Here is a 60,948-nt window from a genome sequence, read left to right on the forward strand (position 1 = left end):
ACGAGTATTGTCATCATTTTATAGATGGAGAACCTCACTAGGGAGGCAGAGATGGCTTTTGATTCATGGGGATCAGGTTATGGCTTGGAGGTTTTATGACTTCTGAGGTGCTGTGCTAATCACCCTGCTAAAGGGCACCACCTCCAGGGCCACCTTTTTCAATAAGGATGTCCACACAGGGCTGCCTCAAGACTTTGCTTCCCAACACAAAGTCGTTTAAAGATAATGTTGTTCTTTTAAAAAACATACTTCTACTAAAAAAAAGGCTACAGGGTAGCTTAGTAATCTGTAAAGATTATATCCATGAAAACAAAATGAAGGTCAAAGTCTGTATAACGAGCATGGAATGGGGCTGGTGGTGAGAGAATGAGTACGATAATGGTGACAGAAAATGTGGCTAAGCTGGGGATTTAGCTCAGAGGCATAAGTGCCTGCCTTGCAAGCACATAGTTGTGAGTTCGATCCCCAGTACCAAAAAAAAAAAAAAAAAAAAAAAACCACAAAAAAAACCATGTGGACTAAAGCCAGTTACTACAGTTAAAAATTATACTGTGCTTTGGGATTTCCAGCTCAGGCTAACAGGAAACCGTTATGGCTTATAAAGGTCTCTAGCTCACAGTGTAAATATGTTATGAGACCAGAGCAGTTTAGGTGTGTGACCGCAGTGGTTATAGAAGCCCAAAAATAAAGTTTAATTTTGTATTTTCTGAAGTAGTACTTCAAAGAGTGGCTGTCCACTCCAAGACAACACACACGCACGCACGCACACACACACACACACACACACACACACACACACCTTCATATCCCTGCACTCATAAGTGAAAGGTGAACTTTAGATAAAATTAGCATCAAAAGCATCCTTGAAAGTGACAATAGTAGAAAACTGCAAGTGACCACGTGGCCAGGCAGCTGGAGGACTGTGGAAGGAACGTTTTTGCCAGATCTTGGCCTCCAGTCCTCTGGGGTATTAGGTGACGAGGTGGATTCCCCTTACTATCTCCACCCCCTGCCTGACCTGCAGTTTGGCTGGGGTGTCTAGAATCTTCAGCTGGCCCCGGAGTGTGGTTATCTCAATATATACCCCTCAGGCAAGCTCTGATCACCAAGTAATTACAAAATTTCAGAGATGGATTTTTTTTGCTCTCTCTTCCTGAAAACAAGCAGATCTTCCAGCTTCCTGCAAATTGGAGTCTCTTTAGCTTGTGTGATGGTACATGTCCATAATCCTAGCACTCTGTGAGACTGAGGAAGAAGGATCCTAAGTTCTAGCCCAGCCTAGGCAATTTAGCAATTTAGCAAGATCATGGCTCAAAAAAAGTACTGTGGATATAACTTAGTGGAAATTCTCAGGTTCGATCCCTAGTAGACCAAACACACACACACACACACACACACACACACACACACACACACACACACACAGGTACATGCGCGTGCGTGTGCATGTGCACGCACAGACTTACTCTAAATAGTTTTTGACAAAAAATGCAGCTGAACAGTTTTCTTGCTTATGCTCTTCACTCTCAATTGTCTCAGAATAATTCCCTGTCCAGGGGTTCTGTGTTTAGAAGCTTAGTTTTTTCTGTTGTAGAAAATGAATAACAGTATCTTTAAGTGTCCTAACCTTAAGATTATCCAAAAATACAGCAGTGGTGTTCTAAAAGTGCTCAGAGGTCGTGAACATTCTCTCAAACACCCTCCTTGTTTGCAAATGCCATGTTAGCTAAATTTCACCCAAATATATTTTTCATTCATTGTGTATGTGACTAAGAAATGTATCAGAAAAGGAAAAGGTTAGCAGATGTTGCTTTAGATAATAGTGCCTCTCAAGCCACTTGCTGCCTTTTTAACCGGGATAAAATACAACTTGATTTCAGTAGCTATTGATATTATTTCTGGCTCTTAAAGACCTAGGAAATGAAACCTAAGCTTTAAAAGCTTTACAGTTAATTGCTGCTGAGTTAAGTGTTTTATTTAAACACCTTCATGCTGACACATAAATTAGAAAATCAATCAGGGAGATGAAGAATAAAAATATGGGTCTAAGCACCCCTGGCTAATTACCGAATCCTGTGATAGGCTGCCTGGCACAGGGACACTTAGAGGGGCTGAACTTGGTGGGAGGCTGCCGGGCAGCTGAAGGGAGGTAGCGCAGTGGGATTTTCCTGACAGGATGCAGAGGAAAGGGCTTTGTCTTCTGTGATAGGAGGGCTTCTCGTTAGTCAAAATCAGCTCTGGCAGCACATTTACCAAAAGACGGACCCTAACAAACGGCATGGAAAGGCAGTAGGTCTAGAAATTGGAGGTGATATCAATGCCTTTTATCAACCAATAAACACTGTTTCAGCAAACAAGGCCTCTGTCATTGTTTGGAGTTTGAATGTCTCCCAGAGCTCTCTGTGTTAAATGTTTAGTGCCCAGCTTTGGGCTGTTTGGGTGCAGAGCAAATTCTGATAAGTGGGGCCTAGTGAGAGGTCTTCTAGTCCTGGTGCATGTGCTCTTGAGGAGGTCATTGGAATCCTGGCCCCTTCTTCCTCTTATTTCTCTTCCTCCTCCTCTTCTTTCTCCTCTTTCTCCTCCTCCTCCTCCTCCTCCTCCTCCTCCTCCTCCTTCTTCTTCTTCTTCTTCTTCTTCTTCTCTCTCTCTCTCTCTCTCTCTCTCTCTCTCTCTCTCTTCCTGGCTGTGAAGTGAACGATTTGGCCCTGTGCTCCTGCAGTGATGTGCCACCTCAAGCCAAACAGGCCAAGTAACTGTAGACTGAACCCTCTGAATCCATGAGCCAAAATAAACTTTTCTTCTTTATAAGTTGATTATCTCATGAAAAGCTAACACAATCTCATTTCAAGTCTGCTCTTCGACAGTGTTATAAAAAATGCAAATTGTTCTTGGGTCCTCCTGCTTCCTCAATATCCTTCCTCTCCTAAATGTTGCTTTTTGCCATCTACCTGGCTTTTAGTTCTTTGTGCTCAACAAGACATGCCTTGCTACCAAATAGTCACAACTTTTGTATGCATTTAAGCCTGTATTTTTCCTCCAAAAGGGCAAAAATTTGTTTCTTGAGAAGCCAAAATCATTACTCTTTTTCTGTATAAATCATGGCTATACATATACAGTGTCTGTCTATGCATGGTATTAAAATTTCATAAGTGAGGAGGTAATTAGGGAAAAATATTTTAAAAAGAGAATAATAAAAATAAGAATGAGAAGCACATCTATAGGTTGAAGGCTTCCAAGCCAAAGTAAGGGATAACTTCTCAAATGGTCAAGTATTTGGTAAGACTCTGCCAAACTTTCTTTTGGGAATAAGAAGGCTGAAGAAATTCCTTGAACCCCACTGGCTTTCCTAGTTCACACATGAGTTGGGAGCAGAGTTAAAGTTAGAATTCACAGTGGAGAAAGTCATTCCAGCCCAGAGAGTGAAAATATTCTAAATCACCCAAGAAACAGTAAGAGGAGGAAAAAGAAGGGGTGGGGGAGGAGAGGAGGAGAATGAAGAGGAGGAAGAGGAAGAGGAAGAGGAAGAAGAAAGGCAATCGCTCCAGGCATTTGGTTTTTCTGTGAGGACCAGTTATTCCTGTTGGCTTTCCTTGGTTGAATACATTTGACTCACACGTCTTTGGATAAACCGGCTCACAGCCTTGGGAATTTTACTAAGGAAGGTAAATGCTTGCCACATGTGGTCTCTTTTGCAGAAGTTTAATTCACTCCTTCCACTGACTGCAAGTCCATCCTTTCAAAACTAATGCAAAGCTTCCCTTCCCTGGCTTTCGTGTTTTTCTTTCTAGTTGGTTCATTTATTTGTTTTCAGTCTTTGCTTTTGGCTTGATAAGCTTTTGGTGACTGATCCTGTACCTGACATTGGCCAGGGACATATTGACAGTCAGTGAGTTTTATTCAGTTTTGCAGATAAATAACCAGCTCTTGAAACACCATCAGGGCTTCCAAGCACAACAGTGTTCTTAACAAGGATTAAATTAACACCAAGCTTTAAGAATTGAAAAAAGAGGTACACAGGAAATTACCCAGGCATAACTCTAATTCCTTACCTGGTAAATTGCTGAAGTAATCAATAGCACAGACAGTCTGGAAGCCCTTTGGGAAGCCCAGGTGATAAATGTGTCACAGTCCCCGTGATGGAGGGTGTGGGGTGGGCAAATGGAGGCCCTTCTCTAGGGGGAGGACTGGAGGTTGTACCATGGAACAGGCAGTGTATTCCCTGTACCTCTTACCGGTAGGTCTGGAATATATTGGGCTAATTGGTTGGAGCAAGCAAAGGGCGGGGTTCACAGGGAGTTTTTTGAGGCTTTTCTATCATGGATCACATGATCATGAATCCATATGTGTTCAGGCACATGAATTTTTTATTGATAACAATGGTGAGCTGAGAGTTCCTGCTGAGTGAATAAGGATTCTGTTTGATTCAAACATGAGTCAGGTCTATTTAATGCTTTATTTTTACCTCCTTTTTGGTCATTAATCCTTTATAGTGCCTCAGGTTTACAGAATGCTTTTAGAAGTATTGAAATTTAGGGGCTCAGATTTGCATAATTAACCACACTGAACTAGGTTTTACTAACTAATTAATCTGTGCCGGCTGGCATGACACTTGGCAGCGGTCAGTTATTCAAGGATAGTGGCGGACAGATGGTCAGACCCCCATGGCCTATGCATTCATGTGGATCAAATAATTTGGAGAAAGCATTTTTCCCCCTCAGCATCTCAAGTGGGCTGACTCTCGGTGGGTGGCAAGTGACCATCCTCAGCTCTTGTAAATGATGAGGGTGAGGGTGAGAGCTGAATGATCACTTTGGGTACATGATCCAGAAGAGGCTGAGGCATGGTGCCACATTCCAGCATTCAAAGTTGGAAAAGCTGGGCTTCAAACCTCAGCGCTACTGAATTCTGTGTCTTTGAATGTCCTTGGAAAAAATCACATCCCTGGGGCCAGGGATTTAGTTCAGTGGTACAAGTGACTGCCTGGCAAGTGTGAGGCCGTGAGTTCGACCCCATGTCTTTCACACAAATTTCTAACTCAGTTAAATAGAGATAACTTCCTGTCTTACCAAGATTTGGTTATATGAAAGATCTTGGCATATCATAGACATTCAATAGATGCTTAGTTTTATTCATTGATTGATTTTTGTTGTGCTGGGGCCTTCAACCTGAACTACATCCTCAGAATTTTTCAGTTTTGATTTTGATTTTGAGGCAGGATCAGGCCGGATTTGAACTTGTGATCCTCTTGCCTCAACCTCACAGAGTGCTGGGAATACAAACACCATCACAATGCCCCCCTGCTTAGTTTAACTTTGAGGACACGAGTGCCAGTTTTTGGCCAGGAAGATAACTCCATTGATTCTCACAAAGAATGTGATGCTGAAGAATTCACAGGAGGAGACATCTATGTCTGTTTTTATGAAGTGACTTAAGGAATTTCCCTGATAAATAAAGATAGTATTCTAGTCTAAATTTTTCCAGGCAGAGATAGTGTGGTGTCATTCCTATCACACTGCTTTGGCCAGAACTCAGTTGCATGGCCTCAATCTAGCTCAACCTAGCTCCTAGGGACTGGGAAATATGGTCCCCACAGGCTGTCACTCCCCAGCAATGTCTTCAAACTATGGATGGTGGGAAGCTCACGTCCCTGCTGATTAATAAGCTATAATGGACACAGTGGTAAAGGCAGACAATTCCAGGCATGTAGACGAGAAAGGTCACAAGGTAATACGGTTAAAGAAGAAATGGGGAAAATGCAGTTAATTTACCAAGAAGTCTTTCTTGCTACAGGCAAAAGGCACCAGCGTCTATCTGTAGTCCTGACTTCTTAGCACTCATGTTTGAGTGCTTTTAAGGTCAACTCCCTGCAAAAGTTAAAGCACCTCTTGGCAGTCACTCTGATTCTTATTCATTGTAAGCTGCATTTCACTGAGGGACATATCTATTGGATACAGTGGGTTGTACAGGAAAAGGAATTTTAACTATGGTGAGATTTGTAAGGCAGACATATTTTTATTTCTATGTATCATGCTGGTATGCTGATGGGAGGAGACATTTAAAAGCTTTGCTTAAGCAACAGGGCAGATTAATATCTTGTTAGGGACCAGGATCCTGGAGTCCAGCAATTCAAACCATTTTTTTTCCTTTCTTCCTTCCTCTCTCTTTCTCTCTCTCTCTCTCTCTCTCTCTGTCTGTCTCTCTCTCTCTCTGTCTCTCTCTCTCTCTGTCTCTCTCTCTCTCTGTCTCTCTCTCTCTCCCCCGTCTTTATGAGGTAGGGTCTCTCTATGCAGTTCAGTCTGGCCTTGAGCTTACTTTGTAGCCCAGGCTGGTCTTGAACTCACAGAAATCCTCAGCCTCTCCAGCTCTAGTCAATTTTCTGCATGAATGAACCTACACATTCCAGTCCACCCACAATTTACAGTCAAAGGCAGTCTTTTTTTTTTTTTATTACTCTGGCTGCGTAAGGAAATAAACAGCTTCTGTTCTAGTCCACTGCTCTACCCCCACTTTACTCAAATTTCTTTTAATGTTGGGTACATTAACTGTAAGACTGCTTTTTTGGAAAACAACTTGCCATTTAGCAATGCTGCGTGATTGGAATTTATGAAATTCTATTTAATTTGCTAGGAAAACAAGCAGTTGTTAGACCCAAAACCTGCAGTAGTGGGCAGACGAAAGCTCCGAATTGGGTATTTTCCTTCTGTTTCTCCTCCTGCACTTCCTGTGTTCATAATATTGCACTTTCCTGGACTCAGTATTCCTTTTCATAAGAGTTGAGTTGAAATGGAGTTTTCCACGAGGTGGTCGGTGAAGGCAGTTTTAATTTTAAGAGCACCTTGTGAATTACTGGAAGTTTTAAATTTTTACTGTATTGAATTAATAGGTATTTCTGAAGCCAGGATTCTAGGGTTCAGACTGCCAGTTTTTTACTTCTTGGCTTCAGTTCAACGATCATAATGGGAAGAATGATCTTTCAGTGAGACCTGAGCAGCGGTCCTTATCACTGAATGGTCTTCATGAAAATGCAGCCCCTTTAGCCATTTGAGCTGCTTCCACTTAAGGTTGAAGGGCTAACTGTGCGTGAAGTGTTTTCAAGGAAACATGTCACTTTTGGAGTGATTACTTGTATTTTCTCCTGAGGGGATAAAAGGACAATAATGTCAAGTGTGTGAAATTTATCCCGAGGCTCAGCTGTCCTAAAGATTAGTACCTGAGGATAGAAAGGGACACGATTGTTTCTTTGGTGTTGCCCAGGCAGGACAGTACAATAGCACCAAATGCAATCGCTTTTAGAAGATTCTTAGAATGATTAGGTCCTTTTGGGCTTTAGAAGAGCTTGTGACCTGCTTTGAAATCTTCAAGTTCATTTTATGAGCCTTAAAAATTCTGAGACTCCAAACCTGGCTGTATATTGAAATTTTTATAAAGAAAGTGTAGATTCCTTAGGCTTTTCCTCTGACATGCCATCTCTGAATTTGGGGTGGGGTGGCTCTAGGGAATTTCTATATTGGTATTTTAATGCTATTAGTAGCTCCCGATGTAGTCCATTCCTCTCACTTAGGAATTGTGCTGGTTATCATGTGTTTTCTCCTTAGACCATCTCTGTCTTTCTCTTTGCTCTGTGGTGCCTACTATACTGAATGACCCTCTGGTCACCTGGTTTCTTAGACCTGATCAGAGGAAGGCCTCGGCAGGAGACCAGAAGGCAGGAAGATGGTGCAGTCAAGGCACCTGGTCTTCTACTCCCCTGTGTGTCATCTTTGCAGGCTGCTTGTGTCCATCTAGCAGACGTCACTGCTCCTCCAAGATGGCACTGTCTTCTTCTTCACACCTTTCTTTCAGGTTCTGGTAACCACTCCTTCCCTCTGCTCTGCGGGGCTGGGAGGCAGCACTGGCTTGCCGCTGCAGGTCAGAGGAGCTGCCCTCTGCCTTATGGTTTTTCTGTATCCTGTCCACTTTTTGTCCAGTATTAAGTCATTTTGGATTTATCTTAAATTGGAGTGGCCGTCTGTTTTCTTCTGGTGCCCTAAGTGATACAGCAACCACAAGAAAACGTGGCTTCCCAAATCAGCTCTAGTATCTGGGAGGATTACTCACTGTTACTCTGCTACCAGTTAAGGTTGAGCCCAGACTGTAAAATCACTGCACCTTCGTAGGGTTCCAATAGAAAACACAGCAAAAGCAAAACAGGATTATTTGAATAGGATTTGTTCATTTAAAGATTATAAACTGGGCATAGTGACACATGCTCACAATCCTAGCATTCTGGGAGGGAGGGAGCAGAGACAGAGACAGAGACAGAGACAGAGACAGAGACAGAGTCAGGGACAGAGACTCTGTAAAGTAGAGGAAGGCCTAAGTAACATTACTGTAGTAACTTGGAGCTTGCAGCAGCTCAAGTTTTACTCCTCTTAGCATCTCAGGGAGGAGAGCAGGAAACGTCTATTGAAACAAGCAAGGAGGGAAGCTGTGCAGTCAGGAACTCACAGGAGAAGTGACTTCAGGTGAGATCACAGGTAGTCACGGGGACCCCACAGGGAGAGCAAAGGAATAGTGCTCCCCTCTCACTTTCCCCCCACTTTCCAGGCCTCTCCTGAGTTGATCCCATTTGTCGCCAAAGGGCAAGAGACTATGTCACCACAGGTCAACTTCCTGGGGCAAGGGTGAATAGAGACCCAATCTGGATGGGCAGCTGGCGTGTTCACAAGAGACCACTTTTCAAAATTCCTTTTGGAAACTATATTTAAGTTAGGAGCGAACCAGATCAAATGCTTTTCTTCAAATTGGGGGTCTGTCACTTGATTCTGTAAGCTGACCACACCACTTAGGTCTCTGAGGCTGAGGAAGTGACAGGACCACAAAGAAATCTTATAATCCTTCAAGAGATGAAATTGCAATGGGAGGGGAGGTATGAAGCCATTCCACTGCTGTATAGTGGGCTCCAGAATCTTCCTTCACACTTAAGGAGGCTTCCAGGAGGATGGTGGGGTGATCAGCAGCAGCAGGTCAGCCTCTTTGTGAGTCAGACTCTGGGAAATACACTTAGGGAGATTCTTCTAAATGAACTGTATTCTCACTCCTTGGAAATACATCCAGATAATCTTACCTCTGTCTCTTCTATCTCACTTTTATAAGCTCTGCACTCCGGGTTACCCCATAATTTTGTGGGGGCCTCCAATTTAGCTATGCCGTGGTGAGGTTAATGGTAAACCTCTAGCCATTTAGTGTAGCTTACTTCTAGGAGTCCACTAGTCCAACTAGTGACTTCTTCCTTACAGGGGAAAGTCACTCAGGAAGGAGACTAGTGTTGAATTAATTTGGGGTAAGTGTTAGCTAATGTACTTCAAATGATGGAACACTAGCTGGTTCATTCAGCTGCGTTTCTGAGAACATGAGAGAAAGGGACACCTTGGGAAGGTGACCTTGTTTTTAGGGACCTATCTTTGTTGATTAATTGCTGAATAATTTGGAACAAAATAGTTTAGAAGGGTCATTCATATGCCTATCACCACTTCAAGTTTGTCTTGTCACCAGACAGGGTCTGAAGAGGTTCCCAAGGCTGATTATGAACCTAAACTCCCAGTGATTGCAAGTTCGCTGATTGTCTTGGGAGAAGAATTTTCAAGACTAGTCAGTAAGAGACATGTAAAGAATTTATTAGGCTGAGATTTAGAAGTGCACACTCCTAAAGCAATATGTCATGGGCCCACAAGAGAGACGGGTGCATTAGTTCCTGGAGCTGGGAACATTTATTCTTCTCACGAAAGGTAGAAATCCCAGGAAAAGGTGGCCTACTCCCCAGAAGGGTACTAGCCCATTTTACGGCTGTGGTCTAGCTTTTTTTTTTAGGTAGGCAATTTAAGCATCGTTGGGGTTCTTTAAGTCTGTTCCTTTTTCTTAGGATCAAGTTCCTGCTCTTTACTTGTTTAATTAAACCGATTTATGGACTTCACATATTCTTGAGGAAGTTTGGATATGATGGGTCTTGGAAGGAACGGAGCCTAAGCTTGACCATGGGAATGCTGCTCCTGGAAAACTCTGGGTGGATTCTAGAAGTTGAGGTTTCTGAAAGTACAATTTTTAGCAATGATTTTGTTTCCTTTCTATCTATATTTCTCCTATCTTATGTGAGTCTTACAGAATAGTGAAAGCATTTTATTTTATACTTAGTTTTCCCTAAGGAGAAAACATTGCTTATCTTATTGCTGAGTAACACTCAAAGTATTCAGTTTTAGACAAAATGTAAAATAAAGTTCAATTAATTTCTAAATAAATTTCTCTTGATTTTTACATTTGGTGTAAAATTTTCCTAAGGAAAGAAGTTCAGGTTCTTAATCCACTTCGAATAGCCAATTTTACTGAGGAGACTACAGAGATGAAAAAATATTTTTTTTCAGTGAAGTTTTGACAAGCCTACAAAAATAATTTAATGTCAATTGTTTCGGAGAAGAAAATTAGCACAGTTTTAATTTTTAAATAGTCTCTAGGCAAGTCTTTGGCTAGAGATATTTTGGCTATTTAATGTTTTTTTTTTCTTTTGTGCCAGGGATGGAGCTCACAACCTCACACTTTCCAGGCATGCAACTAAGGTGCTGAGCTAAATGCCTGGCCCTAATGTTATCGTTTTTAAACTTAGGAACTTGACTTGGCTTTGCCTGTGTCACTTGATGTGTTCCCAGTCAAGGTGTTATGGGGGTTCTCTGGACCCAGAAGCCAGGCCAATTCTCATTTTGATTTTAAGTGATATTTTTTACTTTTTTTGTTAGCGAAAGAGACTTCATCAAAGGAGAATATGAGTACCAAGTGCCACAAAGGATGTACAAGGTGATCTGCTGAGGCTCCAGAAGAAATGTTGCAACTTCTGTTTTTTATCTGACCCTGCCCAAATTATAAGGAAACCAAACTCTCCTAGTGACTGTATGGACAGGCACGGGCATCTCCACATGGCCTCAGCAATGCTTATTCCTGTTAGTTAAGGGGACTGTCTGAGGACAGTAAGGTCTGCGGGGAGGGGAAAGGCTTTCTTTTTTTGCAAGTGCACATTCTCTCATTAATTGTGGTCTTATCTAAATGTGTTATGTTGTGAGATAATAACTAATAAGAGTATGAAGGCATGATGTGAAAAAGATAATGAAAAAGTCTGCTGTTCTTTTTGCTGATTTAAAATCATATACTGTGGAAAGCAATATCTTAAAAATATTACTAAGTGTGATGGAAAGTGCTGAATACTTCCTTCCGCGGTTTCTTCGTTCGTAATGAAAACAGGCGCTGTGTGTTGGGGGAATTCTTGTTCTACCTACTGCAATAAATAAGTGTGAAATAGCCAGGTGAGGTAGCACACGTTCCTACCTCAGCACTGGGAGGCTGAGGCAGGAGGATTGCAAGTTCAAGCTTGGTCTGGGTGGCTCAGCAACTTAGTGAGATTCTGTCTTTAAATAAATAAAAAACAAACAAACAATAAATAAGAATTAAAAGATCAGCTGAGCACACAGGCTCTGGGTTCCATGTCCCCAGTCTCTACTGCCCAAACACACACACGCATGCACATGTGTACACACACACTCATAATGCATGGAAAAACATAGTGACAAGGCTTTTAATGCCATTAATATTTCTGTTTCAAATGCCTCTCTGTAACTCTGGACCCTCACAAGTGGCTGCACTCCTGACACTCTACCCTTGCTTATCCAGGTTTCTCCATCTTAACCTGATCAGACTGAGTGCTACATCTCCATCTCTGAAGAACTCTTCCAGGGGAAAGTGCTCCAGTCTTCTGTAGCACATAAATGCTCACAGTGTTTCTAAAGTGCGCATGTTAGAAACCACGCAGTACTCTGTCTTTGTCCTCTCGTACTCTGTATTCTAATCTATCAGCGAATCTCACTGATTCTGTATCAAAATACATGTAGAGTCTTTTGCTGCCTTACCATTACTACTCGAGTCCGTTTCTGGTCCAGGCAATCGAAATTTGTTCTCTGAAGCCTTGTATGTTGCTGTCTGTTCTTCAGGAGCCAGAAAAATCTTTTCCAACCCGTGTCAGATCATGCCACCTTCTGCTGAGCACCTTCCAGTGGTTTCAAATGTGCTCCAAATAAAACCCTCAATCTTTCCTCTACTCAAAGCTCTTAATCTTTTGATCTCTTGGGGCTGTCCTCTGACCTCTGACCCTACCACATCCCTCCCTTCATCTACCAAGAGGCACACTGGCCTCCCTGTGGTTCAGCCGCTGCCAGCAAGCTCCGGCCTTGGGACCTTTCCCCGTGCTGATCTTTCAGATCACAAGGTCTTCTCCAAGATAAATATAATCCAACACAGCCAGACCTCCAACTGAGAGAGGTCTTCCTCACTGCCTACCACAGCTGGCTCTATCATTCTGTCTTAATAGCCTGTTGAATTTCTTTGGTGCACTCATTCCTGATGCATAATGTTGTCCTCCATATCTAGTGGTTTAATATTTGTGGTTTCAAATAATCAGAGAACAAAAATACTCAGAAAAAGAAATTGTCTCTATAGTAGACATGTATAGATATATTTCTTTGTTATTATTCCTTAAACAATGTAGTCTTATAAGCTATTTCATAGCATTTATATTAGGTATTATAAAGAATCTAAAGATGATTTAAACCATACAGAAAAATGTATATAGGTTTTATGCAGATGCTATGCCATTTTATATTTATTTGATTTTTATACTACTATCTGAGATAGAAAATGAGCATCCAAGGATTTTGATGTCCTGGAAGCAGTCTCCAGTGGGTCCTGAGTGTCTGAGTCACTTTTTCATTGCTGCAATAATAATATGTTGTACTTGTCAGTGAAAGGAGGAGAGGTTAAATTTAGCTTCCAGTGTGTAGAAGTTTCAGTCCATAGTTTGCTGGCTCCAAAGCACAGCAGTATGGAAGAGGAGAAATAGCTCATGGTAGTGCAGGCAGGAAGCAGCAAACCTGTTAGGAACGGTTGAAGCTGAAAATTGACCTTGGGCATGACCCAGACGTGACCCTACCAGGAAACAAAGAGCACTGAGTCAGCCTCCTAAAGAAGTTGCTACAGCCCAGAAAAACACCAAGCTCCTAGACAACCCAAGCAATGGGTTGCTAGGCAGAGGGGCTGAAATTGAAATTATCCTTCCTAGTATATAAATAAACATGCTGCATTGGTTGAACAGCACCTTTCCTCCCTCAGGAGATTAAGGGCTCCACCTGACCTCAGCTTTGTCTTTTCTTTGTCTTTCTAATCTTCTCATGGTCCTTCATCCCCAAGAACCCCAGGAGCCACGTGGGTTACAGCACAAACCTGCCTTCCTTCTTTCCCTTTTATTTTTTTCAGACTACATCCTATTGGTTGGTACCACCAACCCCCAGGGTTGGGCTTCCCTCTCAGGCCTCCTATCATTCACAACCACACTAAACCAATTGGTGACCTAATCCTGTTATCATGTATCCATAATCCATTACCACATACCTATCATGCAGCCACTTTCCAAAAGCCACACCTGTGAGTGCATGAGACTTTGAAGGGATATCTAAATACAAACCATAACGCCAACAGATGACTGTATTTGATGTTACAAATTTGTTATTTGTCATCTCTTGTAAGAACAAAACTGAATGAAATCTTATTTTGTTCATTACTTCCCCAGCACCTAGAAGAGTGGCTGGCTCATACCAGGTAACTAATAAATCCTTTTTGAAAGATAGAATGAAGTTAATATTCATCCTTAGCAAGCAAATGTTGCTGGTAGATGCAGAAGGAAACTTCAATGAAATTAGCATGGAAATAAATCAACAAGTGCTTGCTAGAAAACTGGATGAAATACAAATGTAGCTTTCACTTTGATAATAAAATATACAAAGCACTGTTCTTTTGTAAACCAATTATAGAAAACATTCCAGAAAAGATATGCTTTCCACTGTAAGTAACTTCCTACTAGAGACAATATTCTTATGGGGCAATGGTTGAAAATAACATTTGATGGAGTGGCCATTTGGGCTGGATTTTAAAAAGCATAGAGGGATAAGGAATACAAGATAGCATCACTCATAAAATGTACTCACTCTGTGTTTATTTATTCATCTTTATAGCAATTTATTCATAGTCAAACTGTTATCGCAGAGCCGTTGAAGCCAAACATATACAGTGAGCTACAGGATATCATGGAAGCAACTAATCTGATTTGAAAAACTGACAGAGCTGTATAGAATGTGAGGATCTTTGAGGTATTTCATACCAAAACAGAGAATGGTCTAGAAAATCTCTCATGGCACCAAGGATTTACAGTTTTCTCTTTAAGCATTCCACATTTGCTGACTTTTTCTTGTGGTGATAAGTGGCTGTTAGCACTTGCTGTCTAGGATAAATTTTGAAAAGAAAAGATGTTCAATTTTTTTTGTTTTCTTAGTAGAGATGGTCGCTTAATAATGAATAATGGAGTGGCTGCTTCAAAATATCTCTATGATTTTGAGCATTTATTGCTCTAAATAAGTAAGAAACTAAAACTATAAAGTGTTTTGCATGTGTACAATGAAGAAAATTGGAAAGATTAATTTCTAGTATTTTTAAATATCCAAAAATAAGAATTTTAAGTGGATTTTGAATGACTTCTCAAAATCTCCCAGAGTATCTAATTTGCATATCATTAAATTCTCCCTTTAACTCAGGGGTTTTTAGTCTGTTTACAAAGTCGTGGGTCCAATACTACTACATAATTCCAGAACATTTTCATTTTGCTAACCAGTGAGTACTAAAGAATAGATGACTGACTAAGGAAATCCAGTGGGGGAATTTCTGCATTATGGGAAGATGGGATTGAAAGTTAGGATTAAGAAACTGCCATTGGTACTACTATCATTTTCCCTCTCTACTTGCAGATTTTTTAAAAAAAATTTATTTTAAACATAATAAAATCCAACAAAATAAAACATAATAAATCGAATCAAAGAAAAGTAGTGAAATTAGTATAGACCTTCAAAACAGGATAATAGGAAAACAGTGGTGACCATAGTACATCTTGTTATCTTCACAATAGTTGTCCATGCCATCAGATACAGCAAAATCAAACTAAAAAAAAAAAAAAAGAATACAACCAATCAGAACAGAACATTGAATAAAGCAAACAATGAATCAAAATAAAACAGTGAGAACAATATTGGATTTCAAAAACAAGACAGAAGGAAATGCCCCATATTTGCTATATTGCATATCATCATCCTCCCTATAGATGCTCAGACCACTGGTCCCAGGCCTGAAAAGTCAACCAGACAACACAAGGATTCAGATGTTTTTTGTACCTCAGTTGCTATCAGCTCAGCCTGCCCTCTGAACCAGCAATTTACTTATAGGTGGGTGGGGACCGGAGCACCTGTACGCTTGGGGAGGTGTTATTTGGCTTCTGGACTTGCAGATCTTTGTGAGGTAGCCTCTTCATCAATGCAGCCATTAAGTGCAAAAGCCCATATCCGCTGATCTTAGACTCTGACTTTTAGCTCACTGTGCTAAACCAGTATTTTTCAGAAAGAGAGCATTATATTTAACTGCATTGTGCTCACTAAAAATATGATTCTTTTTATGATAGCAAAATATTTTTATTGTATTATTTGTAAGATAAAATAGCATTACTTTAGAGAAGTTATTTCATCCTTGTTCATCCTGTTAAAATTTTATCTTTGCATATATTTGATGAGTATGCTTTAACAATACATATTACAAATAGCATCAAAATTCAAAATTAGGAAATAAACCTATGGGAGTTTGTGCTCAAAATGTTTTATTGGTGGGATTATGAAAAGATTATATGATACATTGATTGTAGATTATCTGTGTTCACATATAATTCATTGGCACAATGTTCTAATTAGTCAAAATTAGCTTTCTTAAAAAGTGAATTAAGTTGATTGGTACATTTTAGGTATACATGATGATCACATCCAGCAGAGGGAATTTGTACCTGTGTATGACATATCCTAATTCCTTTTACCCCCACTCCCCTCCCTTCAACCTCTCTTCCCCTCCTTATTTACAAAAGCTTAGTTTCTCTGTTTCCTTCTTTTCCTATTTTTTATTTTCCCTTTCTTCTTTTCCTGTTCCCTCTCCCTCATTCTTCTTCCCTTTTGAATAATTTGTTCCTTTTTCACAACATCTATTATGCATTTTGGTCCTTATTTTATACTTTTTGTTTCTCACACCAGAGGAACAATGTAGTATTTATGCATGTTTCTAATTTATTTCACTTAAGGATAATAGTCTCAAGGTGCATATATTTTCCTAGAAATGTCTTAAGATTATCTTTCTTTTGGCTGAGTCCTTACCGTATTCCACTGTATCAAAAACTCCCATGTGATCATTAGCCATTCATCAGCTGGTGAGCATTTGGGCTGTTTTTAAAATTTAGCTGTTACAAACTGTGCTGCTAAGGGTGTGCATGTGTGAGTGTGATATAATTCTTTTAATTCTTTCAGGAAGATACCAAGAAACAGAATATCTATGTCAAATGGGACCTACAGCATTAGTTTCTTGAAGAATCTCCACAGTGATTTTCACCGTGGTTAGACCAATCTACACTCCCACCAATAGGGAAAGTATTCCTTCTCCCCCACAGCCCCACCAGCATCTATTATTGGTTGACTTCTTGATAATAGTCATTCTTTCTGGAGTGAGATGGAATCCCAGGGTTGTTTTAATTTGCATTTGTTAGTGATCAGTGATGTTGAAAATTTTTTATATGTTTATTTGTCAATTGTACTTCCCCATCTGAGAAATGTCTGTTCATTTGAGGTCCCATGTTTGGACTGGGTCTTTAAATTTTTGGGTCTGATTTTTTTTTGTGTATTCTTTATGTATTCTAGATAGTAGCCCTTTGTCTGAGGAACAGCTGGCAAAATTTTTTTCCCCATATTGTGGGTTGTCTCTTCCCTTTGCAGGTAGTTCCTCTTGTTGTGAAAAAGCTTTTTGTAAAAAAATTTTATTTAAGGAGAAAAAAAAGCAGAAAAAGGGTACAAGTTACACAGAATTTCAAAAAAATAAACAGTAGGCAATCACTAGTTCATAGATTACATATCGTCTTAGAAATAGTTGTTCAAGTTACAAAATTAAAGCATATAAAGTGGACATTCAAACAGTGCAACTGCCAATAGTTCTGTTCAATGATCCAGCAAAAAGTCAGTAATATGGTTATCTATCTTATACGCTTAAATATACATGCAGTTATATCCTTTAGAGCACTTTCTTTTCCTTTTTTACAATGATAATTACACATTTTGGGTTTTATTACTTTCACAGTTCTTTATTACTTTTTTTGGAAGAGAATAAAACCAAATGTGACATAACAAAACAGTCAAATCAAAGGGATGGACATAGTACATAATGTAAAAACAGAATACAAGGTGATCAACAATGGTTACCATAATGCCTCTTGCTATCTTAAAAATAATTGCCTATATCATCAGTTATAATAAAATTGAACAAAACAAATAAAACCAAAACATTGGAGACATTAGAGGACTTCAAAAGAAGCTAATAGTCAAACCAGAATGGGCATCATAGTGAATCTTACAGTTGTTGTTTATACTCTCAAAATTGGTACTATCAAGCAAAACAGAATAGAGTAAATCAGTCAAAACAAGATAGTGAGAGCAATACAGGGTTTCAAATCAAGTTAATAGGAAATCAAAGTGGGCTACTATAATATATTCTGCTATTTTTAATTTATTTTTTCCCTTAATTAAAAAGATAAAAATAAAAAATAAATAATAAATAAAGGAGATTGAGATAAAAGTGTACATAACAACAAAACAGCACAGGTCAGAACATAGCCATTTAAGCAAAATAGTGTTTCACCACAAGATATCCCAACATAAAAGTAGTTACCATAGTGTCTCTTTCCTTGAAATCTTTGAGTATAACTTTGTATACTGTAGCATCAGACATATCAAGACAATGTAAAACCATTCAAGAGAATGACAGTATTACAGAGTATTTAGAACCAACTAACAGAAAATGAACAATGGTTTCTGTATTATCTCTTTGTCTATAAAAGTTTTTGTTTATATTATCACATATAATAAAATCCAATAAGATACAACATGTTAAGACTCATGGAAACAGAAGAACAAAAGCTTGATGGAACCTTAAAACAAGATGATACTAAATCAGCACTAGCTATTATAATGTTTTGTTTTCTCCAAAATAGCTGTTCATACCATCCAACCTTCTCTGCCTCATTTCTGTTGAGCCCTTTTTCTGTCATTAGTTGTTAGTTTGTCTTCTTCATTTCATTTTCCGCCCCATTCATTGTGGCCTCTCTGCCACTGTTTCTGGAATCTTGGTATTTTTCTCTTTTAGAATCTTCTGCAGTATTCTCTGTAGAGTTGAATTGGTGGTTGCAAATTCCCCTAGTTCCTCTTTATCCTGAAGCACCTTGTTTCTCCATTAATTTCTAGGGACAGTTGTGCAGGATATATCAATCTTGATTGGAGGTTACTGTCTTTCAAAGCTTGAATTATTTCGCCCACATTCTTCGTGATTTGATGGTTTGTGGTGAGATGTCTGCTGTAATTCTGATGGGTGTTCCCTTGTAAGTGATCTGTTTCTTGTCTCTGACAGCTTTTAATATTCTGTTCTTACATTGGATTTCTGGAATTTTGATTATTATATGCCTGGGTGTAGTTCTGTTTGGGTTGTAGGTGGCTGGGGTCATGTATGCTTCATACATCTGAGTATCTTTACTTTTCCCATATTAGGGAAATTCTCCTTGATTATTTCTGTGAATAGCCTTTGCAGTTCATTTGTTTGTATCCCTGCTTCTTCCTTTACATTCTTAATTCTTAAGTTATAGATCCTCTTATCATCTTAGCCTTTGTATTTTTACTGCTTGTTTCCTTGTTATTTTTTTATTTTGAAAGTGGTAAAATACAACAGAACAAGACAGAATAAAGCCAACTAAGATTGTACAGTGAAATTGGTACAGAACTTCACAGCAGGTTACTGGGATAACAGTAATAGCTATCACAGTAAATTTCATTATCTTTATAATAGTTGTTCTTTCAATCATGTATATCAAAATGAGATGAAATTCAGAACATTATAAGAATTTATCAAAACAGAATATTGAATAGAGCTGTACCATTAATCAGAATAGAGCAAAACAGTAAAAAATACTTGCCTTCAAAGAGATGGTAGAAGGAAATCCCCCTTCTTTGCTATGGTCAACCTCCCAGGAGATGCTCAGATTTCTAGTTCCCATTTGCTAACTGGGGGGACAGGAGAAGCAGGGTAGGGGAAGTGAGATGTTTGACTCTAGGCCATGCATCAGTAGGTTCACTATTGCTTAGCAGGGAGGCAGGCTGGTTGTTTGGATTCCCATGTCCTAAGTTCCAACATGGCATGGATCTCAGGAGCTCCTGCTGGTTCTCCCCCTGGAAGGGCTGCAGTGGGCCAGAGCACCACCACTTACCAGGGAGGGGAGGTGCTTGCTTGGCTTCCCAGTCTTTCCTTGTTATTTTTAAGAAGTTTTTCCTTTCATGCTCCCACATTACAAAACTGTCCTCCAGTTCAGATAATCTATCCTTAGTTTCTTTCAAGAAACTATGCCAGCTTTCAATAGAGTTTTTAGTTTCCTGGTAATCTCTTTGAACCTGCTTCATGTATGCTACATTTTCTCTATTTTCTCCATCAAATAATTCTCCCCTTTTTCCTGTTCTTCCATTCCATCATCTATTTTTTCTTGGGAGGTACTTAGCATTTTTAAACTATTCTACTTATATCTTGCTTTACTTGGTAAAATACTTCACTTTTGAACTCGTCTATGAAGTCCCAAAGATATCTATTGGTGCTGTGCCTGATATTTCATGTTTTCTGTCCTCATTCTCCTTTGCATTTACCTTTCCTGGATCAGTGTTCTCAGGATTGGGGACTGAGGACCCTTTCTTGTTGCTCCCTCATCCCATACTTTTTGTTCCTCCCATACAAGCGTATATAGGAGGCCCGGTTTCTTTCTTTGTCAGTTACAGTTTTTTGAATCACGCCGGCTAGGTGTTCCTGCCCACTGCAGTGTACTAGGGAGACAAAGACCTGGGCAGCTTATGCTGAGCCCTCCCCTCCAGGTCAGTCAACCTGCTGAAGGCTTCAATGCATTAGGGTGCACTGCCAGGTGCTGGGACCTGGTTTGGTCTAGCCTACTGGGTCTTAGTCCACTGCGTCACCCCGGTCAAGTGCTCTCCACCAATCCTGCTTGAGAGGGGAATATGTGACTAAAGTCACTGCAGCATCCTGTTCCGGCTAGTCTGTCTGGTCCCAGAATGTCCTCTGTTGGAGCCTCTTAGTCTATGGAAGGGTCCCCATTCCTGTCACTCACTGCAGGTCGATGCAGGGCTCTCCGCCAGCTCTGCTCTCAATTCGGTTTGCTCATTCCCACTCTCAGAGCTTTTACCTCTCTATCCCTGTTGTGCTGATTCAGATGCAGCAGCGGTGGCAGGAAATTCAATCCGCTGTTTCCAGAGGTGCAGGTCCCAGCTTTGGCATCGAGACTTCAACTGTTCCAATTGTAGCACCAGGATAGCATTTACAATTGTTTTCTCTCAGCTTAGTTCGTTTCTGGGTCGGCAGGGTATATCTCCCTCTGCTTAGGACTCCCCATACTGCACCATTCCTGGAATCTAAGCTGGCTATCTCAGAAAGCCTTCGTAGCTGCTGTTAGCTATCCACCATGTTCTCCTGGAAGTCACAAAAGCCTTTTAATAAGATGAGGTTGCAGTTGTTGATTCTTTGAGAAAATTCCTGTGGAATTGTGTTTTTGTTTATAAAATCTTTGCCTACATCTATGTCTTAAAGAATTCACCTATTCTATATTCTAGTAGATTTAGTTTCTGTTTTAATATTTAGATATTCAATCCATTTCTATTTTTTTAGCACATGATGTGAGACATGGGTCTAGTTTTAATTTTTAGCATGTGGAAAATAAGTTTTTTCCATCTCCGTTTATTAAATAGGCCATATTTATTACAGTGAAGGTGCTTGGCTCCAATATAAGTTGGCTGAATATGTCTGGAGTTCTTTATGCATCTTTTAATCTATCCCACTGACCCACAGGTCTGTTTTTTTTTTTAAAACCAGTACGATGCTGTTTTTATCAGAGTAGCTTTATAGTACAGTTTCAAGTCAGGGATTTGCCTTTGTTGTCCAGAATTTCCTTTGCTGTTCTAGGTCTCTTCTGCTTCCAAATGTCTTTCTCTTGAAATGTTTTTTTTTTATACCTGTGTGATTTACTAATGGTATTTTGACTAGGGTTGTTTTAAATCTGTATGACAGCTATGAAAGTATAGCTATTTTTACAATGTTGGTTCTTTATATCTGTGAGCAGAGGATATCTTTCCATTTTGTGATATTTACTTTGATACTCTTTTTTTTCCAGAGTACTATAATTTAAAATGTATAGATCTTTTACTTCTTTGCTAGATTGATTTGTAAAATAGTTCATTTTTGGGACACTATTGTGAAAGGTGCTGTTCCCCTAATTTATCTCTCAGTGAGTTTATTGCTTGTATACAGGAATGCTATTGATTGTTGAGTGTTGACTTTGTTTCCAGCTACACTGTTGAATTTGCTTATTAAATCTAGGAATCTTTTGGTGGAGTTTTTGGCATCTTCTAGGTAGTGTACCATGTTATGTTCAAATAATGGTAATTTAACTTTTTCCTTTCCTATGCTTATTCTTTTTCTATCTCTTGTCTAGTTGCTCTTGGTAATGTTTTCAGAACTATGTTGAATAGGAGTGGTGATAGTGGGCATCCTCGTCTAGTTCCTGACTTTACAGTGAAAGCTTTCTGGTTTTTCTATTTAGTATGCTGCTGGATGTTGGTTTGTCATAAATTAGTTTTTATCAGATTGAGATAAAGACCATCTACTCCAATTTCCTGTGGGTTTTTAGCACCAAAGATGTTGGACTTTGTCAAATACTTTTTCTGCAACTGTTGAGATGATCATGTGGTTTTTGTCAGTTGTTCTGTTGATATGGTAGATTACATTTATTAATTCATGTATGTTGAACTCTATCTCTGCATCCCTGGAATGAATCCTACTAAATCACTGTATATAATCTTCTTGATGATTTGCTGCATTGTTTGCCAATGTCTTATTGAGGATTTTTGCATCTATGTTCATTAGAGAGACTGGCCTATAGTTTTCTTTTTTGGTTGGATCTTTCTCTTGTTTTGCTATTAGGGTGATGCTTGCTTCCGGCAATGAATTTGAGGGTATTGATTCCTTTTCAATTTCATTGAAGGGTTTAAGAAGTAGCAGCATTAGGTCTTCTCTAAATTTCTTGTAGAATTTAACAGTGAATCTGTTGGACCTGGGCTTTGCTTTGTTGGTAGGTTTTTAATTACATCTTTACTTTCATTGACATATATTAGTTTATTTAGAATTTTTACATCTTCTTGACTCAGATTTGGTAATTCTTGTGTCTAGGAACCTGTTCATTTCTTCTGCATTTTTCCTCTTGTTAGAATACAGGTTCTCAAAGTAGTAGTGATTATCTTCTTAATTTCTGCAAGGATCTGTAGTGATTTCACCCTTTTCCTTCCTATTTGCATGGATTTGAATTTATTTCCTTTTTTGTATGTATTTATCAATTTTTTTAATGTTTCAAGGAGCCAACTCTTCAATTCATTGTGTCTTTGTATTGTTTTGTTAGTCTCCATTGCACTAATTTCTACTCTGAGCTTTGTAATTTCATCCCTTGTGTGAATTTTGAGCTTTTTCTAGAAGCTTGAGGTTCAACATTGAGTTGTTCGTTTTTAAGTGGTTTAGTCTTGTTTTAGTCTCATTCTTTCCTATCCCATCTCTTCTTTTGGAATGGGATGTTTTTCATTGTCGTTGTTTTCCTGTGTCAGTGTTTTTCCTGTGTCCCTTTTTAAAAATGAGGACTCACAATTAATTGTTTGCCTTGAGTTTCAGAAGAGTCTTTTTGGGCTTTTAAAGCAATGCCAGAACTGTTAAGACTGGTGAGTGTTAGAGATAGACTAAGTATATTTTACATTGGTGATGGACTTGAGTCTTTTGAGGGCCAGGGTGAAATGTTATAGTTTAAATGTAAAATATTCCCCCAAACCTCATGTGTTCAGATGTGGTTTTGTACTGATGTGTTCTTCGCTGAGTGCACTGTTGAGAGGTAGGGTCTAGTTGAAAGATGCAGGTCACTGAGGGCTTGACTTGAAATTGTGTGTCTCTCTCCCTTGATTCACTTTCCCTTTCTCCGCTTCCTGACCACCATGATGTGAGCAGCTTTCCTCTCAGGGTCTCCTGCCATGCTTTTTCTGTCTTGAAGCCAGCTGATCATGTAGAGTGAGACTTCTGAAACTGTGAACCAGAATAGACCTCTCCTGCTTTACACTGTGGTTTTAGGTCTTTTGATCCAGTAACATGAAAGTGACCAAGACAGTAACTATGCCATTATTATTAAAGAAAAACTAATGGACAATTCATTTAGGGGTTTACATTCCTGACTAACTTGATGATTTTTCCCTTACTTAAAACTTAAATGTATAGAATTGCAAATCATGATTAGAGTGGTCCTAATAAAAAGAGCTCCCTACCAGCCACTTTTGACACTTTTCAAACTAAAGAAACATTTCCTACAGACGGGATGTGTTTTCCATTGGAAGTCTTTTGTTAAGAGTTTCATTCTTAGGTCAGGTAATCAAATTAATAATACTAAGAAAAAAACTTTGGAGGAATTTCTAGTAGTTCTTGAATTTAGAAGGAAAGATTTTGAAGATTGCATAGAGATCTACGTTTGAATGTTACAATTCCTGCACATGATCTCTTTTCTGGTTTCATCAAGAGAGACATACTCTCAGAATTATCTCTGTTATGTGGGAGCACCAGGAGCCCTACAGTAAAGCAACTTCACTTCAATGCTTCCTTCAACATTCCTGAAATATGAAGGACTCTTCCATCTTATGACAACCATTCACTTCAGCCATCTGTCTCTCATAGCTGCCATTCAGTTTTTCTACTTAGGAAAGACTCTCTCGGACTGTCCCAATAGTTGGTCTTTATTTGTTGCCTGGTAGACTTACCAGAACTCATTCTTGCACTTTCTGACTGTTCCTGCTGCTCCCTTAGCAGGTTAGAGCTATTGGTTGGTCTATCCCAAGGCAACTTGGTCCAAAATCTTGCTATATTTGGGTGGTACCACAGTATAGCTACCCTCTGCCCCAAATGGCAAAAATTGCCAATGTTCTTAATCATGTCATGCAATTTGGAGATGACAGACTTCACAATAACTTACCATCCTTACCCGTTTTCCTGTCCCTTTCTCCACAAAGTGAGAGGACGAGGGAGGTCAGAATATAACCTCGTGCCCACCTCTGATTCTTGGACCAAAAGCCATGTTTGTGTGACTCTGAGGACATGCAGGGAGCCCTGGGCTCTGACAGGCCTCCTATTGGTTGGTTTTCCCCACATTACACATCATCAGGTAAGTGCAGGCGAGAGAAGCCTAGACAGTCTCAGGTGCATATTTGTCCTTTCCTTTGTCTCCGCTCTACTTGCCTGTTCAGATTAGAAACCCATGAGGCATTTCCGTCTTTGAGCTCTGTGTAGTACCCACTGATCATGGTGCTCGCAGTATGTGCATGATTGATGACATTGTTAATCTAAGTAATAACAGGCATTTCAGATGAGCTCTCAAGGAAGCTTCTCAGTACTGTGAAATGGATGTGTGTGTCCTACTGAGGAGGAGAAAACCCAGCTAATGAGCAACTGCAGATACTGGCACTGAGATGGGCTGGGTTAAAATACTCCTACCTTTAAAAGTAAAAAAGCCACTCCATCTATCAAGCAAATAAACAAACAACCCTCACATAAGTTAATGCTGCATCTCCAGAGGCACCAAGTTTGTGTCAGCTGCTGGAGGTTTCACTCAAAGGGAGTGAGCCAGTTTGAATAATTAGCCCCTTCCAGGCCTTGATTTTTGGTTACATCCTACAACATTTCCCTTTGTGCAGCTTTGTGCAGCTCTTCTCACTGTATCCCAATAAACGTGCAGAGGCTTCTCTGAGGTGTGTATGTGAGGAAAAACAGAGTTCTGTTTTTAGACAGCACAAGAACTAATCTCTTAAAGAATCTGGAGAAATGGAGAACAAGTGTTGGTGAGGTAGACAATTTGGAACTGTTCTGTTGCTGGGAATATCAAATGGTGAAGTGCCATGGAAAATGGTATGCAGGATTCTCAAAAATTAAAATGTGAATTACTGTGTGATCGAGCAATCCCACTTCAAATTCAGTCAGGACCTCAAGGAGATCCTGTAACTTTATTCACAATACCCAAGAGAAAGAAATAATCCACATGTTTACAGAGAAGAGAATGAATAAATAAAATGCGGTTATGTATGTATAATAAAATTCAGCCTTCAAAAAAAAGGAAATCCTGCCACACTCCGTGAATGAATTCTGAAGCCATTATGCTAAATGAAATAAGACAGACACAAAATGACAAATGCTCTATAATTCTATGAATGTGAGATACAAAATGAGGCCAAAAATCATAGAAACACAAAATAAAAAGGTGTTTACTAAGGTCTGTGGGAAAGAAAGAGGAGGAAATAGTGCTTACTTAATAGGAGTTATAGTTGTTTCTTTGCAATTTTTCTTTAAAGAGAATAAAACCACACAAAATAAAATAAAGTCAATCAAAACACAACAGTGCAAGTGATACAGAACTTCAAAACAAGATAACAGGAAATCAGCAGTGGTCACCATAATGCCTCTTGTTGTCCTCAAAATAGCTTCCCATTACTTCAAAAGCAGCAAAAATTGAACAAAACAGAACAGAATAGAACCTAGAAAAACAAAACAAAGAATGCAGTAAAGAACTTCAAAACAAGATAATAGTAAATCCAAATGGCTACCATAATAAATCTTGTTATCTTTGAAATAGCTACCCATGCTATTAGATATAATAAAATCAAACAAGACAAAACAATAAAACCCAACCAAACAATGAAAATGATACAGGACTTCAAAACAAATAATAGGCATTAACAGTGCCTATTATTACCATTTTCAGAAGGAGATTCCCCATAGATGCTACATTGCACATTGCTATCCTCTGAATTGATGATCAGACTACTACTGCTTTAGACTGCAAAGTCAGTGAAACTAAACACTAGAAGCATTAAGTTGTATTTTACCTCAATAACTGTCATCACAGCCTGTGTTTCTCCAGATCAGCCAGTCGCTTATAGAGTGGGGGGTGTGGGGGTACTTGGATCTTCTTGTCTCCCAGCCTGCACACCAGAAGAGGCTGGCATCTGGTTTTTCTCCTAGTGGTACATACATGGCACTGAATCACAGGGAGGGCTTGGCTTCTTGTTGGCTTCTTACTCTCCTCTCCCACAGTCTGCAAGTGGCACCAACTCCAAGAGTTATAGTTTTGAAGATAAAAAGATTCTGGAGATTTACTGTGCAGCAATGTGAATACACTTAATATTACTGAGTTATATGATTAAAATGGTTAAGATGCTTAGTTTAATGTTATGCATCGTAACCATAATTTTAAAATTAAAACAGAAGCCATTGGAGAACTTACTTTGTTAAAATTCTTTAATAATGTAATTAATCATTTTCTTGGTTTGCCTGTAGGTATATATTTGAACTTTTACAGAACAAATCTTTCTCTTTCTTTCTTTCTTTCATTCTTTTTTTTTCTTTCTACCTCCCTTCCTTTCTCCTTTCCTTCCTTCCTTTCTTGTTTTTCTTCTGTTTCATTATTTTTCTTTCTCCATCAGTATTGGGGATTGAACCCAGGAGTTTTTAAGCTACATTTTTACATAAAAATCCCTTTTATTTTTCATGTTGAGGGAAGGTCTTGTTAAATCACCAGGTTGCCTCGTCTACACTCAAACTTGTGCTCTTCCTACTCAGCTTCCAGATGTGCTGGGATTACCACTCCACCTGGGTTAAAATTTTCTTGAAGCAAGGCTTGACTGTAACTTAAGTGTGGAAGACTCAAGTGGGCAGTTTCAATGTTTCTGTATCTGATGACCCAGACCTGCCACTTCCTGCCTAATCCCAGAATATAATACAATTGGGGCTTTCAGGGTTACAAGAGACATGATCCACAAGAGAACTGCCATTCACAGCTCCAAAGATGAATAACTTGATAGAATTGAGATCAAACGGAGTGGGTATTGTGGCCTTAATGCAATTTATACGTGTAGTATAATAAAAAGTATATTTGGCCTTTGCCCTGGTTCTTGGTACAGAGATCTCCTGAAACCCTTAGCATGACCCGATCCCTTGTGTTTTACAGAGATCTTTTGTAATACACCTTAATTTTTGCTAATGAAGTGACTAATGGAGGGCCAGGAACTGTTGCCAGAGGAACCTACCAAGGAGACTGGAGAGCTAGAATTCTCAGTCTTCCCAATCCTTGGAAAGGTGGAGGGCTAAATTATCAATGGCCATCAATTTAATTAACTGGGCTGTTTTAGTTGCTTTTCTCTTGTTGATATATACTTGATCTCAAAATGAAGGCAGGAAAGATTTATTTAGCTTACAGTTATTGTAGGTTTCAGTTCATAATCAGCTGCTTTGAAGGCAGGGTGGCACAGTCAAGGGGCAACCATTCAGAGGCCACAAATCACAACAGTGAAAACAGCAAAAGGGAAAACACAGCTACTTCCTGCCCTCACGTTGTATTCCAGCTACTCGGCCCTGAGTGGGTGCAGCACTTACACTGCCAGTCCCAGCACTAGACAACGAAGCAGTGATAAATGCTGCACTCCCAAGGTCTTCCCTCCCTTCCCATGACTACATGGGGTGTTGTGGGGGACATTTAAACACAAACCATAACATGTGCCTAAGTAGTGAGATCTCCATAAAAATCCCATAAACTGGATTCAGAGGATTGGTGAGCAGCTAGAAATGGTATGCCCAGAGCAGGCAACGAAGCTCCATGCCACTCTCCATGCCCTTACTCTATGGATCTTTTCCACTTGGCTTTTCCTGAGTTGTCTCCTCATAATAAAAATGGAATCAAGCATTTTACTGAGTTCCCTGGGCCATTCTAGCAAATTATTTGGCCCAAAGAGGGGATCACAGGAACCATTGGGTTATAACTGATCAATCAGAAGTACAATAAGACGGGCCTGTGATTGGTGTCTGAGGCCAAGGAAGTCTTCTGGGACTGAGCCCTCCACTTCTGGGATCTGATGATAACTTCAGTTAGGTAGCACCAGAATGGAATTGAACCATAGGACACACCTCAGATAGCATTTCCTCCCTAAGCCTGGGCAGAATTTGGTTTGTATCTCCCCCTTTCCCCCCTTCTTTTAAAAGTGTTGGGGACTGAATTCAGAGCTTTTGCCCTGAGCTACATTCCCAGTCTTTTATTAAAAAATGTTTTACTTTGAGATAGAGTCTTGCTAAGCTACTAAGTTTTTTGAATTTGTAAACCTGACTCAGCCTCCCAGAGTGTCAGGACTAAAGGGTGTTTCTTTCTTCTTAAGAGATTCAGCTCCATGTAAAAGATAGTCCCTGTGTTCTGGAGGAGGGATAGGTGTCTCAGCCTAGCCTGGCAGTGAGGATGTGAGTGACATCTGGATGACCAAACAGTGGATAGAGTTTGGTCCATTGTGTGTCACACTGACCCCGACTGGCCATGTGGCCATAGTCAGTGCAATCTGTTCCTGCCTGTCAGATGCTTCATTTCCAGCCACGGGGCTCAGAGAGAAACCATGAGCACTGATAAACACCCTATTGGTTTGTGATGTCACCCCTGGAATGTTCTGAGTGTTTTGGTGACCAACTTCTACAAAGGACCTATACCTGGCATCTCACATTGGTATGGTTTTTTGTTTCGGATACAAATAATAATCTTTTTTTTTTTTTGTCTTTTTCATTTTTATCGGTACCAGGGATCAAACTCACGACTGCCTGCTTACAAGACAGGCGCTTATGCCGCTGAGCTAAATCCCCAGCCCACAAATAATAATCTTAGACAAGGAAGTAGATTCGCTATGTGTTTCAAAGATATCCCAAACTATAATTCCTGTTCAGAAATCAATAAATCATCTTATCAGATATCATCTACATATTCCTTTAGACTCAGATTTCACAATGTACATAATTGACAAGAAGGGAATAAATCAGTTGAAAGTTGTCATGCATTCTAGTGAGTGGTCAAGGTTCAGAAGATGGGCTGAGAAGCAGAAACCATATTTTCTCTTTTCCACAGCATTCAAGGCCAAATTTTACAAGAAAAGAAGACACCAAATCTGAAAACCTAGAAATTCCAATTAATGTGGTTCTACCTCAGGTAGGGATAATCACAGAAGGATGTTACTTATTGATTTTAACCAGAATAACTTCTTTCAAAACTCTAGGAAAATATTTCTAAGAAAGGAGAGAAATTAGGTTCTTAGATTCTAGTTGTGGTTGACTGTCCCTGGCTCTGCACCAGGGGAAGGCCACTTGGCCTCTCTGAGCTGAGTGCTTCTTGCCTTGGATGTGGGGGTTTGGGTTAGTTGAGCTGATGAGACCCTCTAACCTGATTCTGTTTTCTATCCTACTCTGAAATAACTTGGGTTCCCAGCTCCCAGTCCTGGATGCTTCTCAAATGAGGTCTTTTGCTGCATGCTGTTGGTGACCCTCCCAGATTTCTGAGGAGCACAGTTTAGAATTGGGGGTTCCAGTCAATAATGTGTAAGAATGAATCCATGAGAAAAAAATACTACTACAATGGCCAAAGAGTACAGAGTCCTCTGGCTAAGCTTTATGAGCTGAATGGGGTGAAGCAAATGTAGCCCTGCTATACACCAAAGACAGAATATCAGAGAGATAGGCATTTGTGGTTGTAGTAATTTTTGTTTTGTTCATTTTGAGGCTGATGAATTGTTGAAATCCTGAAAGGCATGGGGTTCTTAGGTTTCCTCCTACAAACAGCCATTTCCCTGGTTGGGTCTTTTTAATTGGATTGTTTCTGTGCTGCTATGTCACAAAGGGGTGGCCTTGCTCTCCCCAGAGTCACCTCAGGTCCTATTGGGAGACCATGGCCAATCAACCAGAGGGGGTGAAATGTAGGATGGAGGAAGCCAGTGCAGAGGTAACTAACGGAATTTTCACACAGGGAAGTGTATGAAGATCTGTCACCCGTAGCATTCAATCTGTGTAATTATATCAGTGTAGGCTAATATATTAGGTGGCAGGCAAAACTGGAAGACAAGGAAGCGCTCTGGATTTTGTTTTCATCTTATCCTGGTAACTTTGTAGTGAATAGCTAGTTTCCCACTTGTTTCAGCTCATAAATGTTAGCCACAGTATTAAATAATTTTCTCCTGATCATTTGATAGATGACAGTAAGCTTTAGAGACCTTTTCAGATCTGATTCTTTCTAGTTGAAACACAAATTGAATTTGATTGGGCACTTCTGTCACCTTTAAAATGGGTGTTGCCCCTTTGGATTCTTTTTAGCCTTTGTCGTGCCAACGGACGGTGAGAGGACACCCACTTGGAGATGGGGTGGAAATAGAATTTGAATGTAGTCATGTGGCAGAAAGATTGGAAAGGTTTGTCCAGCTTCCCCTAGCACAACTTTCCCCCTGTGCCCATCCCCACAGCCAAGAAGGAGAGAAGATGTTTTCAGAAGGCTGGAGCTTTACTCTGGGGCTGCCCACTTCCTGCGATGCTGACCTGGTACAGCTTCTGGGGTCCTTGAAGGCAGGGGGTATGGAAGGAAGGGAGATCAATCTGAGTATGTGTGTCCCACATCAATAGATGTAGCCTACAGTACACCTGCCATGGCGACACAAAGCAGGTACCTGCCACGATGCTCTGAATTGGTCCTGCAGTGTCTGTGGGTAGATGATCTGAAGCCAACCACTCTCAGGGCTCTGAGGGGATCCAATGTATTCCCTGAACCTCCCTAACTGAGGTGCTGCATGACTTGAGGGGAAAGGATTGATACTGGAAATGAGGGAGAAAGAAATACCGCCTGAGTGGTAGTAGCACTGCGTGCAAGTGGGAGGTAGAGATGTCATAGATATGAAAATTGGGAAGTGCATGAGCAGGGGCAGAGCTGGAATTAGAGGCCTGAATCCAGGGCAATGCCCATGCCTTTTGCTGGGCATACCTTTGCTAGACCAGGTTTCATCTTAGTGCTGTGATTCCTCGCTTGCTTATAGGGTATAGCACTTCTGCACCCCCAACCTTATCTTTTCATCCCCAAAGAGCTCCCCATACCTGCCCTAATTAGGCATATTCTGAGACCAAGTCTATTCATTATGGCAGGGAATCACCACCACTACTCGGTCCCCTAGAAATGACTCGGGTGCCCAGTTCCCAGTCTTTCTGGGTGCTTGACTTCTCGATTGCACTGCAAATGCTTATGATTTACTGTTTATTATCACCCTTAGGTCTTCTCGGGTCTTATTGATTTCCCATTTTTCTTCCTCACATTAAATAGTTGTGTTTTCTGATCTATTTCTCTCCAGCACATTAACTTGTAAGCCATCAATGTTATTTCCTGCCCAAGTGAACTAATCTCCCCATTCCTCTTGTATGTGATGAGCCTGGTCCTCCCAGGCACGTTTACTTTCCCACAAGTGTGCTCTGGGTTTCATTAAAGCATGTTTAATGCTAGGTCATTAATGAATGATCTATGCTAGACCAGAATGATCCCACCAGCATGTTCTTTGTCCCCTTTGTCCTCCTTTTCTCTTTCCTCTTTGTTTGTGCTCCTTTAAAAACAATGGAATGCTGTGGACAGTAACCATATCCAACCAATTATGAGTAACCATTCAGAGAAAGACTGGGAGACTGTATTAAACAACTAATTATGACTACCACAGATAACATTGTCTTTAAACTCTGCCTTTAGCATTCTAATTCTATCAAAATCAATCACATTTACTTTCTGAATTATCCCTTTTCCTGTTGGCATTTATTAAAACAAACATTGGCTTTATCATGGTATTAAGGTGATATGTTAATTTCAAAGCATGATAATTGAAGCTCAACCATGTCATTTCATTTGAAAATTAGAGCATAGTTAATTTTTCCTTTCAGGTTTCTGGGGTCTTTGAAAGAACATGTAGATAACTGCATGTTCTCAACTAGTAACTCTTAGAAATCTAGGCAAAGGTAGGTACTTATAAAAGTTGATCAATGGGCTTGGATATTGGGACATTTCTACTGAGCTGTGGTAATCACAATTTTGTAGAAGTGGGGAGAATTTCTGTGAATGTCTTTGTCTATTTTCTATTGTTATAACAAAATACCTGACACCAGGTAATCTGTAAGTAATAGAAGTTTATTTATTGCATGGTTATGGAGTTGAAAGAGCATAGTGCCAGCATCCAGTCAACTTCTGGGCAGGGCATTGTTTACGCATCATAGCATGGCAGAGGGTGTCATGTGATGAGTCAGAGCAGATGAGCCACGTTCACTTTCACAAAAAGGAGACTCCTGCAATAACTTACTGTTTTATGAATGGATAAATATATTCTTGATGGCAGAGCCAATCATCTTGCAGAGGCCCCACCTCCAAATATCATTAACATATGACTTTGAGTGTTAAGTTTCCAACGCCTGAAATTTATTTATTTTTATTTTGTTGCCTTTTTGAGACCAGGTTTGGCTATGCAGTTCAGGCTGGTCTTGAGCTCACTTGTAGCCCAGGCCAGCCTTGAACTTGCAACATGAGTTACCTCAGCCTCATGAGTATTGGGGTTACAGGTGTGTACCACCATGCCCAGCAACTCTGGAAATTTAGAGGACACATACACACAGTGCATGTCAGCTAAGCCTGGCTAGTTCCATCCCCAACATCTTTCCATGGGAGGCCACCAATCTCAGCAATTACACCCCAAAGAGTCTACCCATAGACTCCTGTTTCTTAGAAATTGTATAGCACCAGTAAGAGACTCGGATCCTATCATTTCCCTTTTCCCCTTTGTGTCTCTTCTTAGGCTTAGTTGGCTGCTCTTCCCCAGCATTCCTCATTAGCTGAGAGGTCAGTGATCTGACAAGAACACACAATTGTTGATTTAGCCTTTTGCCTTCTGGGACCACTCATCTATAAAGGAGGTGGCAGGACGAGGGTCATGCTAAGAAAAGATTCCTTCCGTGGGTGGGATTCCTGGCACTTGTGAGGACAACGATTATGCACAGGGCTCCACCATTTACAGATTGTTTTGTCACAGTTATGAGAACATTCCTCACTCCTATGGACAGAGGTTCTGGTTGTATTTCTAATACCTCCTGGAAGGTGTGATGAGCCTCAGGGCTATTTCTTCCCCCTTCTCTGGTTCCCAGACACCAGCAATGAGACCATCAGTCTTTTCCTTTGTGGGAGACTTGAGCCACTAGATATAGGCTTTACCTTCAAGGCTCAGAAGAAACTTTTGAAGGTGTTCCAGGCACAGACCTCTTGTCAGGGCCAAGGTCATCCAAGCATGTTAGCTCAGACAATGAAAACAACTCAGTGATCCCAGTGGCTGAGAAGACTGCTGAGAAGGAACTGGCTGCAAATACAGGCCGAGGGTGTTGGGGTCTTAAGCTTGAGTGTGTTTGCTCAGCTGAGATGCTATTTTTTGGAGAGCCCTTTTATAAAGAAACATTTGCAGCATTAGCAATAGCAGTCTAGGACAGGAACGGTTGTGTTACAAGTCAAGCTGGTTCTCTGGTCGTGAACCACTTGTCCTCTTACAACACTAGGAAGAAAGAAGAACGCCAAAGGCAACGTTTAGAGACGCACAGAGACACTCAGTATGAGCTGATGAGGGTGTAGCTTTACCGATTATATTTGTTCATCCTTTGTAGGAAAAGTGGGCCATGCTGCCACAGGTACTACCTTCCAGGCTCAGGCCTCTTTCCAAGACCTTTTTCTGTTCTTTTAAGATGAAAGAAATAGCCACTTTTGTAGGCAAAAGTGGTAGAATATTAAGAGTTTTATTCCATTTAACCGAATATTACCTCCAACAGTTCAGAACACTGTGGTCAATTCGTTCACTGGCAAAGATTCATTCATTCTCCATGCAAGTCACATATGCAGTCCTGGAACACAGGACTAGAGATGTCAGGAAAATAAGGGACAGTTCACTATCCTTAGGTAACTGCAAGTTACTCGTATAAATAAATGAAAAACAAGGGAAAGGAGGTAGGAGAAGTGTTCTAAATATCAACACAAGCATTTCATAGACACTGTGGACTGCTAGAATGAGCATGGAGTTTGGAGTCAAGTATCCTGATTTTAAACCCTGGGTTTGTCCTTCTGTTTGCTATGCCATGTAAGGAAGAACCATCTCATTTCTTTTGGGTAAGATATGCAGATGATTATGGAAAGTCATAAGCCTATTGTCTGACACATAATACTCAGTAAGTGTTACTTTCTTTGGCTTGTTTTATATGTTCTTTCTCTGAGGAAATATTGAGAACTTGTGAATGCAATGACTATTTTTATATAGTTTTTTAAATTAAAAAGTCACATATTTTCCTTTTATTTTTGAATTCTACAACAAATCTCCTGAAATAAGCAGGACAGATACTTGGCTGCTGTGGGTAACTATGCAGGTCACGCGCTGCAACAATAGCTGTGAATGGCACACCTAAGGTTGGACACTATACGACATGCAAAAACATGAGGTGGCCCTGAATCGTGTTAGCGCCCACATTTTCTAGAAATGGAAACTGAAGCACAGAAATTAAATGAGCTGGTGAAGGTCATGTGCTTATGCAGTGGGGGGCCAGGACGCTCTTCTGTCACAGGACATCCCGTTCCCCATGCACTACTGCCCTCATTAATGCATGCTGCATTTTGACACTTCTCATTTGCACGCGGGAATAATTGCTCTTCATTGAACTTTCAGTGACTGGCCACTTCCTGAGAACATACAGTGAGCTTGGGACCTCGTGGAAGCCAGCTGAATATTAGTTGGTTCAAGAACATAAATATAGGGAAAGAATTGGTGTCATAACATTCCTGGTGGGAATATGATTAGAGTGAGAAATTTTTATAAGACTAAGAAAGAGTTCAGGAAAGAGTTTTATCTGTGAGGGCTAAATCCAACTAGCCCTGTCAGTGGTTAGGGGAAAAAATGGAACAGAAACAATTTCTTTTGGTTCCGTGTTTTCCTAGGATACAATTAGGATTCTTGTCATATCTGAAAATACCTTTGCACTTATTATTTTTCCTTAAATTTTCTCACTTTCAGAAAAATGGAATGATGAAGTTTTGCTTTATTCCTGATAATATCTATAGAATTATAGATTTGCTATAATAAATATATTTTCTAATACTTATTCAAATAAATACATGGCTATTAAAATTTTGAAGATACTTAAGTGTTTTATTTAAGAAACTGAGTCTTGAGGCTCCCCTGGGTGTGGCCACCTTCTTGGAGCTGTAGGTAATAATGAGGAGAGAGAGCAGAGCTCGGTCAGGTGGGAGGACTAGAGTCCTGATGAAGAAGTACAGCACTCATTTGTTTAGCAGCATTTTTGGATTAGGTGATGTGGGCTCAGAATAGAGAAGGCTCAGCTTTGCTTGGGAAATTTGGTCATTTAAGGAAGGGGCCAAGATACCAACTGCATTGGTAAAAGAGAGCGCTAAAGCCCTAATGGTGCCTATTTACAAACAGAATCATCAGATCAGAGAAAGCTAGACCAAAGGGCACATGGAGATAATGTTTCCAATTCTACATTATACAGACTTGGCAAACGAGGCTACAAAGCTGGAGGATGTGACCAAAGTCACCTAATGGTAGGTAAGGAGGACAAAGTCTGGAATACTCAGGTTGTCCAGAGCTGGGGATCTGCCATACGTTAAGGTCCTGTTTAGTGCATTTCTATTGCAGGGACAATTGACAGGTCCTCAGGCACATTGAATAAAGGCAGCTGGAATACAGGACTTAAAGGCCACAGAGGATGAGTAGATATAATTCACCGGTGATTCTTCTTTAGAAGTTAGTTGGATCAAGAAGAATTATTTTTCTGATGATAGCAAAACAATCATAGAAAACTAGAGACATTTGAACACTTACTGCAGATATAAAGAGATCACTGTTAAATTTTAAGGGATGACAATGGTATTGCAGCGCTGTAAAGGGATAGATATTGACATCTTTGTAGATAAAATAGTAGTTGTGGAACTGGGCAGAAGTCTGGAAAATACAAGTGTGGTCTTGGTTTGATAACTGGCGAAGCTGGATACTGGGCAAACTGAAATTTATCAAGATTGTTCTCTCTCCTTTTATACATGTTGGGAAATTTCCATATTAAGAAGTTAAGGAAAACATAATCTTGACTGCAAAAGTGCTGTGATAAATAATAAATCTGTGGCAGTTTCCCTCGTGTGTGCTTTACACTGTGAAACTGCAGACCGAGTAGCCCTTATTCAAAATTCTTGGAACCAAAAGTGTTTCAGACTTTGTGTATTTTTGTATTTTGGAATATTTACATACACAGAATGAGATATCTTGAGGGTGGAATTTATTTATTCTTCACATATATCTTACACATATGGCCCGAGAACATTGCACGCAATAGTTCTGGTGTACCTGTGTTTTGATTGAAATCTGTCCCAGGAGGTTAGGTGTGAATTTTCCATTTGTGGCATCATGCCAGAGCTCAAAAGTTTTCAGATGGTGGAGTATTTTGGATTTTTGTCAACCTTTGATAATGTTTTACAGGCCAGTGTTTACAGGCCATACATTCTGTATGTAGAATGCTCAGGACTGAGAATAGAATTAGGACTGAATAATTTGCTCCATTTTTCTTTGCTTTAGCAGAATTAGGGTATACACCGTTGACTAAAATATAGTTTTCCATGATAGTATATCCCAGATCCAGTTCCTGCTGAGAGGCAGCCCTGCCTGGAATGTGGTCTGGGAATGGAGAGGCTTTCTCAAGATTCTTTCCTTGTAGGACTTTGCTAACCTTCCCAGAAACACAGACCCCAGGGACTTTAAATGTACAAGGACATGGTCCAGGTTATCTGCAGAGAGGTTCACTCTCATCACAGATTGGCCACAGCAGCCAACGTGCTTTTCCAACTGGGAAATGTGAAATCTATGGGGCTGAATTCATTGAAAGTAAACACAGTTCTGCTTGCAGAATGCTCTCATGCTCTTTCTATTTGGAAGACTCAGCATATCCTTACAAAGTTAACGGCATGTGTTTACTGCAAAGTTAATGACATAGAACTGTATCTTCTATTTATCTAGCTCTTTGAGCTTTAAAGAATTTTAATCAACTTTATACACCATACAAATCATATTTATGTCTGTACACATACATAATGTGGGTGACTTGATTTATTTTCTATCTTCTATCTCTGTAAAATTGTGAAAATAACCCAAGGAATGAGGAATTAATATCTGCGCAGCATTTTGATAAACTTGGGTGAAATGCTTTTGGTGTATTTAGAAACACCTATCACAATCATTTTTATTAAATTTGTTGCTGCAATTGTAATCTCTCCTCCAGTGTGCTTTCTACTTTTCCCTTCTTTGTGAATACATCTCAAGGTCTCTGCATTAGTGACATCTGCTTTTCTTGACAACAATACCTTACATAACTAAGACACTTGACAACCTCAAAAACATTTTTGACTTCATTATCTCATTCAGTCTTCACAGTAGTGGTGTGAACTCAGCAGGGCGAATGCCATTGTTCTTGCTTTACTGGTATATTTTGTTGTTGTTTAAAGTTGGAAGGTGCCTTTTGGAGATTTTGTATTTGTGAATTTGTCTATCCACTAAAAATATGTAACCTCAGTATCACATTCGAAGCACTTTGACAGCCATTGTTAGGCCTGCACAGGGTGATGGAACGTCTCCAGCTCAGGAGCTCTGTGATTTGAGCTTTTGGAAAATAGTGTCCTTTTGGGAGTTTACTAGTGCCATGGTTTCTGGAAATTTTTGTGTTTTTGATGGTGATCACACTGTTGAAGGTGGCTCCCACGTGTAGTGCTGCCTAACGCTGGTGTTCCTATAGCACAAGAGGGCTGAGATGTGCCCTGTGGAGGAAGCTCATGCTAGATAAGCCTTGTTCCGCCGTGAGTGACAGTGGTTGATGGTGTATTCAACATTAATGAATCAATCATACATGTTAAAGTGTCTTTACACACACACACACACACACACACACACACACACACACACACACACGGTTATGTATTGATTAGCTGGCAAAAACGTTGTGACCAGAAGCTCACAGGAAACTAATCCAATGTTCCTGGAGACTTTACAGAGCAGAGCTAGTTGGAATAAATGCAATGATACGCTGCCTCGTGAGGCCCCTAAGAGGCAAAAGTGCCCGCTGTGACCAGGCCAGACTGCCGCTCGCGGCTCACTGGAGTGTCCTGGCCTTTTGCTCCGCCACCCTCCATGCCTCGGTTGCACCACTAACGCGCCTCGCTCTTCTCTCCGCAGAAGGGCACGGCCGAGCCCTACCTGAAGCTCCACAACCTGTACAGCACTCCTCGCTGCTCGCGCCAGGGCGCCGTGCCCGGGCTGAGCCGCCGGGTGGTCAGCCAGCACTCCTACCCGCTCAACCGTTTCACCTCGACGCCCTTCGACCCCATGGAGCGCCCCACCTCCCAGGCCGACCTGGAGCTGGACTACAACCCTCCCCGCGTGCAGCTCAGCGACGAGATGTTCGTGTTCCAGGACGGGCGGTGGGTGAACGAGAACTGCCGGCCCCAGTCCCCCTACTTCTCCCCCTCGTCCTCCTTGCACCACAAGCTGCACCACAAGAGGCTGGCCAAGGAGTACCTGCTGCAGGAGGAGAGCAGGTGCCTGCGCGAGGAGAACCGGGCGCTGCGCGAGGAGAACAAGGCGCTGCGCAGGGAGAACAAGATCCTGCAGGTCTTCTGGGAGGAGCACAAGGCGGCGCTGGGCTGCGAGGACGGCCAGCCCGGCCCGCCTCTGCTGCGCAAGGAGAGCGCGTCGCAGGAGGCGGTGCAGAAGGAGGCCGCCGCCCCGCCGCCGCCGCGCAGCAAGGAGAACAGCGCGCTGCAGCTGCTGCGGGAGGAGAACCGCGCGCTGCAGCAGCTGCTGGCGCAGAGCCAGGCCTACTGGGCGCGGGTGGAGGACAAGACGGCCGGCGCGGACGGCAGCGCCGCGGGCCCCCCTGCGCACGAGGAGCCCCACAGCCCCGGGCTGCTTCCCGACCAGGGCGCGGGGCTCTCCTCCCCCTTCGAGGAGCCCAAAAGTCCCGCCACCCCGCAGGAGGACGCCCAGACCCTGCGCACCCTGCGGGAGCTCATCAGCACCCTGTCTGGGCCGTCCAGGGAGGAGGAGGGCAAGGCGGGCCCGGGGCCGCTGCAGCTGCTGCGGGAGATGGGCCAGGCGCTGCAGACCCTGCGCGAGGAGAACCGGCTCCTGCAGGAGGAGAACAGGGCCCTGCACGTGCTGAGGGAGGAGCACCGCGCCTTCCAAGAGGAGAACAAGGCCTTGTGGGAGAACAACAAGCTGAAGCTGCAGCAGCGGCTGGTCATCGACACAGTGACCGAGGTCACCGCCCGCATGGAGATGCTCATCGAAGAGCTGTACGCTTTCATGCCCGCCAAGAACAACAAGGACCCCAAGAAGCCCAGCAGGGTCTGAGGCCTTCCTTGCAAAGAAGGACACCGAGTTCAGGCACAGAACATCCACCCGGCAAAAGAGAGTTAGTCCTCTGCTTTTGTCCTCCCCCCTGGCCACAGTATACCAGTGACAGAGGGCGCTCGCGGCCCCCTGAACTCAGAGAAGCAATAAAGGCTGTGGAGGCTGGAGGCAGTCCATGCCAGAGTGCCATTCTTTTTTCTTTCTTAAAAAAAAAAAAAAAAAAAAAAGCTTTTATTTTAAGAGAAATTTTAATGTGAGAATATTGGAGCTCAAAGAACAGAATTCCCCATGGTATTTCTGCTCCAACATAAGCACTGCCCCCTCCATTATCAACATCCCCCATTACAGGGAATTTGCTAAAATTGTTGAATCTACATTGATTCGTCATGCTCAGCCAAAGCCCTTACCTTAGATTAGGATTCACTTTTGGTGTACATTGGGTTCAGGTAAGTGTACGATGCGTCCACAGCTGTACAGTCATCAGATCATCTCACGGCCCTACAGATCCCTGTGTTCCCTTCACTCACGCCCTCCCCAGATCCCTGGAAACCACTGGTATTTCCACCATCTGCACAGTTCTGCCCTTTTCAGAATGTCATATAGTTAGAATTATACAGTTGGTAGCCTTTTCAGATTGACTTTTTTCACTTGAATATGCATTAATTTCCTTCATGTCTTTTCATAGATTGAGAGCTCATTTCTTGTCAGTGCAGAGTACTGTTCTATTGTCTGGATGCATCAGTTCATTGACCCATTTGGTTTCTGAAGAGCCTCTTGGTGGCTTCCAACTTTTGACAATTAGGAAGCTGGCTTCTTTTTCTTGTTTCCTTTTCCCTAGCCTCTTATTTCCTCCTCCTCTTTATCATTTCATCTTTTTTTCTCCTCTTTTCCATTTTTTAACTTCATCTTTCCTTGTTATGATCATCATCTGTTTCTGAGGACAGGGAGAGGTCCATGGATGAAAGAGCTCCAAGGCTTTACAACCCTGCCACTGTTGGCACCTGGGGCTCCTTTTAGTGGAGACTACCCTTACATTATATGCCATTTTCCAGTGTGTCTGGCCTCTACAGATGCCAGTAATAGTCCGCTGATCTCCAAACAAGAAGACAAAATATGTTTCTAGACTTTGTCGAGGGTCTTCTGTGGGGCAGAAATCTCAACACTACTGTAGTGTCCTCAGTGTATTTGTTGAAATCCTTGTCTTTGAAGTGCCCTGAGAAAGCAAAGGTTTCCATGAAGGATATCCAGCTACAATCCCCACCAGCAGATCTATAATTCTACTTTGACTTAAAACTCCAGTGAAGAAATCTACTTTTCTTGGTGAACCTAGAATTGTTCTATTTGAGATTAGAATTTCTCTTTATGCTATTTCTGTTCTTTTTTTTTTTTTTTTTTTGCAGTACCAGGGGTTGAACTCTCGACCTCATGCTTGCCAGGCAGGCACTTATGCCACTGAGCTAAATCCCCAGCCCCAGCCCCGCTATTTCTGTTCTTTATAGAATTTAGGCAGGAGTGTTTTCTGCTCTCCTGGCTCTAGGCTCACCTTCTTTATTCCTGGGTTCATTCTCCCAGTTGAATACAAAACCCAGGGCGACTACTACCACACTCACTGGAGGAAGGTGCTAGGACTCAAGGTTTGGCTTTTTGATCTTTCATTCTCAATTTGAAGTTGGTTATACTTATAAAACCAGTCAAAAGGTAGCCTCAGATGATTATAGAAAGGAGTTTGGTTCTATACTTTGCCCTATAATAAAATTAACTGAAGGGTTCTTTGAACAATACTGATACCTCAGCTGCCCCAGACATTCTGATTTAGTGTTGGGTGAGGCTGGGCCCTGGGATGTTTAGATATTTTACTAGTGAGTCTAATGCTTAAGAATCATGGTAGTGGGCAGTTAAACCTTTGAAATGGAAAAACTGATTATTGGGTAGACACAAGTTTGAGACTGGAATGTTCTTGCTCCTGGTGCCTCATTCCTCGTGCTGATACTGACTAAATTTCTAACACGTGAGCAAACTCCAGAAAGTGAACAGAAGACAGTGAGCTCCTCTCCACCTTTTCACTGATGTGACACTAATATCCTGGAAGGCGGCACTGTTATTTCTTCTGTAGCGATGGAAATGGAAACTTCATGTACGTCACCTAACTGGTGATTTGCCACTTAGAAAGCTTGGAAGAACCAGATTAAGCCTTTGATACAGACGAACTGCCGATCTCAAGCTTCTGTTAGGTCATATGGCTGACCTCCTAGTCTTTAAATTTGATTTTAAAATGGTTTTGGTGCAATTTTCTAGATTTTGGAACTTGTCAAGATTTATCCAAAAATAGTACCAAGAATCTGAAAGAAGGAAGAACCATATGATGATACCTCGTCTAGCCAGCAGTGACCATGCGTCTAATCTGCATGCAGGGTGGAAACTGATGAATGTGCATGTGAAGATTGGGTAATTTTTTCCACCGTTGTCATGAAAACCTGAAAAATTAGAAGTTTCTGTTGATGAGCCTCTGTAGCTTTTACCTCCTATATTTAATATATCCTTCACTCAGGGCATCGTGGAGTACCAGACCTTGTTTAAATCAGCAAGACAACTCCAGGGTATAGGCATCCCCCCCTTTTTTAAATAAAATCAAATCATTTCTGTTGTTCTAGGCAACAAAAAGACAAATGACACACACTCTCCACATTCATGTTCCAAATATTTAACTTGGCTTCATTTATATAATATCAGTTGACTGTTTTCATTAGCAGTATCAATTTTCTCTGTGGTGCAGACTCTAAATGGATGACAAGTCATAAAACATTTTTATGGAGTGGGGGAGATTTATTTCAAAACAATGTTGCATTGTACTATACATAGGTTTGTGGGAACTACCCTCTAGGAGAATAAAAATTCATTCTTAATAAAGCATCTCTGCTCTCTTTTTAGCTCTATGTCTGCCTCTTGGTCCAGAGTTAGATCCTTCTTTAATGGCCAATGCTATTTTCTCTTTGCAGACTAGTTCTTGGTTCCGAGTCTCTCTGATTTGCTTTTAGCTAAGGATTCTGTTTCCTTTCATCTCTGGCTTTCTTTGTTACTATCATCAAGTTAAACTCTCCTACGAAGCTCACTAAATCACGTTCCTCTTCCTATCTAGTGCCATAAGTAGATGGTTATGTCAAGTAGAAGAGAACATTCATAATCTAATACTAGATACTTATTGGAAACTATAACTCCAGAATTAATTTTAGGAGGTGATATCAATAGGAAAGTCATCTATGCAAGAATAACCATTGTATTGATGATTCTATTAATATAATGAAATACCTGTATTTACACAAGGTATGATTGAAACATACAGCAAATGTTTAAATTAAAAACATTACATGAAGTAAAACACAAATTGCCATTAATCCCCCTAAAAATGCTTCCTCTTTCTTCAAATGCATCTTTCTCGTCACTTTCTAGAACAGTTCTGGATGTCCTCTTTGCTGAGTATGTTGCACTGTCCTGAACCTGTTTAGGAAGTTTACCTTTTGTGCCAGAGCGAGGGACAGTGGATGTTATGGCTGGTATGTAGGTGTGCCTTGCAGAACTTCATAGGTGGGGTTTTTAGGAGGTGAATGCATCATGGACATATGATGCCGAGTTAGGAATTAAAGCTATCTGATAACTAAGTTGCTTTAGTGTAGTTCTGGGTGTTGATAACAGAAACCCCATTCTGAGTATAGATATCTTGTACTGCCCGAAAGGCTTGTGGTCTGGATGGAATAAAAGGAAAGGGAGGCTTGGGCTTACTGCCTCCTGCCTGCTCTGCCATGAGCTGCTTCTCCTCTGTGATGCCCCGGGCCATGCCACCTGCTGACTGTGGACTGAAACCTCTACAGACTGTAAGCCAAAATAAAGCTTCCCTCCTTGTCCGGTATCAGGTATTTTGTCTCAGCAACAAGAAACATAAGACAGTGGATGGAGACAAACCACTGGTTTTATAGACTGGTTTGTCTGTTTAATAGTACTTAGTAATAACATGTACCATATTTTTTAATCACACTCATAAAGACATAATAGAGAACTTCTAGAACTGCTTCAGAAGGTGGCAAGAGCGGTGGGTAAGAATGTTGGAAGTGAGGGAAAGTATTTTGAGGGAGATTAATGGCAATATGTCTTTTACTATAAGGAAAGTTTTAATATTCACTGTATATTTTGACCACACTTCCAAAAGAAAAACCTGTAAGAAGAAAAGAGGCTTATTTTTCTCACTATTCCGAAGGATCCTGCTTTTGGAACTGGTATCATCTTGGCCCTGGTGAGGACTTAGGGCAGATGGCAGCACAAGGGCAGGCACAGGTGTGGACAGATCATATTGCCAGATGAGAAGCCCAGGGAGGCAGGGAAGGCTTGTTCTTTCATAACAACTCTCTCTTTGTAACTAACCAATGGGCCCCACAAAAACTGTATTAGCTGTGTTGAAATACCTTTAGTGAGCTGTGAGCCCCTCACTAGACCCCCAACTTTTAAAGGTCCCACCACCTCTTAATATCACCACCCTGGAGACCAAGCCTCCAACATACAAACACAGGGCTACACTCTAGCCACATCTAAACTACGGTAACCGTCCTGAGTTTAGCAGAATGCACCAGCAATAGGAACCAGAATAAAAAAAACTGAAAAATGCTTTGTTTGTTTCTATATGGTTAATTTCCATGCCTGAATACTTTCCTTTTCTAAGGAATTTCTGTGAACTAAAATGGCCACAACCTGCATGTAGCCGGTGTTTGCCAAAGACCCGAGTGAGCTCTGGGTGGCGTAGGAAGCGGCACCAAGAAGAGCAGATGGGACAGTCTGATGGAGGAAACCGGAGACCTTTGAAGTCCTCCTCTCCTAGCATTAACATCAGGTTATTGTTCTCAGAATTGAATTTCTGACTGATTATCGAGGAAATGACTTTAACTGAGAAGCAAAGTAATTTTCAGGGTATTCTGGCCACTGCTGGGAACTAGATTTCTTTCCATTCATAATTTTGAGCCTCAGTCAGACTGTCTTTTCACTTGTGCTTGGAGGTGCCCGCCCCTTCCTCATTCGCAGGCAGGTCTGCTTCAGTCTGAGCTCTCAGTAGCTTCTCTGGGTAAACAGTTCTTTCCAGATTCCGTATCTTCTTTGTTCACTCAAACAATGGCCTTTGTAACCAAGAACAAAGTTAGAAGCAGGTGACAGATTATTTTTAATGCTGTCAAGACTAGCGGCTGTTTAATTTATGAAATTTGCTCTCTGAAAGCCTGCCTTTATTATTTGCAAAGAGGGTGACTCAGAGATCTCCACTGGAAATTCTTGCTCGGTGGAAATGCTAAGTACAAATCCTTTTCAGAAATAAGTCATTTGTCAAAGGGATGTTCTGTGGGATGGAAAAGAGTTTCTTGGTTCCCAGTTACTTTTTGTGGACCTAAAATTGTGTGGTCCCCATCTTTTCTCTCACCTTTACTTATTTATACAATCACTAGGTTGAATCTATCTTACTAATAGGTCTCGAATCTGTCTTATTAATAGCTTTCCCATATGTGCAAGCCCAGTCTTGCCGCTGTCTGCTGGGTGATTGCTAAAACTCTGTCTGGACTGGCCACAGGCTGGCTTCTAGCTCAGTTTTCTATGCTGCAACCAGATTGTAACCCTTGAAGCTGATCATCTAATTTAAGAGTTGAAGTTTGATATATGGTGAAGTAGAAGTAGAATAAAGATTTATGTAGAAATTTCCTCATAACACTTGGTAAACATAAGCTATATAAAAAGATATATTTGATTTTACTATGTTTGAAGATATGGGCAGCCATTTTGAAGGCAACAAGAAGCACTGTGGTAGACATTGTTGATTTCCTATTGTCTTGTTTTGAAACCCTGTCACTTAAACTGTCTTGTTTTGATTGGCTTTATTCTGTTTTATTTTGCTTTTTTATTTTATTCTCTCTAAAAATTTAAAAATAAACAGATAATAGCATATTTACTATTAGCTTTCACAGATCAACTGATGGTCAATCTTTATTTATTCCCTTCAAGTTTCCTTTTTGGAGGAGAGGGATAAAGTTCTCTCAAGTAAATAGCAGATATCACCTATAAGTATTTCATTAAAATATTTTGTTTTAATGGTATTATAGCTATCCAAATTAATCACAGATCTGGACTATCATCCAGTGCCCAATCCATAATAAAAATTTTCACATTGTTTGCCTGATTCAAATGAGATACATAAACTGCATTTTTACTTTGTCTTTTAAGTCTGTTTTTTTAGAAGGAAAATTTTAGGGCAGCTCTAGGTGCATCCAAAATTTGTTAGTATGGTCTGAGATAGGCCCTGCAAGGACATGAGGCAGCCAGGTTATTTTGTATTCAGTGTAGGTGTGCCAAGGTGCATTTTCCAGGAAATAATGATGATACCATTTAGGGTATCTAACACGACATTGATTTAAAACTATTCAGAAAGCTGCTTTATAGAGCTAGGAGATGAGGTAACCAATATTACCCAAGTGGTTAAACATTGTTCAAGAATCAAGAGCCTAATCATTATTTTGGAATCTGATCTCTTGTAAAGAATGGAAGCAAAGGAGCTAGATCTACCCAGGAAACCCCCTTATGGTGCTCTGAAATTTGATAGATGGGGTGTGTATTAGTTACCTTTCCATTGCTGGGCCAAAATATGTGACTCACACAATTTAAAGAAGAAAAGGTTTAACTAAAGGGCTCAAAGGTTTCAGTCCCTGATTGACCCCAAATCAGGAATATCACAGTGGAAGGACATGGCAGAGGAAAATAACTCACCTCATGACAGCCTGGAAGCAGAAGAATAAATGAACCTGAAAGGAAGGGGCCAGGACCACAGAGAGTCCCCAGTGTCAGCCCTCCATGTCCCACTATCTTAACTAGGAGCCCCCTCCCAAGAGCTCATTCAGCAAGGAACTCATCATCAGACCAAATCACTGATGAGGGTAGTGCTCTCACAATCCAACCAAAGCTAACTTCTGAATATTGCTGTCCTAGAGACTAACACAGTGAACATTTGGGGGACATTTTATACCCAAACCACAACACACTCAGAATTAATGTTTGACCAGCTACGTGGAAGTCCCATGGCTCACTCAGGTGGATAAACTTAACCATCACACAATGGAGCAAGGACGCCTATGACCTTTCAGCTCCACTCACTTGTCAGCTTTTAGGGGATCCTGGGATTTAATGATTTTTCAAATTCTTTAATTTTTCTCCAACATTATCTAATGTCAGTGTCTAAAACTACCCCAAACTGATGTACTATATGTGGTGAGGAGATCTGTCTTAAATAGGAGAAGTGGAGTATGGAACTAGAATAGAAATATTATTATAGTGTTTTTTTTTTAATGGCCAGGAAGCAGAGACAACAGATAAGAGGCAGAGAAAAGTGATGGTTTTCAAAGCCCTGCTCCAGCAGCACACTTTATTTAACTGGGCCCCACCCCATATAACTCCTTCATCTATGAACCCATCAATGGATGAATGTACTGATGAGATTAGCAACTTCGTGATTCAATCACCTTCCAGTAAGTTTTGGGAAACATTTTTCTCCAAATCGTAATGAAGGTGGTCCCACACTAAGGAAAATCTAATATCAAGCTGGCACATGGAACATCAGATTGATCCTCCTCCCTCCTTCCCTCTCTCCCTCTTTCCCTCTCTCCTTCCTTCCTTTCTTTGGTCCATTGTATCTTTTTATGAGTGTTGGCTCTGGCATTTAGATAGCACTTTGAGAAAGAAGAGAAATTTCTATATATCCTTAGTGTTTTATTTGCTTATCAAAAGTGGGAAGTCTTAAAAAGAAAAACGTCTAGTTCAATACATGTTGCGTGGTGAACGAAGAAAGATCTTAATCTTTTAGACCAAATAGATTCAGGTATTTTTGCTTTCATTCAGTCCTGCGCCAGAAACCAGGGAGCTATCCCAACTCATTTTCTCCCTGATTTCCCATGGGTATTAAGCCACTAAATTTGGTCCATTTTGCTTCGTTATCTGTTTGATTGCTGACCCAGTTAAGGCATCAATGGCTCTTGACTAAACTATTATGGCCAAATCATAAGTGAATCCATTTTTCACACTGCAGCCAGGTGAACAATTTAAAACACAGCTCTGACTGTATCATAACCCTCCTCCAAAGCCTTCAACGCTCTTTATTTCTTTTAGTGAACTTTCCAACCAGTATGTTGGATTTGATTACAGGTGTACAGGTAGACTTCATTCTGTAACTCAGAAGAATTTGTGTTTTGCCCCATCCCTCCGCCATGAACGTTTCTCTACCTAATCACTCACTTTATTCCGAAGAATTAGTTTGTTTATTTATCTGTCCCTCCTCTCAGGTTGAGAGCTCCTTGAGGACAAAGGTAACCATGTAGAAATTCCCACCACCCTGACCAGTGCCTGGCATGTATTAGGTGCTCAGTACATAAAAAAACTCAAAGAAATATGTGGAGGGCAGTGATGATGGCCATTTATTTCCTTTCAGTTTAGCTGAAAATCTTACGCTTTTCTGACTTTGCTAATAGGGTCTTACTTAAATTGTTCACTGCATGATGAGACTCTTAACTTCAAAATAGCACCCTGCTCTGAGAGTCAGTCTCATTAAAACTTGATATAGTCGCACATTTTTCTCTCTCATCAGTCTTTGTTGTTTTTAACACCAGCAGATAAAAAGGAATATGCAATCTTAATCAGAGAGACAGAGAAATAAGGATTGCTGTATTAGAAGATGGCACTCAGAACTGGGAACCATAGTGGGTTCTATCACCATCTCAGTTGCCTTGAGGATTTAGTGCTATTTTAGTTGTTATATTTTGTAGATTATCAGTTTGTAGAAAACAACCATTTCCAAGATTGTGTATGTGTACAGACTAGTACTTAACCAATATTAGAAAATGACATCTTGAACACAGACACACACTCACCATACTCATACACACACACACTTGAAGTTGGAGAACTTATTTCCTTTTAGAAATCTGATTTGCTGGAGCTCAATGACTGCAGATCTTTCACTGGGTATCTGGGCTTTGAAGTCTTCAGGAATGATTTGCATAGCTCCTTTAACAAGTCAGCATGGCTAAGTCATATAATTTCTTCACTTTCTTTGGTGGAACAATGACCAGAGAATAAAGCAGTAATACTTATTTTAATGAAAAAGAGGACAGAGAGATTTTAGCTATGATTTTTTAAACTGCTCTTTTGGTAGAAAGGAATTAGCTTTGACTTGATTCATGTTATACAACATGAAAAAATATAATCATAAAATGTGTCTGTACACCATCTACTATGCACAGCAGATCCTTACTATATGTGTTAAAATTATCCACAAAATCAGAGCCAATAGGAATAGGAATCAGCTCATGGAATTATGGGTGTCAAAAAGTCCCGTGATCTCATCTGCAGGCCAGAGAAGCAGGAAAGCAGTGGTACAATTCAGCTCCCATCTAAAGTCTAACAGAGGGCCAGACTTTTTTGTTTGTTTTCTACTCATGCCCTAGATTCACTGTCTTTTTGTTCTCTTGTTCTTCTGGTAAGGCCTTCAGTAGACTGAATAACAGCTACTTCCATTAGAGAGGGAGATGATCTTTTCTCAGTAGACTGAGAAAATAGTTGCCTCAACTCTCAGAGACTCACTCAGATGTTAATGTCTTTATTAAAATAAATTGTTTTGAAATACTGAAGATTAAAACCTGGGCCTTCTGCATGCTAGGCAAGTGCTCTACACTGAGCTACACCTCAGCCATAAATGCATATCTCATACAGAAACAGCTTGTGCTCATCAGGTTTTCATTGCTATGACCAAACACTCTAAAGAAAACAGTCCAGAGAAGGAAAAGTTTATTTTGGCTCATGGTTATAGAAGTGTTCATTACTTTTAGGCTAACGATGAGGCAGGAACATCATTTATAAAAGAGCATGGCAGAGGAATGACGCTCACCTCATGATAATCAGAAAGCAGAAAGAGACAGCTTAAGAGAAAGGGACAAGGAGAAAACAGAGCCCCCAGGGTCATCCCTGCATGACCCATTATTTTAACTAGGTCCCACTTACCAATAGCTCATTCAGCTAGGAACACATCACTGGACTTGATGAGGTTAGTGCCTCCATGACCCAACCAAAGCTTATCTCTGGATACTGCTACCCTAGAGACCAAGCCTTCAACACAATGAATGCTTTGGGGACATTTTATATCCAAACCACAACACACTCGAATTAATGTTTTATCAGCTACATGCTCAGTGAGGCTGACAAATAAAATGAACACCCAGAGTTTAAGGAAGAATAGTTTACTTCAGCTCACAGTTCATAGTAACTGACTTTAAGGGAAAGTGACATAGCAGAAGGACATCACACAGGAGAAACAACTCATCTGTGTAGAGTAGGCAGCAAGCAGAAGCATCGATAGCAACAGCGCGCTGCCTCCTTTCTGTCCCTTTCTATTTCATCCTGCTACAAGCCTATTAGTTGTGGGGCTTTCCACCCCCTTAATCTCAATTTCACATTTTTAATCCACATTCACACACCCTAATCCAGCTACCTTTGAGACCCCCTACCTGTGAGCACAGGAGACTTTGGGGAACATTTAGGTATCAGGCATAACACTGACCCCCAGAAGACTCAAGCACATCTCTTCATGCAAAAGGCATTTAGTCCATCTATAAGAGTTTCCAAAGTCCTAACAGTATCAGCATTGCTAAAAAGTCCGAGTCCAAGGTCTCCTCTGAGATTTAAGGCAGACTCTTAGTTGAGAGACCCTGTACTAACAAAATAAATTTAAACCCTTCCAATATAATAGCGAAAGGTAAACATTCCCACTCCAAAAGACACATTAGGTGGATAAGAAGGAATGCGAACAAAGCTAGGCCAAAATTCAGCAGGAAAAACATTGCATCCCATAGCTGCATGTCTAACGCAGAGTGCAATCTGTGACAAGCTATGAATTACAAAGTGCGTGGGTGGCTCTGTCGCTTGTGAACTCTACGTGGTCATAGATCGCAAGGATTCTTTTTTTCTTGGTCCAGTTTTTCTCTGTCCTTGCAGCTCTCCTCAGATGATCCATGTTCCTGGTTTTTCCAACCTTCTTTTATTTTATTTTTTATTTTAAAGAGGGTAAAATTAAACATAGCAAAACAGAATACAACAGATCAAAAGAAAATAATTTAAGAAACAAAGATTTCAAAGCAAGACCACCAAAGATCTTCACTGTCTATCATATTGTCTCTTGTTTTCTTCCAAATAGTTGTCCATATCTTCACACACCGTGAATTCATACTGAACAAAATAGTATTAAACTATTCAGAACAGGATGATGAAGGCATTACAGGCCTTCAAAACCAGACAATAGGGAAATCAACAATGGCTGCCATAATGTCTCTCGTTCTCTTCAAAATAGCTGTCCATACCTTCACATATATTGAAATTAAACAAAACAAAACAGATTAATATCACTCTGAACAAAGAATAATAGTATTGCCAGATTTTATATCATGACGCTACAGAATTAGCACTGGATATCTTAGTGTCTCTTTTTCTTCAAAGTGTCTGTTCATTTCATTGTGCATTATATAATCAATTCTTGTAAACTCTTTAGAAGTTCTACACATGCATGAGTTTCTACATGTATACCTATGCTTTCTGTATTAGAGAGAAAAACAAATCAAAACAAGACAAAACAAAACAAATTCCTAGAAGAACATGAAATGAAAAAGACATATAAAACCACAATACTAAGTGATCTACAGTACTTACTATGATGTCTCTTGTTATTTTCAATAGAATTGTCTATATCATCAGGCATAGTATAATTGAACATAGCAGTACATAGCAATATTAATAAAAACAAAAGTAGTTAATAATCAAAGTGGAATGGATATCCTATTGAATCTTGTCATCTTCGAAGTAGTTGCTTCTACTCTCAGAGACTTGATACTATCAAGCATATGATTCAAATAAAATCAGTCAAAACAAAACAACGATCTAACAAGTCAGAATCCAATAAGATCAGTCATTTAAGACAGTATAAGTAATACAGGGTTTCAGATTAAGCTAATAGGAAATTAAGGATAGTTACTGTACTATATCTTGCTATTTTTGGAATAGCTGTCTGTGCCCTCAAGTTTAGTATAAGTAGACAGACTGGAACAGAATAAAATCAAATTAAACAGAACAATAAAAATAATGTGGATTTTAAATCCTGATACATTATTAACAATGTCCTCTGTCTTCCTTTTTTTTTTTTTTTTGACAATTCCTCCCCTTTCACTTTCACAGGGTGCTTTGTACATTTTGGGTCCCACTAACTCCTTTAGTTTTTAGATTAGGGGACAACCTGCTACCTACCTAAGTGATTCTGAACCGTTTTACCCCTGAACTGGATCTTGAGCTGTATTCCTTTACCTACAAAGCCTCAAGGTTTTCCTTCCTTATAGCTGAGTAGTTCTCCACTGCACAAAAGTGTCACGTCTTTCCAACCTATCTGCAGCTGCTGGATGTGCTGTCCCTATTTCTTTCTGGTTCCCTGTCACATAGAGCATCATTTTCTCATCTTTGACTTTTAGTTTATTAACCCTTTTTCAGGCTGATTACATTTCCTATACAGAGCATCTTGATAGACCATATCTCCTGATCTACTCTGCCTGTGTTTCTTTTTGTTAGTGTATCAAGGCCATCTGTGTTAGAGATTATAGCCAACCTTCTCCTCCTCATCTCTGTTATGGTATTTTTCTGCGATTGGTTGTCTACTTTTCTCCTTCATTCCACTGTCTGGCCCATTCATTGAGCCCTCTCTGCCACTGTTCCTGGAATCCTGGTGATTTTTTCTCTCTCTCTAGAATGTCCTTCAGTATTTTTTGTAGGGTTGGATTGGTTGTCATGAACTCCCCCAGTTCCTCTTTGTCATGGAATCATCTTGTTTCTCCATTAATTTTGAGAGATTATTTTTGCAGGGTACATCAATCTCAGTTGGAGGTTATTTTCTTTCAGGACTTGGAATACTTTGCTCCAAGTTCTTCTTGATTTGATGGTTTGTGTTGAGAAGTCTGTCATGATTCTGATGGATTTTCCTTTATAGGTGATCTGTTTCTTTTCTCTGACAGCTTTTAACATTCTGTTCTTGTGATGAATTTCTGGGATCTTGATTATTATATGTCTGGGTGTAGATCTGTTTTGATTGTAGCTGGCTGGAGTTCTGTATGCCTCATATATCTGAATATTGTTTCCTTTTCCTGCGCTTAGGAAGTTTTCCTTAATTATTTCTGTGTATAGCCTTTGTATTTCATTTGTGTTTATCCCTGCTTCTTCACTCACATTTTTTAACCCTTAAGTTATTGATGCTCTTGTTATCTTATAGCCTTTGTATTGTTACTTCCTGGTTCCTTGTTATTTTTAAGAGATCTTTCCTTTCACAATCACACACTGCAAACCTAACTTTAAGTCTTAAGTTAGTTTCTGTAAAGCAATTTTGCCAGCTTTCAATGGAGTTTTTAATTTCCTTGTAATCTCTTTGAATCCGTTTCATGTATTCTAGTTTTTTATATTCTTCATCGAGGGTTTCTCTCCTTTTTCTGAGTTCCTCCATTCTTCCATCTGTGTCTTCTTGAGAGTTGCTTAGCATTTCTTTTATTAATCTTCTTATATCTTGCTTTATTTGAATTAGCAATTCAGTTTTGAGTTTGTCTATGATGTCACAATGATATTTCTTTATGTCAGCTGATGCTGTTTCTGATATTGCAAGTTTGCTGCCCTTGATCTCTTTGGTATTTACCTCTCCTGGACTTATAATCCCTGGGTTGGCTGCTGGAGGCTTTTTTTAAAATTTCTTTCTCTTGTCATGTTCCTGGTTTCTTTCAGACAGGTTTGTGGTGGAGGTCTCAGGCCCTTTCTGTATTGCTTATGGTTTTTCTGAAACATGCTGGCTAGGGGGTTACTGCCCTCTCCAGTATGATGTTGATCAGTGAGGTGCATGCAGAGGCAGTGTGGGATGGTCCCTCTCCTCCAAGCCAGTCAATCAGTGAGTGCCTTCACCATGTTAGTCTGTGCCATGTGGATGTCACCAGTTCAGAACAATTTCGTCCCTGGCTATTGGGTCCTGACCAGGGGTGTGACCCAGCCCAAGTAGATCCCACCAGCCCACTTTGGGCCAGGAGCAGCCAACTGATACCACTGCAGTTCTGGGTTTAGGCCCATCCTGCCCAACTCCAATATGTCATACAGCTAGTCAAGCTGGTCACCCTCTCTGCAGGACTGAATTCTAAGCACTCACCACAGGTTAGTGCAGCTCTCCAAGCCAGTTCCATTCTCTGTGGCAGCACATCCTCTCACCAAGGGCCTCATGCTCACCAACCTACAATTGCAGCACGACTGTAACTTCAGAGTGACCTCGAGTCATCTGACTCCAAGGTGCCCAGCACAGCATGGGACCAGCTCCAGTGAGAGTGCATCTGACTCCAGCCTCTGTTCATGGTTCTTTCTTTCTTTCTTTCTTTCTTTCTTTCTTTCTTTCTTTCTCTTTCTCTTTCTCTTTCTCTTTCTCTTTCTCTTTCTCTTTCTCTTTCTCTTTCTCTTTCTCTTTCTCTTTCTCTTTCTCTTTCTCTTTCTCTTTCTTGTTCCTTAGTTTCTTCCTGAGTTGTGAGCATCCCTTTCCTTTCATTTGGTCTTCTGCATGGTGTTAAATTCCTGTGTCTGAGTTGTTTTTCTGAGAGAGGCTCTCTACCCTGCTACCTATCAATCTGCCATCTTCCCAGGATCTCCTTTCCAACCTTCTTGAATCTCCACAGAACCTTTAGCTTAACATTCACAGCTTTACATGCTATTTTCTCAAGGTCACATTGCCTGACCTCCCAGATCTTCTTTGGAAATCTGGGTGGAACCCTTCCTGACTACACATCTCTTGCATTTTCCATGCACCTAAAATCAGCACCATGAGGATGATGCCAAAGTCTACTGCTATAGGGGTTGAGTGCCTGGATTTCTGAATACTATGAGCCAAATCTAGATCATCACCATTCTGGAACATTTGCAATTTTGAGGTTACAAAGGGTGGGATTCTGCTGGTTCTTGTGATGCCCTCAAGCCATCTTTCCTATTATCATCTTCTTTTTTTAACAACCAAATTATTTTCTGTTCCATCTTTGCAATCCATGGCTTTATCAGCATGTCCTTTCTGATCAAACTCAAAACATTTTAAATCATCCTTCTGGGCCCTTTTCTCTTGATTCTCAACAATAGATCTGGCTAATTGCCCCCAGTAATACCATGCCATCACTTCAACATGAGACTGCTTTGAAATATTTTCTACTAAGTCAGTTAGTCCCCTGCCTTTAATCTCAATCTCAGGCAAAGTTTCTGGACATGAGTGAAATGCAGGTTTTTGCCAAATCATAACACACATAATCTGGAGTTCAATGGCTAGTGAAGTGCTTGTTTCTAACTGATGCCTTCAGAGCTGGTCTTTACTAGCTACATTGCTACCCACATTTTGATCCCTGAGTTCTGATGAGAATCTTGCATCAAGTTCAGTTTACAGCATTACAGGGCTGGTTCTTTATCTGGCACCTCCCAACCTTTCCAAATTCCTCCTGAAAGCCATTTCCAAAGGCTCCTGAATCACATAGTCAGGTAGTGGCACAGCAGTGACCCCATTTTCCTGGTTCCAAAATCTGTCTTTGTTACTTTTCTCATTGCTGAGACAGAATACTTAACATCCAAAGTTAAAGGAGGAAAGGTTTTTTCAGTTCACTGTTTGCAGAGGTTTCAGTCCACAGTTGGTTGTTCAAACACAGGGTGACATGGCAGAGAGACATCACAGAGAAATGGTCCATGGTTAGTAAGTAAAAAGCAACAAGAAGACAGCACCAATCAGTAACCCTGCCTTTGTTCTGTCCCTTTATATTCCATCCAGGGTATAAGCCTGTTGATTGGTGTCACACCTATCCAGAGTGGAGTTCCCTTTATCTATCTCTTTAATTCCAGTATCATGCTTTTAATCTACATTCACACACCCTAATCCATCCATTTTCAAAGCTCTCCACCTATGAGTGCTTGAGGCTTTGAGGGGGGCATCTAGATAAAAGCTGTTATGACAGCTGTATTATCAATCCTCATAAACAGAGTACAGCTGCTGGATATATATAATGTATATACCTAATAGTCATAAGAAAATTAGATATCCTAAGAAGTTTCAAAACAAAGATGAATTGATCAAATTATGTGTCATGAGAAACATTCATTCATTTATTCAATGATTTATCAAATATTTACTAAACATCTATGTTCCAGGTTTCATTATGAAAACTGGGTCAGTGAGGAGCAAGGCAGACACAGAGCTTAATAAGAGAAGCAAAAGTCAAGTAATTATTTAAGCAGTATTTTTCTTTTTTTTTAAATTTTATTTAAGGAGAAAAAAGAAAAAAACAGAAAAAGGGTACAAGTTATACAGACTTTCAGAAAAAGTAAACAGTAGGAAATCACTAGTTAATTACATATTGTCATCTTAGAAATAGTTGTTGAAGTTACAAAATTAAAGCATATAGAGGGGATTTTCAAGCAGTGAGACTGCAAACAGTTTTGTTCAATGATCCAACAAAACTCAGTAATATGGTTATCTATCTTATACACTTAAATATATATGCAGTTATATCTTTTAGAGAACTTTCTTTTTCTTTCTTTTGTACAATGACAATTACACATTTTGGGTTTTATTACTCCCACAGTTCTTACTACTTTTTTTTTGAAGAAAGTAAAACCAAATGTGACATACCAGGACAGAGTCAGTCAAATCAAAAGGATGGACATAATACATAACGTAAAAACAAAATACAAGGTGATCAACAATGATTACCATAATGCCTCTTGTTATCTTAAAAAGAATTGCCTATATCATCAGTTATAATAAAATTGTACAAAACAGTAAAGAATAAGACCAATAAAACCAAAACATTGGAGACATTAGAGGACTTCCAAAGAATGGGTGTCACAATGAATCTTATTGTCTTCATAGTTGTTGCCTATACTTTCAAACTTGGTACTGTCAAGCATAACAGAATAGAGGAAAATCAGTCAAAACAAGACGGTGAGAGCAATACAGAGTTTCAAATCAAGTTAATAGGAAATCAAAGTGGGTTACTATAATATATGCTGCTATATTTTATTTATTTTTCCCTTAATTAAAAGGATAAAAATGAAAAAGTAGATAATAAAAAGGAGATTGAGATAAAAAAGAGGGCATAACAGCAAAACAGTGCAGGTCAAAACATAGCCATTTAAGCAAAATAGTGTTTCACCACAAGATAATCTCGACATAATAGTAGTTACCATAGTGTCTCTTCCCTTAAAATCTTTGGGTATAACTTCGTATACGGTAGCATCAAACGTATCAAGACAATGTAAAACCGTTCAAGAGAATGACAGTATTACAGGGTATTTAGAATCAACTAACAGAAAATGAACAATGGTTTCTGTATAATCTCCTTGTCTATAAAAGTTTTGTTTATATTATCACATATAATAAAATCCAGTAAGATACAACACGCTAAAACCGATGGAGACAGAAGAACAAAAGCTTGATGGGACTTCAAAACAAGAGGATATTAAATCAACACTACCTATTATGATGTCTTGTTTTCTCCAAAATGGTTGTTCCTACCATCCAACCTTCTCTGCCTCATTTCTGTTGAGCTCTTTTTCTGTCATTAGTTGTCAGTTTGTCTTCTTCATTTCGCTTTCTGCTCCATTCATTGTGGCCTCTCTGCCACTGTTTCTGGAATCTTGGTATTTTTCATTTTTAGAATATCCTGCAGTAATCTCTGTAGAGTTGAATTGGTGGTTGCAAATTTCCCTAGTTCCTCTTTATCCTGGAAGCACCTTGTTTTTCCATCAATTTCTAGGGACAGTTGTGCAGGACATATCAATCTTGGCTGGAGGTTATTATCTTTCAAAGCTTGAATTATTTCGCCCCACGCTCTTTGTGATTTGATGGTTTGTGGCAAGAAGTCTGCTGTAATTCTGATGGGTGTTCCCTTGTAAGTGATCTGTTTCTTGTCTTTGACGGCTTTTAATATTCTGTTCTTATATTGGATTTCTGGAATTTTGATTATTATATGACTGGGTGTAGCTCTGTTTGGGTTGTAGGTGGCTGGGGTGCTGTATGCCTCATACATCTGAGTATCTTTACCTTTTGCTAAATTAGGGAAATTCTCCTGGATTATTTCTGTGAATAGCTTTTGTAGTTCATTTGTTTGAGTCCCCACTTCTTCTTTTATGTTTTTAATTCTTAAGGTATAGATCCTCTTATCATCTTCTAGTCTATGTATTATTGCTGTTTGTTTTCTTATTTTTAAGAAGTTTTTCATTTCATGCTCCCACCTTATAAATCTGTCCTCCAGTTCTGATAATCTATCCTTAGTTTCTTTCAAGCTGTTATGCCAGCTTTCAATAGCTTTTAGTTTCCTGGTAATCTCTTTGAACCTGCTTCACGTATTCTATGTTTTCTCTATTTTCTCCATCAAACAATTCTCCCCTTCTTTTCTGTTCTTCCATTCCACCATCTGTTTTTTTTTTTTTTTTTTGGGTGGTGCTTAGCATTTCTCTAACTATTCTACTTATTTCTTGCTTTATTTCATTAAATACTTCATTTTTGAACTCGTCTATGAGGCTCCGGAGATACCACTTTATGTCTCTAGGTGCCGTGTCAGATATTGCATGTTTTCTGTCTTCATTCTCTTTTGCATTTACCTTTCCTGGATCAGTGTTCTCAGGATTGGGGACTGAGGACCCTTTCTTGTTGCTTCCTCTTCCCATACTTTTTGCTCCTTCCATACAAGCGTATGTAGGAGGCTCATTTTTTTTCTCTTTGTCTATTAAAGTTTGTTTGAGTCTGCTGACTTAGGTGTTCCCACCCACTGCAGTGTACTAGGGAGACACAGACCTGGGCAGCCTCTGTTGGGCCTGCCCTTCTAGGTCAACCTACTGAATGCTTCACTACTAGGGTGCACCGCCAGGCACAGGGACCTTATTTGGGCTAGCCTACTGGATCTTAGTCCGTGGTGTCACCAGGCCAAACACTCCCCATCACTCCCGCTTGAGAGGGGAATATGCGACTAACGTCACTGCAGGGCCCTGTTTCGCCTAGTCTGCTCGTTCCCAGAATGTCCTCTGTTGGAGCCTCCTGGTCTATGAAAGGGTCCCCATTTTTCTCTCACCGCAGGTTGATGCAGAGCTCCCTGCCAGTCCCGCTCTCAATGCCATTTGGTTCGCCGATTCCAGCTCTCAGAGCTTTCGCACGTCTCTCTCCCTGCCTGCAGATCAGATGCAGTAGCGGCAGCAGGAAATTCAAATTGCGGCTTCCAATGGCGTGGGATCCAGCTTCCGCACTGAGATTTTATCTGTTCCTGTTATAGCATCAGGATTGCATTTCCAGTTGGTTTCTCTCAGCTTAGTTCATTCCTGGGTCGGCAGGGTACATCTCCCCTCGCTCAGGACTCCTCACATGGCACCGCTCCTGGATTCTACGCTGGTAATCTCAGAGAGCCTCCGTGGCTGCTGTTATTTGTCCTCCATGTTCTCTCGGAAGTCTCAAGCAGTATTTTTCTTGAGTAGTGCTAAATGCCATGAAGAATGAAATAGGAAATGAGCTGCTGGAGTGCACATGACAATTTCAGAAAGGACAGTTAGAAAAAGCCTCTTTGAGACTTTTTAACTAAGGTCTAAAATGTCTTACTCTGTTCAGGATACATTAAAGCATTTCAGACTGGGTACTGAACATAATAGAAATTTATTGCTCACACTTGGAAGTTGGGAAGTCCAATATAAAGATGCCAGCTTATTTGTTATCTGGTTTAGAGCTTGCTTTGAATATAACCCTTTCTTGCTGTGTCCTCATGTGATGGAAGAATCAAAGCAGCTCCCCACGGGTTTTATAAGGGCACTAAACCCTTAGTGACTCAGTCATTTACCCAAAAGGCCAAATCATGTCTCAGTCATTTACCCAAAAGGCCAAACTCTTAATACTACCACACTTGGCGTTAAATTCTGATACATGAAGTTGAGGAGAACACCAAAAGTCAGACTGCAGCTGACGTGCCATTCTGTGGTTGTATTCCTTGGTCATTATACAGAGTACTTATCATTGTATGGGGAGATTGGGAAGGAGGGCACCAGTGTCCTCCTTGGTGCTCTTTCCACCCCTCAGGTGGGGGCAGGATTGATAGGGGTGGCTAAGGTGGATAAGTGTTTCTTTTTTCCAGTTAAGTGGGGCTTTGATACAACCTCTAGCAAGTTGGGGTGTGATAAATAATTTGTCCTGAGGGCTGATCTGATTACAATGAACTGAGTACTCCAGCATATTGAATCTAAAATATCTCTTCTGAAAAGAAAGATCTCTTCTGAAATATCTCTTCTGAAAAGCTCTTATGATAGGGACCCTGCATAATACAGGACCTAGAGAGGTGACTGGATCATTAGGGTATTAATCCCATCATTAGGGTTAGTAGGAGGTAGGTCTAGTTGGAGGAAGTAAGTCACTGGGGCTGCCTTTGAAAGGTATATCTTGTCACTGGACCCCTTTGTTCTGGTTCTTTTTTTCTTTCTACTTTCTGGCTGCCAAGAACTGGGTACCATTCTTTTACCATGCCCTTCTGCTGTGTTGTTTTTGTCTCTCCACAGGTCTAAGAGTAAAGGAGTCAGTGGTCCGTGGATTAAAACCTCTGAAAACGTGAACCAAAGCAAATCTTTCCTCTTTTGTTTATCTTAGATATTGTGTCACAGTGGGTGACAGAAGCTGCCTAACATTTCCAAATGGTTCTATCTTCCTTTTTATGTCAGAAGCACTAGGAGATTTTTTGATTGGTAAGGGAGCACCAAAACCCCTAAAGAGGGTTCAGTCTGCCTCCTGGCAATGTGGCACATGGATGAAAAATAGAAAAAGAGATCTGTTGAAGGGCTTCTGGGATGATCAACTGCTCTCATTTGAACAAAGGGCCAAGAGTCAGAGTGCCTATGGCTTCTGTTGGCACCAGTCAAGGAGCTGGGTGGGGCTCAGAGCAGAGTGCATGAGAAACTTTACAGGCATGGTGTGTAAAGGGGAAACAAATTGCTCTTGCACCAGGCACAGAGACACCGCAGTTATAGGTACAACAGATAATTTGTTATTTGAGAGGCTGGCACCTTTACTGCCAGGAAGACATAATTCTTTTTAAGTCCCATGGTCTTATCTGAGATGTTATCTCATGTCGTAGCACCGGAATTTCACACACTCTTGCTCAAGCCCCCATTTCAGCCATCAGTGGGGGTGGAAGGCTTGCTCTCATGCTGTCTCACAGCAGTGAGACACGCTGGT

The 60,948-nt window shown here is 40.5% G+C and overlaps 1 protein-coding gene across 3 annotated transcripts; it reads left to right on the forward strand.

The window, feature by feature from the left end:
• The first annotated feature begins 28,648 nt into the window (after positions 1–28,648).
• Cby2 (chibby family member 2) lies at positions 28,649–39,780 on the forward strand. 3 transcript variants are annotated; one of them, XM_063232759.1, is made up of 3 exons: positions 28,649–28,840; positions 29,234–29,314; positions 38,427–39,780. In XM_063232759.1, exons 1-3 carry the CDS (start codon positions 28,766–28,768, stop codon positions 39,600–39,602), a joined length of 1,332 nt encoding a protein of 443 aa, XP_063088829.1. In that variant the 5' UTR covers positions 28,649–28,765; the 3' UTR covers positions 39,603–39,780. The 3 variants fall into 3 exon arrangements, with proteins under 3 accessions (XP_063088829.1, XP_023416202.2, XP_063088830.1); XM_023560434.2 differs by lacking the exon at positions 29,234–29,314; XM_063232760.1 differs by lacking the exons at positions 28,649–28,840; positions 29,234–29,314 and adding an exon at positions 30,011–30,100.
• The last annotated feature ends 21,168 nt before the right edge of the window (positions 39,781–60,948 follow it).

This window comes from Cavia porcellus, unplaced genomic scaffold (genome assembly GCF_034190915.1).
Source record: "Cavia porcellus strain 051 isolate PalLab524CR breed Dunkin Hartley unplaced genomic scaffold, mCavPor4.1 scaffold_21, whole genome shotgun sequence".
Taxonomy (NCBI): Eukaryota; Metazoa; Chordata; class Mammalia; order Rodentia; family Caviidae; genus Cavia; species Cavia porcellus.

Excerpts from the sequence above, each read along its gene's own strand:
- Cby2 (XM_063232759.1), top strand. The coding sequence starts at position 28,766 with ATGTCACCCCTGGAATGTTCTGAGTGTTTTGGTGACCAACTTCTACAA. Across the intron at positions 28,841-29,233 it reads ATACCTGGCATCTCACATTG|CATTCAAGGCCAAATTTTAC; the intron begins GTATGGTTTTTT and ends TCTTTTCCACAG. Across the intron at positions 29,315-38,426 it reads TTAATGTGGTTCTACCTCAG|AAGGGCACGGCCGAGCCCTA; the intron begins GTAGGGATAATC and ends TTCTCTCCGCAG.